The sequence below is a fragment of the Amblyomma maculatum genome, chromosome 9 (genome assembly GCF_055883805.1).
Source record: "Amblyomma maculatum isolate TAMU_Amacu chromosome 9, ASM5588380v1, whole genome shotgun sequence".
NCBI lineage: Eukaryota > Metazoa > Arthropoda > Arachnida > Ixodida > Ixodidae > Amblyomma > Amblyomma maculatum.
The window spans coordinates 100,402,743-100,474,668 of NC_139352.1; the positions used below are offsets into that span (position 1 = coordinate 100,402,743).

The 71,926-nt window shown below is 45.1% G+C and overlaps 2 protein-coding genes across 2 annotated transcripts; both read left to right on the plus strand.

Annotated features, from left to right (window-relative positions):
* The first annotated feature begins 24,785 nt into the window (after window positions 1-24,785).
* Window positions 24,786-42,628, plus strand: LOC146180038 (uncharacterized). Its single transcript, XM_084580310.1, has 3 exons — window positions 24,786-24,830; window positions 27,594-27,952; window positions 33,538-42,628. The coding sequence occupies exons 1-3, from the start codon at window positions 24,786-24,788 to the stop codon at window positions 33,998-34,000; spliced, it is 867 nt and encodes a 288-aa protein (XP_084436436.1). The 3' UTR covers window positions 34,001-42,628.
* Window positions 42,629-42,862: 234 nt separating this feature from the next.
* Window positions 42,863-44,120, plus strand: LOC146180039 (zinc finger protein 341-like). Its single transcript, XM_084579400.1, has one exon. The coding sequence runs from the start codon at window positions 43,197-43,199 to the stop codon at window positions 43,590-43,592; it is 396 nt and encodes a 131-aa protein (XP_084435526.1). The 5' UTR covers window positions 42,863-43,196; the 3' UTR covers window positions 43,593-44,120.
* Window positions 44,121-71,926: the final 27,806 nt, after the last annotated feature.

Consider the following 71,926-nt stretch of genomic DNA (forward strand, 5'->3'; position numbering starts at 1 on the left):
GTTCACTGTTCTCCTTTTGTAGAAGTATGAAGATCCAATTCAAAGAAATCATTGTCTTCCTATCAAACTTCTGGATTGGAAAGTTTCCATTTCCAAGCTAGGTTGTTGAAGACCTGTTGTTCCTATTTTACTATTATTTGGCCACTGCAACTGAAAAAAAAAAAATTAACTAGAACTTGAGAGACTAGCTGACTGTACCAGTTGTATGTGAAATTCCATTTGGGAGTACAAATTTCAATTTTAAAATCAACTGGAATATGAAAGCTTCTTCACTTGTAACTGAATTTCCAATTGGGAACACAAATTTCGTTTGGAAATCCATTCGAAACATAGACATTGATTTGGTATTCGAGCGGTCGATGGGTGTGACCCATTAATTTTTCTTCTTTTCTAGTTAAGGTACCCATATTGAACAAATTAGAAAACTCACTTGGTCTGTTATTTTTTGTTTATTTTTATTGAGGTTTATCACTATGCAGCCAGCTACACTTATATAGGCAAGCATATAGCTACAAAATATGCATGCATGCCGACAAGTCTAGGCAACTAGGAGATGCGAGTCCTCAAAGGAATTGCCGTGATATGGACACACCACCACTTGGCTTATTTACGTAAGTGCAGAGTTTGACAAAATTATTCAACTCAGGAGGGTCAAGTAGTGCAGAAAGCTCTAGCACCCCTAAAAGGCCTAAGATTCGAATGTGCATGCATCAGATTCTCACTTTTGAGACATATGGACACTTTATTGGAATGTTGGCGCTGCAAACTTAGTAGGGCATAAATCTGAATGACCGAAATGCAAATCCAGTGGACTGGGTATTTCTGACAAGGTTGTATACCAATATTTGTTGTATGTGTGTGTGTATAATTGTGTGTAGTACCTACAGCTTATGAAACAGGAACAATGTTGGAGTGCATGCGCACCAAAACCTTTTGCAGACATGCAGCAATTCAAATAACTTAGTGCAGTGATGACATGAAATCAGTTTGTCCAACATAACTCCTCTCTTCAGAGAAGATGCTGCTCTGCATGGTGGTTCGCCTGCAATGATGGCATATGGGTTACCATCAGAGATTTAAGCAACTGAATTGAATCAAAGACTAGCAATAAGCATGGAGTGCAAATTACTGCTTTTCATGAGCTAAGGTGAAGGGCCCATGCCAGAGCCAGAGCACATCTTCACCAGAGGGGGAAGCATATATTTTTCAGTGACAAGATTTGGAATGCATATATGGGTTGAGCTGTTGATGCCACCTTTAATAAATGGTTCAAGGTCTGAAGCATTATCCACTTAATTCAGCGACAAGATTTTGAATGCATAGATTGGATGAGTTATTGAAACCACCTTTCATGTTGCATGGCAGAAATATATCTATTCGTTCTTTTTTTTTTTTTTTTTACCCTTTACGCGTCATGTAAAGATAAACTTTTTAACTAATGAAATCAGCTCTGAAATCAATGGTAATAAAACAGTTCTCCCCTCTCTCTGGTGTGAAACCGTTGGGTGAAACGGCGGTCAATCGCGCCGATCATTTAACCACGAACTCAACACTACCTTGAAATGCTTTCAACATATTTCACAGTTTTGGTTTTGGTTTCAGTTACTTAAAATGTTTGTTACCTCATTTACTAATGAATTTGGATTATTAGTATACTTTTAATTTCTAGTGTTTGGCATGCACGCGGTTTCTTTCTTTTCTTTTTTTTTTCAGAACGCTTTTAGCCGGCACCACAAGAGTGGTCTGGCAACGTCAACACGGTTGGTTTTCTTTTTGAGTTTTTGTTTCAGTACGGCGTCTCCCGTCAACTCGAGGCAAAACAATACTTTTGACGTTGGTGTGCACTCATTTCGTAGACGTGTTCTGTGGCTTTCCGCTTCCACAGGCGCCAGCAGTCATCGTTTTCGTACTCGCGACAGTTTATAAGATCGAACTTCGTTGTGTTTTCGAAGCCGCCGATCGTGCAACAAAGGCAGCGCGCGGATGTTCGTCTGAAAGGTGAACGGTGGAGGAACCGACCGCTTACCGAGGTAAGTCATCGGGTATGCTACCGTTATTACTAAAAGAAAAAGTCTGAGTGCCAGCTTTTTTTCTGTCTCTTTGCATTGCTGCTTATTCTGTTCGCGAAATGTGCTGCGGCGAGTGAAATGCGCATGCAAAATTTCGGAAGAGAAGCGCTTTAAAGAAAAGGAAAATGCGCGTCAAATTTCCCCTCCCCTCTCTTCCTCCTTCATACAAAGTAAAACCGCGACGGGCCTCGCGGAGCCCGTGCTGCCGATGTTTTTCTCTCACATCCAAGTTGGGGAGGGAAAGATCATCAGCTGTGCGTTGAACGACGAGGAAGCGGGTTTCGCGGTGCCTGTCGAAAGAAAATGCAGTCCAGTGCCGGGACGCGCCGCGGCTTTTGACGTGCGCGCTTTGATGGAGCCCATGCTATACTTCGTCTCAAGATATCTGCAGCACTGCGAATGGCAGAAGCACAGAAGCACCCCATTCCAATCAGGATCACGCGCACTACAATAGGCAATTGTGCTCCTACGCACCTCTCGCCCCCAAGTTGGCGGGAGTGACGGTAGCGGCACAATTCTCTATTATAGTGCGCAGGGGCGAGAGGCTCTTAAGAGCACAATTGCAAGGGCTCCCTGCCTTTCGTAGTGCTGCAGATATCTTCTGAGACGAAGTATAGATCCAACGCGCTTGTGTGTGTATGCGTGTGCAGTCGAGAGTGGCGGTGATCCGGTTTTTTGTTGTTGGCGGCTCGCTCTGCAATGCCTGCAGTCTCGCGCCTTCCGGCATGTAGCAGCGCGAGCGCGGCTAGTTTAAATGGGTTTGGGGCGGAAAACAAGCGAAGAAAAAGTAAACACATGCAAGACAAGGCAAGGCTGCGCGCGCCACGCGCCTATGCGGCGGAGTGCGTTCAAGAATTGCCAGACAGAATATATGTATAAAAAAAAAGAAAACGTCGGTGGAGAAAAGGTTATCGGGAGCACGTCAATCTTGCTCTGTGTGCCACGTACGCGTAGTTTTATTTTTATCGAGATCGGAAGCAAGGACGGCCTGTTACACCATGAACGCACGTCACAGTTTAGAGATGGATTTCATTCTCAGCCGTTCTACAGCGTTGCATATGTTGCGTAAACCCATAAGGTGTACATTGAAATTTAATCGGGGTGGGGTGGAAAATTGACACATATCAGAGTCAAACAGGAGCTGCCTCTTCCATAGTAACAGCGCAAGCAACGGACAAAAAGACAGAGCTGTTTTCTGTCCTTCTTTCTTGTCCTGTTCATTGCGCTGTAACTATGGAAGATAGTAACTTCTTGCCTAAAGAATTGCTTTGAAGAGCTACCACAATTCACTGATCCATTCATCCAAAAATAGTTCTGATGTTCACTGTTCAGGCAATTTTATTCAGATGTGAGTACATATTTTGCATCCACAGTTGAGGACATTGCAGTGCCTTGTATAGGTAAAGAGGAAAGGTATTAGGGAGGCAAGGTATCCCCGGTTCTATTCACTACATGTTTACAGGAGGTATTCAAACACCTGCTTTGGGAACAATCTAATGTAAAAGGTAATGGGGAATACTTCAGTAATCTGCTATTCGCTGATGATATCGCCTTGTTAAGTAACACAGGGAACAAATAGCAAAGTTACCTACTCAAGCAAACAGAACTATGGTCAATGGTCTAAGAAAAATGCTGAAAGTGAAAGTAATGTTTGTCAGTCTCTTAGAGAACTTTTTAGGATAGGCAGTAGAAATAGTAAAGGAATGCTTAGGACAAATAGAGACTGTAGGTCAGGGCCATGAGAGTGATGTTGTGCATTTGGCAGGTGCTCTCAGATCATAAATGACAACTTACCATTTTTCCTCAAGAGGAAAGTGTGTAACAGTTGTGCATTACTGGGACTCGCATACGGGGCAGAAACATGGAAGCTAATGAAAAGGGTCCAACTTAAACTCTTTCTGCATTATATCCATTCAATATGCCGCACTGGTGACCCATAGATATTGCATGCCATTCCAACGCTAGGAATGAAATGACCAACTTGTTACATTATCTGTTATTTAATTCAAGATGGCAACTTTTAGATGTGATGTAATTTGCGACTGTTATGAAACAATCAATTTCGGTGTAGGACTGAAAAGTGCAGTGTGCATCTTTTCTCACTGATCATGTGAACCTCTCTGATATTTTGAATGCGCTGCAAACCAGCCAAATTTTGTAGACTTTTTCTTGGATGTCTCAATAATTTTTCTAAATGCTCGGGGCAACAGTGGTCCCCAGGGTGATGTCAGGAGCCTGGTTTTAGTTTTTACGATTAATACCCAAAGAAACTAGTCTGAAATTACAGTGGTTAGAATAGGTGAAGTTTGCATACCGTGCTGCCGGCTCTGTAACACCACTGTTGTGTGCTAGAGGGGGAAATTCAGGGGCGTTGACACTCGCACGTTGCTCGCTGACTGCGCAGTTATTCGGCCGCATTTGAGGCAACCCTTCAAATTCTGCCTCGTACTTTCTGCTCATACTGCAACTTCCATTTTTATGCGGCATTTTTATTTATTTGCCGGCTATGTGTGTCGTGCAAGTGTATGTTTACACAGTAGAGCCCCTTTATAGTAATGTCACTCTGACTGGGTAAATCTATATTACGTCAAGGTCTTTACTGTTAGTGATAACATGGTACTGAAGATTGCTGTCTAATAATTAAATGGCAACTTATTATTAAACACGTCTTCTTTTATTATGAAGAAAAACACTAAAGTAGCTTCCCTCTCTCGCATACTCTCTCCTATCGTCTCTTTGTGCCATTTTCTCTTTTTCAGCTGTAAGATTCTTTGTTTACATCTTGTGGGAGTACTTCTTAAGAATGAAGGCAACGTGGCTGTCTTTGCATGAACACTGCGTCATCTTCTGCTGTTTGTTTAAGAGGCAATGGATAAGAAACGTGTTGACTGTCAAGTGCTGGAAAACCACACACGTCACGTTTCCACTTCTTGCTACGGGTGCTTTGTGCTGCGAATGTTTAACCGTTTCTTGCCATCCCTAGTTCTTACTAACTTTTACTCTCTTTTACTATCTGAATGGACCGCGCCTCCTTATTTGCATGTTTGTAGCTAGCTTTGCAATTATTATTTTTTTTCATACGAGCTTCATGCTTTCTCTCACGACTCCAAGGCCTACGTAAAGCTAGCTTCCCCTCACTGCTAGTGAGCCTCATGGTAATGCCAATAAAGAAAACACCCTGTGTTATTACTTTTTAAATTCTACGTAACATCAAAATTTCTAGGCGAATTTGCATAGTATAGACACCTGCTCATACCTCTCTTCCTGGGAACGAGGTGGCCCATGAACTAGCTCGAGGCTTTACTTTCCGAGCTGGCCACTCCAGGCCAGCCGAGCGTTTCATGAACAAGGACAGGCTAGTGAAGTATAGGGATATGCTGCAGCACTACAGGCTTGCCAGACTAAAATACCCCCAGACAAATCGCTTACTAAACGTCAGCCATCGGTTTTGAAACAACTCCAAACCAATTAATTTCTAAACCCAGCTTTTATTACAAAGGATAATACTCAGACAAATGCAAAAAATGTAATGATAGGGCTGATCTAAATCATATAATCTGGAACTGCGCTCAAACTTCACAAGCGATTCGATTCATAAAAGACTCTGGACGCTGGAAGACGCTACAGTTCAGCTCCGACCGGAGACTCAACTCCAACTTATTCAACTGGTCGAAGACACCACCGAAGCTGCAGAGCTAACAACCATTGTCTAGGCGGGGGTGAGGTGTGTGGTACTCCTCTGTATTTGTCGGACAATAAAGTTTTTCCGTCCGTCCAATAAAGAAACATTTGCCTCGCAATCGTAGGTAATGTCCATAGGAAACATGTCGCTGCTGCTAGACGCATCTTACTAAACCTATTTTTATCAAAAATGTCTTTACTAAGAGGGGGGGAGTGTATAGCCGTTTATGCAAAATGAACTGGGACTTTACTATAACAAAGTTTTTACTCTACTCAAGTTTATTATAGCGGGGTTCTACATTTCTCTAGAATGGCTTTTCTTCTTTTTTTTAAAGCAGAAGCTTTAGTCTGCATTCTGAAATTTCGCAGGGGTGGCTGTGATGTCTCCTTCGAGCAGCTGCTCCAAGATAAACTTGCCGCCAATGGGTTTTGAACACAGGCCAGGCCAAATGGATCCGCTTTCTGGCCATCATGTTAGACCACTGCGTTATCTTGGTAGCAGTGTTTTTCACGTGCTAAGCAGCCAGTCTTTCACACTGCACTTTGGATGTTGTCGTCCTCACCTCCTATGACAGAGATGCACTAAAGACTTTAACTAGGTCTTTCATCCTAATAAAAGCTGAAATAATCCATTAAATACTTCTTAAAACACAGTAAGACATTGTCAAGCAAAACTAAACAAAGGAAAAGTTCGCTAAGTTAGTGTTAATCATTGCTTCTGCATGTAATCTGTGCTTAGCCAAGCTACACCACTGCTGAACTTTAATGAGAATGGTCAATGACGAGAGGCAAGGGGTGCTCATGCTTGAAAGGATTCCTCTATGGATTAAATAAAGCGGAAACGATAAATTACTGTATGTGCAAACATGTCTTTACTTTCAAGCCGAACCTAAGCATAGCCATGCAGATTGCTCTCACATAACTCCAGGTTTAACCACAAGATAAATCACAGCTAATTTTTGTTTTCGTCATGATTTTTATTAATGCAGATTGCTCTCGGATCCCAAATTCTTTATAAACCTCGGGTTACTGGCTTTGACGAGCCGTCATTCGTCATTTTCTGGAACGGTGAGCAGTAGTTGCAGGTGCCGTTAAGTTTGTAGACTTTGGCCCAAGTGTCGATGTCGTACCAATCTTAGAAATGATGCACTTTGCCAAGGGTACTGTGCTCAAGATTGTTGGGATTTTTTGGATTGACTGAATAGTAAGCAGTGAAGATTTGGTGACAGTTCTAATTTTATTAGGGGGATTATTCACCTGCTTGAATGTTTGTTTGCTGGAGCTGTTTAATTTGGACGTTTTTTTTTACAAGTAAAGAAAAAAGAGAAAACAAATCTTTTCGTACGGAACAATCTGATTCCGTAAATGATTGGCACTGGAGCACTGAACAGTTCTAAATTGCAGCCATTTTTTTATTTTGTTTTTGAGCATCATTAATTAATCAGGAAGGCTCCGTAGATGCTTGTAGGCTACACAAGGCTTAGGTGAGCTGCCCATAGCTGACTAACATGGAAATTTAGGTTTAGTAATACATGAAAAGAAAAGTTTAGCACGCAGCTGGGCGAGGACAGAGGAAGAAGAGTGGACACATGAGTACTATGCGTGTCCACTGTTCTTCCTTTGTCCTCGTCTAGCTATATGATAGTGTTTTAATTCCTGTAGCTGCACTTCCTTTTGTGCTCATATTCATTGTTGTCAAGGTAGAATTTGTGTGAACAGGAGCACCAAGAAAATGGGCATCCTAACATACACGCACACTATAAACGGCCTGGAGAATGCAAGGTGGTCGGCAGGGTTGTTCAGCTCAAGTTTAACTCTGTGCGCAAGCATTGTAAGAGTTACCGTATTGAGCTGTTATAGTAAACAATGCAATTCTCAGCACACAGGAAACTCGTGGCAGGTCTGTATAGGCACACACTGCATGCGACCTTCAGTGACACCCTACTGAAATTAGAGTGCATGATGGGATGGCAGCTACCTTGCATGTGATCGAAAGTAAGTCGAGGCTCAGAAGTGGCCATCTCAGACTAGTCGTGCGGCAGTGGCTGCAGCATGTTATACATCATTGCTTTTCTAGCTCTGCAAGCAGTGACCACAGCCACTCCTTACGAGAAACAAACTTTCACGCATATATGGCCACATTCTGAAAAATAGTCTCAAACACACCAGGCAGAGGAGCTGGCCAATAATTCTCTCGGAATGCACATTTCTGTCATAAATAATATCTTTTAACTCACTTTACACTAAGTTTGTTGAAGTGCAGCTTCCAGGTAGCAGCGTTGCACTCAAACATCCTGTCTATTCTTGGAATATTGAGTGTCATGGTAAAAATGGCTTGTAGTAGTTTTAGCACACTAAACAGCTCTTTCTAGCACGATGTGTACCCGTTTTTGTAGCCGGATGCACAACAGTGACTGTCGCAGGCTCATCATAAACCCTCAAACAGAATTTTTGCGAAAAAAACAACACAACATGCCTGCCTCACTCTCGCAGTTGAGGGCTCATGCACACATTTCTTGTGCCAACCTGACGTGGAGAGGGCATCACGTAGCAGCTTCACTGCTTCCCATATGCACCAGTTGGTGGCCATCACACTTCAAATATTCGAGCCTCTGTACCAAAACATCAACTGGTGCCCATCGCAGAGCATAGTTTTTATCTACTTCCTCTGTGCAAATTTTTTCTTCCACCTAAACCATAAAAGGAAGGTTCGCAGTATTGTGGCTGCAGTTTGCCGTCTGTCTACGTTATGTGGCAGGATCAGGCGTGACCACCATTACAGCCATTCTGTCCGAAAAATGAATCTTACCCTCCTTCCGTCGGCTCATCTGGCACTGCACAGTGAAGCCAATTGCACTTGTGCAGTGAATCAGATATGTGATTAGATAAAACGATGTCAGGCTCTCTCTCTGAGCAGTAGGAACAAGATCCACATGAATCAGTATGTATGCGGGCTAATCGAGAGAGAACTACCTTCAAATGAATCCAGTCATGATAGAAAAGTTTCAATTGCAGAGGCGCATGAAATACTTTGGTGACCTCCAAGAACGTTCTTGAGCTTTTATGACTGCATCTTTACTGGAGTGTGGTCAACTCATATTCTGGTGGTTTTCTACTGAGATGAACGACTACAAGGGATTGCTTGTTGGATGTCTGTACTTGTTTTTCGACATTGAGAAGGTTTATCACACGTTTACACACGAGCACTGGTTAGTGATTTTCTTTTGCAGCTGAAAACATAATCGGAGTGCAACTTTGCTTTTATTTGTAACCTTTAGTTACTTTAATTCAGAAGGCTTTTCTCCGCGAGAAGAATATTAGGTGTGTTTTTTTTTTCACATTATTTCCAATTCTTCCTAAATATCACTTCCATTGTCACCAAATTTTTCTATTTTACAGTTTTTCATTCTGGGTTTTAATATTGCATTTATTATTTTATGTGCATCATTCAGAAGAGCATTTTAATAATATATTTGTACTTTATACCATTTATACCAGTTTTCATTAAAATACCCCGAGAAAAAAGCATCACTTGTAATGCCCCAAAACATACCTGCTGTATACAAGGCAGCAAACATTTTTTTTTTTTGTTATCCTTCTAGTATTTGTCAGTCAAAGCACTGAAACTTTCGGGTGCTTTATGCAATAAAACAAATTCCGTTTTCTAGATTTCAGAATTTCTTAACTATCTCTTATTTTTCGTTATAAGCCTAACACCATAAATATTTGTCATGTTATCTGCCACACAGTTTATTCTTTTTTTTTTTTGTGAATATAACTTTTGCAGTACTGCCTAATACTACCATTTGAAATTCATACGACGGAATGGTGCAGTTCTATTTTTATGTCTGGCATGCTAATGTAGGTAAATTGTCTTTTTTAGTCAAAAATGATAAAAAGGGCCTACAAAAACTGGCTTTTTTTTTTTTACCATCGTACAGAAAGAGTTAAATTAAGGACAATACAGAGAGCTATGGAAAGGAAAATGGTAGGCGTAACATTACGAGACAGGAGTTGTGCAGAATGGTTCAGGGAACAAACATGAGTTACTGGCATTATAGTTGAAATCAAGAAAATGAAATGGTTTTTGGTAGGCTGTTGATTGTGAAGGGAGGTTAACCATTAGGTCACTAGGTGTAACTGGCTGGATTTCAGGAGAAGGAAAGCCTAGCAGTGGGCGACGAAAGGCTGGGTGCTCAGATGAGATTAGGTAGCTTTAGCTGGCCCAGGACAGACTCGAAAGGATATGAGAGAGCCTGTTGTGCAGTATTAGCATAACCACAAGCACCACAACCAGCTGGTTGTGGTGCTTGTAGTTATGCTTATGGTTATGCAGTGATTCACTCTGGCCACGGCATATGGTTCAACTATTGTTTATTGCGGGGTACTACCTGGTTATTCTATGTATAACTAGTAGCGAGGCAAGGAGTGCCGTGGCTGCAACGATATACTTGGTTGTGGGTGAGGTTACACTACCAGCTGGACCTAGGCGTAGCCATAGCTATTGCTTTTGCAATTACCAGGCTTAACCAAGCTAAGCCACTGCCAATTTTATATTTCAGTATCAAAATATTTGAAACAATATTGGTGCAACATCATGTAACGTCTGCTGCCATTCACTTTTCTGTGTAAGCAATAAAATATCTTAAATATTGCTTAATCTTGTAAAAGTTAACTGGTGCATAATGCAGTGCTGCATATCTTTGTGGCACTTAAGTTTTCAAGCTATTTCGTAGATTTTGAATGCAGATTGAAGATATAGCATGGTGAGGGTGAGGTACAAGACTTGATGAATGAAACATGGTGCTCTAAGCATGTGATGCATACATATAACAGTGTATATGGTCCTTGATGACAGTTGCTTTGGTAAAACTTTATGGACCGTCCTGAAGGACACTCGGCTAGGCGCCAGGTGTAGAGGGCAGCTCCCACGTCGGCACAAAGAGCCCGAAGCTTTCTTCCGCCGTGCGGGCCTCCTGGACAGCCCGAAGCTGACCGTGTAGTGAAGCGCTTTTAGCACTTTGTCACAATGTTCCTTGTTCTTGGCGTAGGCGTCGCTCGATGCACAACCACATAGCATATGGTTAAAGTCCACAGTTATTGCGCCGTTCACACACGTGTTGACCGTCGTAGTCTGGGTCGATGTGCTTCATGCGCCAGGGGTTGGCGTATGAGTTCATTTGGGCCAAGCGTAGCGTGACCGACTGTTGTTTGTGTAAATATTTTTGGGCTTGTATCGAAATGCTTAACCATAGATATTACCAAAGGTTCCAAGCACTTGCTTCATGGCTTTTCATTCATTCTCGACTGTACACTGAAACAAGTCATCGGCATTCTGTTCTATGCGAGGTGGCTAACTTCACTGGCCGATGCAGAAAATATGGTGCCAATATGATTTCACTGTCGAGTCCCATTGGCATAGTGCATTGACTAGCTCCAGCTTTATTCAGCTTGAGCCAACGAGCCTGCATGAACAGTGTGCCCACCTCGCAACCTGTAAGCACTGGGCTTGATTCCGACTTCCTCCCGAGTTTGCCGAATTTTCTTTTCCGCACAATTACGTTCCTTTGTCTACAGGAACCTCCTTGCGAAATTTGGCATTAGCAGTTTCTGTTGGTGGCAAAGAGCTCTCCTCATATCTCTGTCCATCTACATAGAAGGAGGGAACAATAATACCTAAAAAAAGGTGCAGATAAAATTCGCAGTGGGCCATTCAGGCATGCAGCAGAATAATATCCTCTGGGAGCGCGAGTGTAGACAGAACTATATCTTCATCTTAGTCCTTACCTTCTGGTGGCGTACTACTTATTGTGGCACTTGTCTAGATGCCTAAGATGTCTTCAAGAGCTCATAAAATGGCTTGAGGCTGCGCTGAATCACTTGCCACCAATCACCTGTGTCGACGCGCGTTAATTCCTGAAAGAGGCAACCGAATAGCTGTCCTGCCGTCATCCTGCTCGTCGTCGTCGATTCCATCCCAGAGCGCCACACCGCGTCCAGGGCAGCGCGGCTCCGCCATTTTTGGTTTTAGTGCAGCGCTCTCGCGACACGAAGAGGTTGCTACCCGATCGAAGGACGCCGCCGAGATTCGCGATATGAGCCGCCACCATTGTCCCAAGCGGCAGCTGACGGGCTTCGGTGAGCCCTTGGACTGGCGCCCGCTGGACTTCGTCGACAAGGTTCCCTATGTGTTCTGCTGCGCGCTGTGCGGTGTGCTGCCGGCGTTTCCAAAGCGGCTCATGACTTGCTGCCACGTCTTCTGCCCGTCGTGCTTCGAGAACATCACCGAACACCAGTGCGTCTGTCCCGTGGACGGCAGCCTTTTCGCCGAGCACTCGGTCGAGGCGTTGGACTCAAACCGCGGCGGCGTCGGTGAACTCCGGGCCCACTGTCCCAATGCGTCTCATGGCTGCACGTTCGTGGGCATGCTGTCGGACATTAGGGACCACTTCTTGCGCAACTGCTACCACGGTGAGGTCCACTGTCCGCGCTGCGGGCTGGCCATACTCCAGAGGACGGCCCTGTTCCATTATTCCCAAGAGTGTGACGCAGTCCGCAAGGCTGAACCGGCAGGCGACGACGAAGCCGATAGCTTCAATGAGGACGCCGGTCACGGGTCCAGCAGCAGGCGCAGGTCTCGTTCGCGGGGCAAGTCGGCCCATGGGAAGGGCCCGGAAAAAGGGAAACGCTCCGGAGCCCGCAGGGTCCCTTCGGCCGAGAGCACGGGAAGAGAGCAGCCTCCGATCGTCGCCACTATTAGATCCTTCCTCCAGGACGTCGACCACCCCGGCAGTTCCATAATCTCAGCGCGCGTCGGCGCCAGCGGAGTCCCTTCGACAGAAACCTCGTTGATAAGTCGCGGTTTCTCCGCGTCCAAAGGAGGTCGCCACAAGGCCGCGAAGCCGTCCAAGAGCGCCGACGGAGCCTTGGCGACGTCGCTCTCCGAGGCACAATTGCTGGAGAGGGTGGACTCGATGGTCGCCAGGCAGCGCAAGAAGAACGACTCGGCGATGGCTGAAGCGTCGTCTGGGGCTACGAAGGCTCCCTCGCACACGGCGACGACCTCTTCCGCGGCCTCTAACATCCCACCGGCCGGGTTCGCCTTCTGCTACGTCATGGGCCTGGTGGGCGCCGAGTCCCGCCTGGTGTGCGGCGAGGATCTGGTTCTTCGCAGCGACAGTTCACAGCTGGCCGACTGTGCCTTCCGGATCCACGCCAGGCTGCGTCGAGCGGCCGACGGGGCCGTGTTGGTCTGCTTCACGCTCTGCCTGTGCGGCGGCGCGTTGCAAAAGGTGGCCGACTGGGCCCTGTCCGCCAGGATCTCCCTGGTTCTGGTGCACCCATGGGACCAGGCGCAGAACATGCGCCTTCCGCTCAGCCTCAACCCGGCCGCTTTTCCGCCCCCCAAGGAGCCCTCCTACCCGGGTCGCTGGGACTTCTGGTCGCCCACCGGCGAGCTGAAGCTCAGAGAGCTTGCGACGCGGGGCTTCGTGTCCAGCGGGGCGATTTGCGTCGCCCTAGAGATTCAGTGACGCGCAGAATTTCTCGCGTTTCATCGCAGTTATACCGGTGGCTCGGGGACGTGTTCGAGCTACGCACAACGTTCGCACGACGCGGGTGGTCCCGAACTAATAAATCTGGTGTGAAACGTTACTTTTCCGCTGCGGCATTTGCGTGGTTGTATTTGTAAGGATAACGGTTTGAATTCAGTGTTTCGATGGGTCGAATGAGGTTTCAGTTTGCCGTAATATATGTAATTGAATAAACTTGCTTCGATCCACTGCCTCCTGGAAAAGTAGTCTTTGCTAATAGGTCGAGACAGGTCGAGCGGTTCGGGACCGGCACACCTGAGCGAGTTGGGCGCCCCAAATGTCTCGCCTCCTCAACGGGGCAGAGGAGTCTGCGTGATGATGTGCCATGATCAAATATCTAGACATTGCTATCGACAGAGTACCGCCAGAGCGTTCCTCTGGCTGGGGTGCTAAAAAAAGAATGCAGCCCATTTAGGTGTATTGGCCTAATATGAACTATCGCAGGAACGTCACTTTTCATTTCTCTCGCTTTCTGCTGTTTTTAAAGGGCCACTGTCCAGGGAAGGCCCTTTTAAGAAAAAGAGCCCAGTGTTTCGATCAGGTACTGGAGATAGTCTGTGCAAAATTCTACAGCGACACGCGCGCCGCAAAGCATCGAAAATACAATTCAAAGCTCCCTCATGCTCTCCTTTGAGAAGCCAGCTTCACCGCTTCCTGCGCTGGCCCGACGGGCCCCGATAATGACGTACGTACCGGGAACGACGTCCATTGGTCCGTCTCGCTGACTGACGGAAGAAGGATGGGTGTCTACCGCTCGCAGCGCGCTTTTCCCTCGCCACGGCCAGACTGAATCCAGCGGCGCGCGCTCCGTCGACCTTTTTTTTTCGCGCTCGCGGAGAGCCACGCCCCACCTCCCGCCAAACGCGGAGGAGGAAGGGGAATTTGTATTGCGGAGGCTAGACGACCTCGGGCAGGAGAGTGAAAAACCTTTGCGAGGGAACGGAAGGAGAGAGGCAGGATAGAATCGGGTGATTGCGGTGGCTGTATCTGCGTTATTAGTTACTCTTTTCAAAAACATTTTGCGGCCTTGCGTTCCAGGGGCGAAGTCTCACAGTCACCGGGGAAGAAAATATTTTCGACCGGAGGGTGGACAGTGGGCCTTTAAACGCTTTCAACCGCCTTTCATAGTCTTTTATTTAGTTTCGTATTTATTCCTTAAAGGCCCACTGTCCACCCTCCGGTCGAAAATATTTTCTTCCCCGGTGACTGTGACACTTCGCCCCTGGAACGCAAGGCCGCAAAATGTTTTTGAAAAGATTAATAACGCAGTTACAGCCACCGCAATCACCCGATTCTATCCTGCCTCTCTCCTTCCGTTCCCTCGTAAAGGTTTTTCACTCTCCTGCCCGAGGTCGTCTAGCCTCCGCAATACAAATTCCCCTTCCTCCTCCGCGTTTGGCTGGAGGTGGGGCGTGGCTCTCCGCGAGCGCGAAAAAAAAAAAAACGGTCGAGGGAGCGCGCGCCGCTGGATTCAGTCTGGCCGTGGCGAGGGAAAAGCGCGCTGCGAGCGGTAGACACCCATCCTTCTCCCGTCAATCAGTGAGACGGACCAATGGACGTCGTTCCCGGTACGTACGTCATTATCGGGGCCCGTTGGGCCAGCGCAGGAAGCGGTGAAGCTGGCTTCTCAAAGGAGAGCATGAGGGAGCTTTGAATTGTATTTTTGATGCTTTGCGGCGCGCGTGTCGCTGTAGAATCTTGCACAATCTCCGGTACCTGATCGAAACACTGGGCTCCTTTTCTTAAAAGGGCCTTCCCTGGACAGTGGCCCTTTAAACGCTTTTACCCGCCCTTTTGGCTATAGTTCATTTCCGCCTGTTTTTTTGTCCCGACTCAGTGGCAGTGCTGCCAAACTGGATAGACCCCAGGCAAGTGGGGCCTGCGTTTAAGAATGACCCTGACTGCATGATATTCCTGGGATTCTCTATGTGAAGTGCGGGGGAAAAGGGTTTTTGAACAAGGCTTTGCTTCAACTGGTCAATCGGTGGTTCGTACCGGCAGGAAGAAGGTAAGCAACCGCGGGATGAAGATGCACTGGCGAGTCGAATGCGGTAACAAAATGGGGAGAAAGACCGTGCCAACACTACATGTGCACACTGTGTACACCTCTCGGGAGGCCGGTTGCATGGTACTTCCTCAGTGCGTGTGTGTCAATGACCGTCGAGCCGGCCATCACCTACGCACGGGTGTGCACTGCCGACGCAGACTTGGCATACCACAGTGTAGAGTACACAGTGGCGCGCAGGGGCTTTAGCTGTGTAGAGGCCGAGGTGGTGCGAGGCTGCCCGTCCGTCTGCGCATGCGCGAACATTGGCCTCGAGCAACGTTACTCCGTCTAGAAAGGCCCCTTTGCCTGAGGTGTGTGGATCGTCTGCCTTCAGTTTCAACCAGAAAGGATGCACAGAGACTTCGCAAAGCGCGCACTGTGGTAGGCGCGCGCGACTTCGCGAGGTGTCGATTGCAATAGTGGATCTAGCTGCCTCCGTTGTGGCAGCCGCTGACCGGTGCACATCATTGTGTTGCAAGATTCCTTCGAGAGCGAACAAGGGTCGACGGAGAGGATTCCTGCCGACTAAGTTACTTGGGCGTTGCCGCGGTTCCGAAAGGGCGCGGGGAGTCGATACCAGGTCAGCGGTGGTGACGACTGGTCGACGATGAACGCCTTCTTGAGTGTGGGGGTGTCGGCGGCAAGTAACGAAGGGCCGATGGACTGCTACACTTGCCAATGCTGTGACCCAGGCACCTGCACGTTCAGAAATTTCGAATTTCTAATTCATCTAAAGGGGCTGCGAAAAATTGCGACATTGCGCGCGGTGTAATACGCCGACGCTGCTGACGCCGTCAAGAGCCCCGCGTGCAGTGCGGCCACTGCGCGCTCGCGGGTCCGAAAACGCGGAGAATGAAACACAGCAACGAGTGGTTCGTTACTGCTTCGTGCCGCGATGTAGTCGGCAGCCGGCTATGAACCGGCTGGCAACGGTAATCTCGTTATAGATCGCAAATTATATCTCATATTTAGAATCAGCTCTCAAAATTACATATTCCTACAGTGGCTCCACCCCTGCGCCAAACCAGAAAAGCTGAACTATATGGATAAAGATAGGAAAAATAGTGCCAAACGGCGCCATATAAACTCACTGCTCCTGGGCGGCGTTGGGCGCTGGCAGTTTATCATAGAGTAGCAGTTCAGGCAGACCTGACCTCGGTAGCCGGTGCTGTTCCAGAATGTCCACGTTCGTTGAAGCCAAGGAGGACCCTCCTTGGTTGAAGCCCACTTACAACGAACATCACTGTCTCTCGCCCAGTGTGTGTGTGTGTGGGGGGGGGGGGATAAGGGGGGGGAGGTCACGATTCTAAGTTGCACTCCAAGCTGTCGCAGGTGACCCCTCGCGGCCGCATAGTTTCGTTTTCAGATCTTCGCTTTTCCAACCCGTGCCAGTAGCGGTTGTCAGCAGCCCTTCGGCGACCCGAGCGCCCAGCTCGCACCGTCTTGCGCGCCGGTCGTCGTTTTAGAGCGCAGCTCTTAGGCGCCCGTTCCTGCGTTTCGCGTCGTCGCCGTTGCCCCTCGTAACCAGTTCCGCTGTCTGGGCAGCGCGGGCTCCTTCCGCCACCATTCGCCGCTACGTGTACTCTTCCCCCCTCTTGTTCCCTGGTTGCTGCGCGTGCCTGCCGCCACCGTCCGCCGCTGCGTGTACCCTCCCTCTTCCTCCGTGGCGGCGACCGCGTCTAATCTTCGATTGCTGCGCGGGCTCCTGCCGCCACCGTCCGCCGCTGCGTGTGCCTTCCCTCTTCCTCCGTGGCGGCGGCCGCGTGTAGTCATGGATTGCTGCGCGCGCGCTGCCGCCACCGTTCGCCGCTGCGTGTACCCTCACCCTCCCTCTTATTCCATGGCGGCGACCGTGTGTAGTCTCCGATTGCTTCGCGTGCTCGTGCCCCCACCATTCGCCGCTGTGCCTGTTTTTTATCAGCAAACTGAATTACTGAATTACTCGGTGCAGTGCAAAACAGTTTTTAGAGCGCAGCCGTTTGGCGCCCGTTCCTGGGTTTCGCGTCGTCGTCGACCGCGTCGGCCTCGTAACCAGCTCCGCCCCCCTTTCATCCCCCCAGTTCGAGCCGACGCTTCGGCAACCGTAGCCTCTCAGGAAGGGGGGGGGGGTACATTCAGGGGGGAACGATGGGGGCAGGAGCGCGCGAGCAACCGGAGAACACGAGGAAAGGAAGGGGGGGTGAGGGGGGGGGGGGGGTCGCCGGAGGTAGCGCTAGCAGCGACTGACTGATGCCGCTGCCGCGGCTAGTGAGTCAAGTAGTCAAGACAACGTGACTGTGTAGAACACCACCGTCCGCCATGCAGATGTTCCTATTGGCCCACGCGCTGCTTCCCGCAACCTATAACTCAGTTGCCCTCTTCTTTTCTCCGACCACAAAGCTTCTTTCATGATAGCCGAGAACTGTTAGTGGAGTATTTCTTGGTTGAATACACGTGAAAAATTAAAAAAAAAAGTTGTATGTAATTGTACATATGTGTCTTGCTTGAAATCTTTGCCTCAATCTATCGAAAAAGTGAAACAGCTGATAAGCTGCGCTCAAATTTCACATTAGGAAGTAAGGTAATCGTGGGCAATTTTTTTTTTTTTTCAATTCTGTAGGCATTATATGCTTTGGCTTTCACTTTTTTTTCTTCAGTTCCTTGAGGCCTAAATAAATGCGGTTTTAGTCTCTGGAAGCCAGTACAGGATTCATAACTTTTTTTTTAACTGCACATTATGTTTATGACTGCTGGTCAAGTAAACATATCAGGGCTTTCCACTCTTATTTTATGTATGATGTACTTGTTTTGTAGTGCTTGTGTAGAGAAAAGATTATAAAATACTAGTTGTATGCATAGCCATATCTATGAAGCAAGCTGCATTTAGTCTTGAGTCATGTTATGGTGCACGTCTTGTAATTCACTTAGAAGAGTGAATTGCTGGGCGAGTTGGTTCATGTCTACTAGGAAAAAAATCAGTGAAAAAAAGATGCAGGACAAGAGAAAACACACACACAGTCGCAGGTGACTGTGTGTGTGTTTGTGTTGTCTTTTGTCCTGTGTCTTTTTTTCACTGATTTTTTTCCCTAGTAATTCACTTAATAGTCTGCTTTCTTGAAGATGAAAGTCTATACTTTACTATTTATATGGAAGTTGTCTTATGTTTAATTACACAATGTAAAGCTTATAATTGAGACCTCTTAGGTAAAATTTTGCATCAGTAATGACAAACTGGATGGTGTAGCACTCTTCACATCACACTACTTTTTCCAGCATTGTTTGACAACATAAGAGATTTGGAAACTGGAAGCCTGAAGCTCCAGATTGAATCTAAAAATGAGAATTCTTTAATGTTCCAAATTGGTCCAGATACGAAATTTTAGGGCTTCAAACTGCACCTAATTTAGCATTCCTGTATTCCAGGGTGCTCCAGATAATATGCTTCATATGTCCAAAGTGCAGTTTGCCAGTACCATCACTGCGCTATTCCCTGAAGATTTCATAATTGTGACTTCAATAATAATTTTTTTTTTCAATGCTCGTCACCTTCCTTAAGTGTATTCCTTATGCAAAAATATTGCAGTACTTCTACTCTGTTCTTGGAGTCAGCATTAACTATGCAAATGGCATGTATCTTTGCTGTTAGCTCTCTGGAGCTGCTCATTTTAAAGTGGCATTTGCAATAATCACGAGTTATGCATTATTGTGATATAGAATGAATGTCAAAGCTTATCTTTGGGCATTTTTTTTTTTTTGCCGATTGTTTTTCTGTTAGTCTTTTTTTGCGCTTACTTTTCTCCCCTACGATCATGAACCAACTAGCCCAGCGACAAGTTTTATTTTTTGCCGATTCTTTCTTTAAAATAATAGTAGGTGTACTGGAGGTTCTTTGTGAGACTGAGTCAGGTTGTGCTCTGGGAATGTGCTCAGTACTTTGTGGCTACTGTTTTGGGGGAGGCATGGCTCCTGCTACTCTGCACTGATGGGCAGGGTTAATTAACCATTAGAGCACTCTTTAGGCTTACTTCGTTCTCTCTGCTAATTGTCCATTACTTCAGCAGGCTGTTGTCATACCTGTAGCTATCTGTTTAATGTCTAGAAGCTGATAAGGTGAATCTTTTCGAAATAAATTTTGTGCAGGTATTCTGCAAGGACACGGGTACCACCCTGGATGTGCCATGAAGCTACGTCGAATCACCACAGCGCCATCCCTTTTGCGGCCTGAAAAGGAATGGCACTCTCGTGAAAGATAAAATTGAATGTGGCACAGAGCACCTCGCTTTGTTGATCGCATATGTCATTCTGAAAGTGTGTTTTGTTCAGCATTCTTTTTTTTTTTTTTTTTTGCATTGTCTCTCTACAGGAAGTTGCTGAGCTGCTTACCTACACATGGAATTGATGAGTACCGATCTCGCCTGTGTTGCTTTGTGTGTGTTGTCAGAGCACTGTCGCTGACAGTCCCTTTGCGTTGGCCCCTTACAACTTTGCCTAACAAGCTTTGTTCAGAGGGACGCTAAAAGGAAGTGCACATGAGAGAAACTTTAAGAGACAATAAGTAACACTTGGTGGATTATCAGTAGCTTCCTTTTTTTTGTGTGTGTGTGAAAGGATGCCATTGTGGTTCAGGGAACCACAAAAGATGTCTCTACTTTCTTGCCTCAATTATTGCCCCTTTTCTGTGCGGAAACATTATGTTTTTATGCAGTGTTATTTCTAGTGTTGACAAATGAGAGGCGCCACATTGAAAGGGCTCAAAGAAACTGCCAGTATTGCAATGAAAAGCAAAAGGAAGAAAGTTGCAGGAGCAGCAAGTATGAAGCATTTTTCACACCGATACTGTCTTGTCTAAATAGGCCCTACTTTGTATTTCTACAAATACGTTATTACTAGAGGTGATGGTTTGAACTTAAAAGAACAGAACACTGGAATTTAGGTCTCAATTTTTTTTCGGCGCAATGGAAAGATTCATGTCTCCAATGCTCGATTCCGTAGCGGCTTTGGTAGAAATGCTGTTGAAAATGTGTGCCAAGAATTTTTCAATCAGTGCATGCACCCGTTTTTATGTAGTCTGATGCTGGAAACTATGAGCAGTGAACGCTATGATGCCTGGTGGTCGACAAAGAAGACGTACCGAAAACAAATATAAATTTTACTCGCCAGACAGTAATTAGACATTTTTTGCTTTGAGTAACATTCTTTTCAGTTTCACACTCAAGGCTGTTACGGCACAATAACGCAAGCCCTGTTATTAAGACAAGCACTCCTAGAAGTAACAAGAACAGTGTGCACTTACGAAAATCGGCAATATTTTGCTGACATGTAGTCACTTGGGGTACTACACTGAAAGTTAAAGGGTTTCTCCCCTAGACAGCGCCTCAGTTGTTTTTATGAGATTTTCAATGACAAATTAAAATTGGAAAGCCTCTTTTTTATATTTTAGTGCTCGATCTGTACTATATAAGGCAAGGTCTTTTCATCTCTATCATAATCCTATGACATATTTTGGCCAGTGTTCTGTCCCTTTAAGACCTGTTGACCCTACAGAGCTGGAGATCCACCATATGTCCCTTTTTTGCGTCCTAGAAAGGCTATCTTTTCTTCCTGAAATCTTTCAGTATGTGTCTTTTTGTGGAAGGTATGAAAATCGATAGACATTCTTTAGTTCGATATTTTAGGCAGTGAACCACTTATGACTTGTCAAATGAAAAGGCACAATTAGTGGGATTCATTCGGGTTGGTTCTTCCCCATCTACCTACCTTTGTGGCCTGTCAAAACTCTGGCCTCTGGGTTCTGACCGGTGCTATGCAGCCTTGCAGTAATCAGTTGACTTTTGGCCAAAACTGTGGTTCTTTTAATGCATGCTGATTTGTCAGTTTAGCTTTGCTTTGTGTCTCCCCTGTGCATCCCTGCAAATACATTATACCGTTCTTTTCTGTGCAAACAAACCTCCAAGGCTGCTTACAAGCATTTGAATGCTACTGCTACTGGTAGGAGCTCTGTGGTAGCACTGTTCCAGGGTCAAGAAAAGCCTTGTGCTTCTGTGAAATTCCATTGTGTGTTCAAGTACACCAAGTGGCTAATATTGACCCAGAGTCCTCCACTCCAGTGCCCTTCATAGACTGGATGGCAGCTTAGTAGCACAAAGAGTGCTTTCTCCTGTAATGTACTCCGTGGAAGATATTTTCTTGTGGCCATACCAAGTTTCATGGTGCATTGCCTGGTGTTGAGTATGCTTCAAGTGTAAGCAATTGGCACTGGTCAATCAGTTTCAAAGGTTCGTGTAACGCTTTCCTTGGGCTTGTAGTCGTTGGATGTGAACTAAACACAGCAGTACTTAGCTTTGAGTTAACCTCAAGGCTCAATCCGACCTTCACTTATAAGCAATGTGTTTTATTTGTGTTGAACTGAGTGGCAATGCAGGGGCTAAGTAAGTTAAAAGTGACTAAGTGATGGGCAGATTGAAATTGGCCTGTAATGATAGGATGCCATGTTCTGAGGGCAGAAATGCTGCTTTAACTGGAATAGGAACCTTTGTGAACTGTAAACAGCCTAACAACAGTGCGTCATTCTCACAAGTGAACTGCATATGTTTTGACACTGTTTTTCTGGCATGCATGACATAGTCTAGCCTGCAGTGTAACTCACTTCAATGCCCTGGTAATGGAGTCAGTTTGAGCATAGAGATTTCAATTGCATTGGGAATAATTTTCATTTGCAACTTTCTTGGTAAGTAGAGAAAGAGCCTTGGAATCAGTTTAATTATATAGAACAAAACTTAGAGTCGTCCTTATTGCCCCTTTAAGAGCACAGATAAGGGTACTGATTTTAGATGGAGTTGTGAGATGCAGTTGTTTGGGCTTTCATCTGAGAAATTTTGATGTTGCAATACCGACGGGATACCCATGCAATGTTCGGCTGTTTCAGTGTCATTTTCCTTTTCTTTTTTTTTTTTTAATGCTGCACGTCACATTGCAGTGTGTTGAGAAACTTGACATTGAGTTTCTTTCTATGCATATTTTGCCTTTACGGTGGCGTGAAGGATTGTTGAAGTTGTTTTGGATTCTACCTCTGCAAACTACCTTGCGATCTCTTTTCATTGCATTCTAAAATCAGAGTACAAGTGAAAGTCAAGGTCCAGTGACAGAATCTTTTTCTTCTTCAGTTCATACTCGGCCCACTTTTTGTGAAGTGGGATTTTCACGTCTGCATTCAATCTTTTACTTTGTGCTGCTTTGCTGGAAACTAGTTCTCTCTTGCATTGTTCTTTCATTCATGAGTGGCGTATGTAAATGCTTACTGCCGTTCTTGCCCTGCTTCTGGATGCATGCTGCCACTGTCATGATTAAGTGCCTTAACTGCACGCTCTGACATGGTAGTGTGCATCCGATACCGTCGCTTTCTTAGGTTCTACAGTTCATGATGAGTGTTGGAAATGTGCCATAGGTTATGCAGTGTTTTTATTTGGGTAGTTGTCATTCAAAGTGCTGCTATTGTGCAGGGTGGGAACAGCGTTGCCAGATTGGAAAGTGGCCGCGACACCAGAACCTCGACGAAATTTCCCCAGATTTCCCCAGAATCCAAAAAATGCTATAAAATGATTACAAATGACCACGAAATAGCTGTCATCACTCATTTGATTAAAATAAAAGCATGTCATGCAGCCCCAAATCATCACTTTGGGCGTCATATATGTATGAGCGGAACCCGCGTATCATATCATCGGTGATGACGAATTTTGATCACGCAGAACATTATGACCTTGGCACATCTGCCTGGATGACAATGTTGAGCGAATCCGTACAATGGCATCCAGAGTTTTCAGCGACTCTTGCTTCAGAACATGGTCTTCACACATGTGACTTGACCGAATACCCGCTCCACTGCTGCATTTGACACTGGGCATGAGAGACAGGCCAGTGCATACAATGCCAGTTCCTAGTAGGGCTTTTCACCCATGGTGTTTTCGTCTTTGAAAACTTTGACCCATAATGTTGCAGAGTCCTCTGGAAGTTTGCCGCCGAAGCCGCGGCCTCCTCACTCCAAAGATGCATAACAATTCCCCTGTATTACACTTCAGTCACTTCCGTCCAGGTTTCCTTCTCTTGAGATTGAGTGGCCGCTTGCGCATCCTAGTGCTAAACGTTTGGATCAGCAGCGCCCCTGAGTGGTTTTCCCCAGATATCACCAGATTTTGTCTGGTGTAGTAGTTCGTGGACTTGGACACCAGGACCTCCAACAATTCACCAGATTTCCGAAATCTGGTGGCGAATTTCACCAGATGGCAACGCTGGGTGGGAACCTGTTGGTGTGAATTTGAATGCACCATAGTTCACTGCTGCAAAGTGAAAGAGGAATTGATGATGTGCTCATGAGGGCAATTTGTTTTTTGCACGCATGAGCATCTCCTTCTTGCATTGTATTTATGCATAGTTCCTTGATCGAGCAGAGAGATAATGGTTGGGATGATGACCCCCCCCCCCCCCCCTCCCAAAAAAAAAAAAAAAGGAGCTTTAAGTATTTGCAGCTGCAGAGGAGCTATGAAAGATGAATGTAAAATTGTTCACCATGGTTGAAAATTGTGTTGCATTGTGCCGGATTTAATTGCTCAGTACTGCAAAATGTGCAGAAATTTTTTTTCTTTGGGAAGCTGATTACTTGTGCAGCTGTTACAATGAGGCAAATACGCCTTGTTGTATACAGTGTTCTCTGCAAGATACCGTCAAACCCACTTATAACAATTCCGCTCGGATATAACAGTGAACAACCACGGCACCTCCAGCTTTACAATGTGTTCTATGCTAAAACAAACCGCATACGGCAATACTCTCATAGTAGATTATCTGTTATAACAGTTGAGTCTGGTCACTGAGCGCCAACCTTGACAGAAGAAGGGATTCATAAATAAGCGAAACCTGTATAATATGAATTCGTTTAATTCGAAATCTCAAGTAATTTCAACAATTTCTACAGCCCCGTAATTTCTAATGCAAATTTCACCATAGAATCCGAAGCGGTCGCCCTGTTAATTAGAAGGTTTTTGGTGCTTTGCTGGAATGCTTGATCAAAATTTCACTGCAAACAAATGGCAATGGCACCTCGGAGTTGTGAACTGGTGCCGCAAATTGATACTTACGCTTCATATGCTGTAGCAGCCTAAACTTAGATCTCCCAGCACAAAAAACACCACTCTGTGGTAGGGCTTGGCGACCCCTAAAGCACCCCCCTGTATAAGTGGAGGCGTGCTTCACTACAACATGCCCTCTGTGCCGTGCTTGGCTCGTCCAGTTGTGCAAGCCTGTTTACGTTCACTTTATTATGTCGCGATTGTGGCGGGTGCCGTCCACTGCCGCAAATTCATTGCAACGGGCGAGAGTAGCAAATGCCTTCTTGAGCGAACAGCTCTAAAAAGCCTCTGCATGGTCACGGCTGACCACGTGCTTACGGATGGAAGGATGAGGGAGGTACGCCCAGCGTGTTCTCGCAATGAAATATTTAGCGTGGGCCAGATTTTTGTTGGGTAATTTGAAAACTTGGTTAATTCGAACACTTTGCTCGGTCCCAGTGACTTCAAATTAACGAGGTTTTGCTGCGATTGTACCGGCCAAACCACCAGTGTTAAAATCTTTGACTCAGCTACTTGAAGCAGCTGTACGCCTTGCAGAGAAATGTCAACAAGATTGTCAAAGCTGTCTGATTATGGGTTTCTGCACCTGGGAATAACTGAAAAATGTGAGCCACTTGCCCCTCATTAAACTTTTTGTTGTTTCGCCTTAACCTGTTAAAACAATTGTCGGTTATATAACGATGCTATTTTCACGGCTATTCAATAGTGCTATAGACCCTTTACAGCGCGAGCGCATGGGCGCTGCCATATTTGATCATGTGACCCTTCCGCCATCGCCGGCCTTCTGGTTTGACGGCTTCCGGCACGCTGGTACAATCTCTTTCTCTATGCTGGTACTCGGCTGCACGGTGCGGCGTACCAGCTTTCGCTGGGGACAACGAGCTTGTAGACAGGCAATAAACTTCATGTGAATGCCTATAGTATGTGTAGGTGCTAAAAAATGTTTAATTTAACCACGTAAATCATTTATTGCGTCCTCCTAAATGTCTGCATTGGCTAGAACGTTTCGACAAACCCATCAGCCGTCGACTCTGTTTTTTGTTTTGCTTTTTTTGATCAATTTCCTCTCAAGTGATCTTTGTGGAAAACGTGACTTTCTATGGAACTGAATAGATTACAAACTGATTATTCCCTCAAACTTATTATTTTTTTTTTAATTTTCTGGCGCAAAGGACAAACGCATGCTCAGACTATGCTGGCTGAGACGCATTATGAATGTTCATTTAACATTGTGCACAATACTTACTGCTCAATTGGACGCGCGTGTAATCCCCGACAATTGATAAGATATAATTTTATCTCCTGTAAACGTCCTGGCTTCAAAAGACTATTACGCTGCTTGAAGGCCGCATCAGGCGCTCAGCGGCGTTCACCTGCGCTCGGGCGAAGGTGACTGGAAACTGCACCGGAATTCAGAACGCACAGTACGCAGCCCGAGCAAGCGGGGATATATAAAAAACCTTATCATGGTAAATTTCATCATTGGCCCGTGCATTAGTTTCATAAAAGCAGCAGTTATTACATGTATTTCAGCAGTACTTGTCTCATTAAAGTTTGGTTTTGTTTGTGCGGTATTACGTCCCAAAGCGACTGAGGCTATGAGTGGACGACTGCGGAAATTCCCATCCCCTAGGGGTTCTTTAATGTGCACTGATATCGCACAAAACACGGGCGCCTAGGTTTTTGGCTCCAGCGAAAAGCAGCCGCCGAGGCCGAGATTCGATCCCGCATATATCCTAAGAAATAGTACCTAATTAAAGTAAACAGATTCACTTACATGCCCACACTAACTTTCCTTCTCTGCGCAATCAATTCGTATAACTGCATAGACATTAATAGCAACGTCAAAGTAACTCTTAACGCCCTGCGAAAAAAACTCGGCAGCAGTGCAAAGACTCAATATCCAATTCCTGAGAAAGCGTCAGGGTCGTTCTCGCATTCCCATGGCTACTGCCGGTGCTAAAACGAGCTGGTGCGTGAGGTATAGCTTTTCTTTGCAATTAACAGGCGCTTTCTTGTCCCAGAAAGGAACATGAACTCGTGATACATCTCCCAGAAAAACGGTTGCCTAGGCCATGATGTGCACCTTATGTAGAAAGCGTCTTCTGTTCTTCCGCCAATAAACAACAAGGTCATTAGCTCTACTTCCTCGCAGAATACTTCGACAATACAGATGACACCTGCATCAAAGCAGCGCTGTTTAAAAGTCAGCTGGTATTCTTACACAAGATACACAGCAGCAGTTAGCACTCCGCGCCGATGCGTTCCGAAGGCCAGCAATGACGGCCGTCCTAGTGGCGCCACCTGTTAGGGAAGAGTGGAACTACTCGCTGTAAACGGTCTATACGTGGGTTTGGCGGTAATATTTCGATTGCATGAAGTGATGTTCTTTGCTTTTTAAAGTATGAGCTGACTTAAAAAAAAAAAAAAGATATGCAATTTACCATGACAAGTGAGCGTCCTTACTTTGGCACAGTAATGCTTAAGCTTTGGATAGAGGCTAGTGTTGTACTTCTTCATTTTCTTGTAACGATTGTGTTACCTGCACGCATGTGGTAAAGCAATCATACGAGGGGATGCAGATAATTGAGTGAGCAATGGAGTGATAGAACAGTGCTGTGGATATCAGGTATGGAAACTCAAAGGGCCATATACTGAGGGCAAGAAAAAGATTGCTTCTTTTTCTGTGCAAAATGAAGAGCCTAGAGGAGAGGTGTGGACACTGCGGCAGGCTGACAGCAGGTGCAGCGTGTCACCTTTAAACCTTTCCACAAAAGTGTCTGGGAGCCTGTCGCATAGGACATTGTGCCATTTCAGTTAGAGGTGGCAGTTGGTGCGACTAACGTGACTGGCTACAATAAAAAGAAGCATAAGTAGGCATTGGTTTCAATTTTTACTGTGGTTTATATTTCACATGCCTGTAACATTTTGCAGATAGAATCATTACTGTCTGTTCCATGCATTTATTGTTTGGAATTTCCAAGTGCTGCTAGGGGCTTTGCAAGGTTTTACTATATATATGCTAATGTCTGATTCAGATACAAATGAGACAGGTGTGTTTGTAGTTAATAATAAGTAAAAACTCACATTGAACTGCTAGGCATTTTTGGAACCTGCATGGGCTATTGACTGGCTTTCCACTCTTGGCGTAGTGAGTCCTAATGCAAAATCTGGCCTGACTTGTCAGTCACTGCCAGTCACACTTTTCGCAGGAGGTCACTGGACTGACTGCTTCGAGGCAGTGGAGCAGGACGACGGCCTGACCAGCTACCGCTGCGTGCGGTGCCCCTACGTCACCGTTCGGAGGAGCGATCTCTCTAGGCACCAGGTGACGCATTCGGACCAGCGTCCCTTTCAGTGTCCCCAGTGCCTCAGGACGTTCAAGCGAAACCACCACCTGGGTCGCCACCAGCTGATACACGCTTCCAACGAGGACGCCTCTTTGCGACCTCAGTGTTGAAGGGAGGTTATAAAAGGTGGAAGACACTGGAGAGAGAATGCAGGGCCAGTGATGGAAGAACATTCCAGCACCCACCTTTGTGTTTCCCAGTTTTCTCGTCTCTCTCTCTCTCTCTCTCTTTTTTTTTCTGTACTCTTTTGTGGTCATTTTGCTGTGATTGCCTCATTAACGGCACAAGCACGTCCAGTCTGTGACATTGGTGCCGAGCACATGTGGTTGAGCGTTAATAGCTAGTCCCGGGTTGTCACATTGTCCAGCATTCTGGTAAACATTTTTGGAAGGCGTGCTTATTAGGTCACACATAAAGCGTAAATGCATTCTAAACAGTGTGTTGTTGGAGCTTGCCATCCCTGCAAAGCTTTGCTGTCATGCAGGAATGTACAGTCACACCGAGTACAGTGCATGCCTTATTACTTTGGGTGTGTGAATATTGAAATTTTCGGAAATAAATGTAGGAAAAAAAAATGTCTTCGAATATAAAATCAAATGTCGTATATCTGGTCAGTGAAAAAAAAAATGGAATGTTGAAAAATAGCAAATATTGTTTGTCTTGTTTGTTTCAGAATTCATATGGTATTTGCAGATAAGATTGAGCTAGAATTGCACAGAAGTGTATACCCTACTGAAAGATCCAGTATCAGTTTCATACAAGACTTCATATATCAAATTTTTGTACAGGAAAGACTGACATGGAACTTGGTGGAGCTGTCATATTGCTGCTGAATAGAGTAAACTCTCGTTAATTCGGCCTTCAAGGGACGAGAAAAGAAAAAGTCCTAATTAACCAAAAGCTTGAATTATCGAATGTGCTTAAAGAAATTGCCGAAGAGCGCTTGCATCACGGGGATTTTATTTGATGATCACCTGCACACTTGCTGTCTGAATTTAAGATGAAACCAAATTGGGAAGGTTTTTGTTTGCTTCTTTAAGCACTATTGTTTTCTTCACTGAATGTTTCTTCACTTCCGCTGAATGTTTTTTTTCAAACACTTCGCTTTATGCAAACCGTTGGGGATGCTATCTTCTCAAAAGGAAAGGTCCCTCTTCGCAAAAAGCTCCTATTGTGTTTTAAAGATGCACCGTGCACGTGGTCGGTCATTGTGGTGAAGTGTGCAGTGCTGTGAAATCGTGATGAATTCGAAAATTTTCAGTATATTCAATAGTTTCCAGAAAAATCTCGAATATCGGCGCTTGCAATGCGAATCAAATGACAAACATGTCCAATTAGTATTTGAAATTTCTAATATTCGTGCACCCCTACTTATTACAGCAGAAGAGATAAATAAAGGGAAGTGTAAAGGAAAGGGTTCCCTTAACAACCTGCTTCTCATCCCTGATGACAGTTAAGTCCACATAAGTGGTTATTGGCTGTTGCTGTGGCATTGCAGGTAACGTCGTGTGTGACTGTACACAAAGTGCAAGTATGTTCTGCAGATATTCATTTGAATGCTAGTTCCACGTTGCTGCCCTGGGTTATCTAAATATTGCTGTTTTTCATTTACACTTTGACCTCAACAAAGCCTCTCTCTTGCCGAAATCTATATGACCTGCCTACAGGTCTTTCTTTCTAGTCGAGTTCAAATGTTGAGCTTTTGGCAAGCTGTGTTTCCATGATTTTTCTAATTTTCAAACATTTCTGTGAACTCCTAAAATGTCAAGACCACGAGACATGCATAACAGGTTAGAAATATAATGTATGCTTTTCTTGTCACCTAGTCTGGAAATCTCTGGTACACTCAGACGGTTATTGTTTTTTAGTTTCTTTACTATTTCCTGCCCTGTGTTATTAAGCAGTAGATTCAGTGGTTCTCATTGCTAGCTCTGTTGGACAACACTTAAAGTGCTGGGAAATTACTTTGCTACATCTCTGTTTTGTACATGGCAAAAATAATGCTGAAATATTTTGTAAGTGAAAATAACTTTTGTGATCAGGGGTTTGTACATGGTACCAAGAGGAGAGAGACTCATGTGATCATACCTTAGACATTTCAGCCAGCCTAATAAGTGAACATTTCACAGTGGACAAGTGGAAACAGGAGCTTGTTTCAACTTTTGTAAATCAAGCTGGATTGCTTTGGCTTTCAATAGGATACATATTTCGTAGGAGGGTACATGTGTAATCCAGTTGGTGAGACATCAGGCGGTTAAAATGTACAGCAGACAGAGAGGCGACAGCATGAGGCAGTAATTGCAATTTCATTGCAGTGCTTCATGGCATCTTTTGTAGGGTGATAAATTCTTTATAAATACCATTGTTGTCGCGCTTTAAGTCACCTTTAGTGTTTTTCTTAATCTGTTACAGCAGCTTTCATTGGAGATGTGCACAGAATTAAATATTTGTCGTTCCCTGTGTTGACTTCTTAACGTTGTAAACTTGAATATCCATTGGTGAATGCCAATTTTTTAGTTATTTTTGGCTTTTTTTTTTGTTTTTCTAAGTTGGAATTTTGGTTGGCTCTGAATGCAGCACTACATCCTCTGAACGCAGCACTACATCATTAATGTGCGAGGATAAAAACATTCAGTCAAATGTAATTTAATTCTTAGTGCATTTAAACTGGTTTTGTGCTGTTGGTCAAAGATGACAGCTTGCTTTGCAGAATAAGCAGCGGTATTAACACATACCTCAGCAGCAGACTGTGGTGCTATCCGCTTGTTAGTAGCTAGAATAGCACTGCTTCATCTTACTGAAGCATTGCATCTTCATCACTGCATTTATAACTGAACCTAGAAAAGGTGCTGTTTATTGTGATTGCCCAAACTAGTGTTGTTTGTGACTCAAGAAGATGCAATATTTATTTGTATGTATGCATAGATCTGCGTAGTTTATTTACTTCGTGGCTGTGCTGTCTCAGTACGTTGTGACATATGCGTGCCAGTGGCAAGTACTGTCGAATTTGTTTGCATTCCGAGTCATGTTTGTTATTGGTTGTTTGAAGATGTTTACAGAGGAGCTTAATTTTGCTCACAGTTGCCATTTATGCTGACGCTAGTGTGTTTCTCTACTTTGTCTCGATGTGGAGCAGTTGTTTGTGTAAATTTCTCCCGTGTGGAAAATGCAACAACTTGCTAATAAATAGAGAAGATTTTCTCAAAATAGCAGTTGGAGTTATTGTAAGCCCGTGATCATTTTGTGACTCTATATTCTAATGGGGTGAAAAATTATTGGCAGCTGGTGGAACTTCTTATGTTCGGTATGTTGGGTATATTTCATGCTATGTACTTTTAAACATTGTTGATCTGTTTTTTTTTGTGTGTGTGTGTGTGTGTGAAGTACTCGATTTTTTTCCTTCGCATATTCAGCAGCTGCGAATTTTATCGTGGCATTTTTTAAGCGTTATTGTGTTTCACGTACCTAGATGACAATGAAAACCAATGACCAAGCCTGTTTATTCTTCGCGTGTGTGCTAGGATCACTTTTTTTCTTTAATCAAGGTGTTTAGACTTTCAAATGGAAAAGACTATGGGGAAGTGCAGTTCTACATACTACAATAATGTGCCAAGAGTAGTTACGACTTGTTGTCTTGCATGCGGGTATAGTAAAGAAAGTTATAGTTTGAGAAAACTCTGTAGCAGCAAAGCATGACTACCGAATGTCTCAGTATCAATGCTTGTATAAAAGAACTCAGTGGTCACTAACACCTGGGAAAGTGTAGGAGAATGTTTAGTAACAGCTGCCTTCTCTTGTGTGGATATCGTATTGAGCTTGTTATCTCGTTATGCTTAATAGTCGAGTGTTGATAGACTGAATTATGTATTTTTCCTAACTCGTCTTGCACCGAAGGCCTAATGGTGTTCAGTAGAAGGTTAGGTTTAAGCTACAGGGAGTCAGAGAATAAGTAAATGTCAAGACATGGTTAGTTGCATGAGGTTAGTTGCATGAGTGAGCCTAACATTTTATTTATTTGCACATATATAATTCAAGTTTACACCCCTTGGCATCTCCTACAATGTGTCCAATACAAAGTCTCTTTGATAACGCATTCTGTTGAAGCCGACTATAGTTGATAGGCTTGGTTAAGCTTAAGTGTTTAACAATAGCTGAAACTCAAAGGATCCTTCGAATTGTACTAAATTCTAATTAATAATTGTGCTGGAATTCCTACATTGATTAAAGTCTAAATCTGAGCTAGTTGCTAAGGGTTCATTACATTACATATGCTCAACAGATAAGTTTGGGGCCCAGGGGTCTGCTTCTAAGCTATGAAGTGGAGCTGCTTTAAACCCTGCAAACCAAATCATCTTTTGACGTGTGTGGCTTGCTGCAAGTTTGGTGGCATTTTGTGCTGCTATGATGTGCTCCTGCGTGCTTTGTGCAAACTCTGTGGTTTGACTAAGCATCGCACTATCGGCCTTTTTCTTTTTGAACAATTGCTTTGCGGCTTATATTTATTTTCATCACCGAAACAGTAAATGCAGGTTGTTTTTTTTTTCTACACTTTCGCTGTGGTGTTCACACTGTTTGTTTACGTGCTACTTGTAGAATAGCCTCCTTGCTATTTCTATGTTTGTACACAGAGTGACCTAAATGAATGAGTGGTCTGTACGAAGAAGTACAGATGCACGGATGAAGGCAAGGCTGCGAGTTGAGAGAAGTGAGCAGTGAATGTTGGTGATCAATATGCAGATGTCTACGAGCCTTGACGAGAGACTTTATCCTTGTGAATATAAAATTAATGAGAGGCTGAATGCATTTTTTCGGCATGAACTCGGTAGCCGAAAATACATTTCTTGGTCTATCTGTATAAGCTCTATTATTACGGTCCTTTAACTTCCGATAATTACACATCATGTTTTACTCAAAATTTTTGGTGTTCATGGAAGAAAATTAACTCTCAAAGGAATTGTGCAAGAAGTAGAAGAAAAGAGTCTGTCAGTGCAGTGCTTAGCCAGACTAGCAAGCTCCCAAACACTATTTTGGAGCATGATTTTTGCACACTGTGGATGCGGATAATGATTGAACAGTCGCCGAGAATATCTCGATGCTAGACGGCCCGGTGCCCTTGCTTCTAAAAATGACTTGCAGCGTCAGTTGCGCAGTGACTGCTATCCCACACCTCCCAACATAACATTGAAAGGGCCGCTAGTGTTTTGGAAACTAGGGGCAATTAGTGCTAGTCGAGGTTCACTAGGGAATGAGGCTTACTCATTAGGGAAACAGCAGATGCAGACTGTGACTGTGTTTTCCGAATGGCATGTTCTGCTGGTGACCGGCCACTTGTTCGGTGCTCTATATTTTTTTGTGAAACCACGTTTGTAAAATGTTTGCAGCCAAGACATTTCCTTCTCTACTGTACTGTATGGCTCGGTTATTCATCATCACCGTTCAGAGTCTCATGATAGCGAGGACAGCTCTTGTCCTTAACCCTGTGGCACTCGGAACTTTCGTGGATGCTTTAAGAGCATGCCTTGCAACCAAAGGCCTCACACTCATAAAAGGAAAGGAACCGCACACTGTCAGTTGTCACGTTAGTGTCACACACTGCCCCAAACGCGTGTCTTTGTTTCCCTGACACTAATATCAGTTCTTTTTTTCTTCTCAGACAGTGTTGCTGTTATTAATGTTTGATCAGAAAGGGTGAAGGAATAAAACTTGCCTGCTTTTGTTTTCAGCGCGAAACATGGCTTCCCCAAGCTGCTCGGGGCAGCCCGACTCGCCACGGACGGCATCGAGTGGCACCAGGCTGCGCCTTGCCTCTCCGCACCACCACACGACAAGGGCGGCAATGCTTGCGGACATCCGACGCACGGCGACGGCAGTGGCTTCATCGACGCCACAGGGCGCCGCCCGGTACAAGTGCCCATTCTGCAGCAAGGCCTTTGCTCACCAGTGGCACCTTGGCCGGCACGTTCGCATCCACACAGGCGACCGCCCATTCCAGTGCCACGTGTGCCCCATGGCATTCAACCAGAAGAGCACGCTCATCGGCCACCTGCGTCGCCACACGGGTGACAAACCCTACCAGTGTCACCTGTGCAGCATGGTCTTCTCCTGGAAGAGCACCCTTGTCAAGCACCTGCAGCAGCACGCTCTCCAGGCCACCTGACACTGTGCTGGCTTTCACTGAGTTTGCGAGTGTATCTTTTTCATTGTATGTACTGTGTGGAAGTGCTTTGGTAAGGGGTACAACTTGAGCTATGGTGGGGTACAACTTGTAAACGGCAGTTGTCAGCAACAGTCTATGCTCTGCATGGTATGATGTTACTCCGTTAGACTGTCACGGTAGCAGAAAAAAATCCAGATTTTGACATCTTATTTTGCAAAAAAAAAAGAGTTTGAGGCATTGAAATTTTCACGCCTTAAGTTTTGTGTGGAGGTTAGTTCTGGTTTGGTTTGGTTTATGGTGTTCAACGTCCGAAAGCGACTCAGACTATGAGTGATGTTATGGTGCAGGGCTCCAGAAATCTCAACCACTCAGGGTTCTTTTACGTACACTGACATCGCATAGCACATGGCTGCCTTGCTTTTCGTCTCCATTGAAAATCAGCCGCTACGGTTGGGTTTCGATCCCGCGTCCTTGGCCACAGTAGTCGAGCACCCCAACCACCGCATCGTTGCGGCCGGGCTCCTGTTGTGGTCAGCTTTTTGTTTAGGTACCCACAGGAGGATAGCAGTGGGTTACTTGCTCATTGCTGACAGTGTGTGCTGATGTTAAGCGACCCTGAACTGATATTGATGGCTGTATTCTAAAGTAACAGATCTGTAGAGATGCTTTTCAGAGCATTGAGGTCAAATTTAAGACCTGTGTTGGGCCTATGTATTGCTAATGATTTAAAAAAAAATTTGTTTCTGTTAATTTTTCTTTTTACTTAGTGTGTGCAAGTGGAGGGGTGAAATGAAGAGCATCACATTTAATCACCACGTTCTTCTATTTCAATAAAGCCAGCTTAAGAATTTGTGCAGTGCATTGCCAACTGAGTAATTCATACATTTTAATTAAGCCTAGTAAGTATAAGTTGTATTCTACTGTAGTTCGGAAAGCTCTAGTTATGATCTGTGGAAAACTAGCAACTCATGTAGAGGTGGCATCCAGTGCGTGATATGCAATGTACCAAAGTCAAGAGAAGTGCTCTCCAACATAACATTGCCTCAGTATTTTGTGAGATGTGTATACGCGCAGCACAGTTGTAAACAAAAAAAAGTGCCGTCCTGCATGTTTTGTGTAATTAATGCCGACGGGATCTGGTAGAAGTTGATGCTCCTTTTATGGCATACTTTTTGTTTGCTTGGTTAGATGTCAACTGGTGCATAAAATTCCGAGCAAGCCCCCCCCCTGCCGATTTCACTGCTAATTTCACATTTCCACGCCATTCTGAGAAAGCACCTCTCTCTCCTCCACACATCACCCGGCTTCCTACCTTTGTCATGCATCTCACCCATGCAGGCAGCACTGCCAGCCCCATCCAGTCCCAACTATCAGAAACATCGTTAGGGGTTGGGTGGGGAAATCACTGCTGACGGTTGGCGTCAGATGACCACTGCGAGCAAGACATCCAATGCGCACGACCCTTAGAGCAGAGGTCCGCTGTCTAGGCGGGAGCTCATGATGAAATGAAAAAACACAGTTCGTAACATTTTTAAACAGCAATCCAAGTGAAAATCTTGTCGGCGGGCGCCAATAAGTTTGCTTTAACGGTGGCGCAGCGAGAATACACTGTGTAGCAGCTCGCCGACGTCTCGATGCACACTTTTCAGCCCAATTGCCCCAATCAGAGATAAAATGTTAAAACTATGTGCACTGTGTTCAATAATCTCTAATTGCCTGCACTGAGAAGGGAGTGTTTCCATGTGCATTTGGAGGGATCAGTTTAGGCAATGCCATTTTGGCACTAATTTTTGCTACACATTCCAGAAAGGCTTTAGCCAATGGAGGATACAATTCATAACTAGCTGCCATGTTTGAAGAGATGTGTGTGTCAAGGCTGTTTTAAAAACACGTCCTCTTTGGCAAAGTATGCAAGGATGTCTATCACTTTGCAAATGGAATGGCTGCTCTTATCAGTTTGGTCACCCTGTAGCTGGGCTTTACTGATTAATGACAGCATTGGATTTTTATTTGACCCTGTATGACTGATGACAAGTGTACACACAGTAACAATGATCAGAGTAGAGTGTAGTGCTTACGGCGTCTGCTTTGCTATAGGGCTGCCTAATTCCAGAACATTTATGTTGTTTTTACTGGGAAAAAGCATTTATACAGTGTTTCACTACATTAAACTATGCCGTATAGCACATTTACACATATAAAATGCGATCATGAATATAATGCAGGGGAGAAAGGCTTTGGGACCTTTGTGGTTTTGAGGGGGAAAATGGTTCTAAAGATTCTATTTCCATTTCTGTAGGAACCTCTCTACACTACCTGAGAGTTGAACTCTCATAATGCAAACCTCAAATAGAGTAGTTGCATTTTGTCAGGAAGTCTTGTAGTGATGATTCCTCTTGTAGTCGGTTACTGTTCAATTGGCGCAATGCAATATATGATTGAGACACCTCAGGAATAGTGAATAGATAACCTGCACCCACAGAGAGGTGCCAGTCCATTTGGTACAGGACTTGGCAAAAACAGTGATACAAGTAAAAGCCCAGGTTATAACACGAAGCCGCATATAATACGACATGTAGTTTTGGGATAACAGAAACGAAAAAAAAGTTTTCATCTGCGTATAATACGAGCGAGGAAAGATCAGTAAAAGTATTTATTTGCACTACATTTCACGGTTGCCCCGCAAGACGTAGTACAAGCTTCACGCTTTTGCATCCAATGCCACCGTGCACTGGGCACCAAATAGTGCCACAAACCTTCATACGCCGATGCTGGTTCGCTTCCCTTCTCGCACCATGAGGAGAAGAGCATCTCACATTCACCCTGGCAGTAGCGGAAGCCACAGGGTCCTCAGTTTGTTCTAAAACCGGTAGGCCACTTCCAGCTTTGACGCAGAATGGCAGTGCAAGAGCTGCCGGCTAACATACACCATGCTCGTGCCTCTTCATGTCTAACATTGCGCTCAGAAATGGGAGGTATTTGCCCAGGAAATGTTCTCCAATTCGGGGTTTTCCTGATCGTTGTCATCCGATGTACCGTTTGCTGAGAGTCCCTTGCTAAAGACATCTTTTTCTTCAGTTCCTCTAAACGCGTTTGGTATCCCACATTTCTCGAAGGCGCGACCGACGCGCTCCTTGGAAATGCTGGCCAGGCATCCGTGATTCGGCTGTAGGGCATGGCCAGTGTGGCTGGAGAAGCCTGCGAGAGACCTCTACGTGCCAAGTAATTCTTTTGCCATCCCTACATTTTGCGAAATGCGATCGACGTTCTTCTAGTCGCGTGTGCGTCGCAGACATCGTGGTCACGAGGATCGCGGGGTCAGCATGGCAAAACTGAAATCGTTGGCACAGTCAGCCGATGCCACCGCCAGATAGCGCCTCTTCTCGCTGGAAGCCTGATGCTGATAGCACTGATTAATACCGAGTCCAGAACTGCGAATTTAGGCTAAAATTTGAATGCGTGTGGAATTAGCACGGAAAAGCTTCTTGAGGTTCTGGCCTTCTATCTTCATTCCATACTCATGCATTCAAGGAAGAGCTATTTGTTCGAAAGCAGGGTGTATGCATCGGTTACTGTTAAGCACCTGTACTTAGGAATCTTCTGCTTCCTCATGCATATCATCAACTGGTCTAAGGTTTGCGCCATACCAACTAGTGAGGACATTTCGCTATGTTGATGACTTTCGTGTGGTCTACAAAAGGTTGGATCAGTCTTCAGAATGTTCTGTGGAAATGTGAAAGATTTTATATTGATGAAAAAATTACTTGAAGAAGGTCAGCTCCAGTATCTTCACTTAGGGTTGATTGCAAGCAAGGATCACTTGTGCTGGTGCTATGCCCCATGGCCCAAGGAAGGTCTACTGCCATACTGTTCCTCGCATACAAAGTTAATAAAGAGAGCAGATGCATTGATGGAAGTGCACCTAGGAGTTCATGCCATCATAGACTGGAAGAAGGCTCGGGAATCCAACTGAACTGTTTACATAAAATTGGATTTTTTGGTTCCCTCATTTCCAGCTTTGTGTTAAAACTTTTGAAGGAATTCCGTCAGTCAAGCCGGCTGAAGAAGCTATAGAGAAGAGAGCCATCATGCTGCATATGCACAGAATCAGTCGCGTTGAAGAAAATAGTAGGATGGTCTGGAGTGCATCTGATTTCATTCGCACCCAGGAAGCTGAGTGTGCTTTGCAGAATAGTGAACGATGGAGAACCAAGACCACATCGAGATGCAAAGAGAGCCATGATAAGTTCATCACTTTCGACATTGAAGTAATTTATGAAGTCCCGCTGTGTCGTGGAGTGTCTTATGTGAGTCAGACAGAACGGTGTATAAATGACTGCATAAGAGATTATACCAGTAGTAAGCAGGATGTGGCAGTTCGCTGGCGAAGCACCTTTTGGCCTGCGAGTGCATTCTGCGCTTTGCTCAATGCCATGTTTTGAGGTGGTACAATCACCAGCACCAGTGGAAGGTTTATGAATGTTTCGTTATAGGCAAGAAAGGTGTGACATGCATATGCACCGTGGATGGTGTTAACAAGAGAAGAAATTAGTTATCTGGACACTCCTGATGGCAAGCTGTAACAGCAGGTACATTCCTTGCTTTCTCTTTGTTCTTGAGTTTGGTTGAGTTCTTTTTCTGGGTTTTCTCTTTTTTTTTTTTTGCTCTTTGTTTCATTTTTTCCTTATTCTTTCTTTTTGTGGTTTTCATCAGAGTTTCTTCCAGTTTTATTCTTCTTGTGATTGAGGAGGAACAAGATGCACTAGAGCCATCAGTTGTTATTCAGCGCAGTGTTTGCTTGTTCACGTCTTTTGCTCTACATCCTTTTTGCGGTGTGCTGTTTTCATTAAATGCTTGCAGCACATTCCATATAGATTGCATATGAACTCACACACGCATTGTTCATGATGCTGAATGATCTCCGATTCAAAGTTGTCTGTGTATGGTAGTGGCATCAGACAAGTTACTTTGTAGCAGTAGGCAACATAACTTGAGCAGTGTATCTGCCTATAGTGTTTGAAGTCTCATGATGCTCGAGTCCTGCCTAAAAGGATTCAGATGAGAATGCCATTGAGACAATGAGTTCCTAAGCACCTATTCTGAAGGTCACATGACGACTACAATTTTTTAGCCAGGAGTAGTTTTTGTGGCAGGTTATTTTTGTCTTTTCAAAACCGACTGATAACAGTATTCTCATGCAAACGAAGCTCTGTCCTTTTGAATGTTTACAGTGGTAAACTGGCATGGCATTAACATTTTTGTATTCAACTAGAGAATGAGTGTGTGTAAAAAACAAACAGGTCTTGCTGTCTACATTTCGTTCCTGACTCCCGACACACATGAAGGAGCCTTAGCAAGTTCTCGTTAACAACTCTCAAAGCAGGGTTAGAAAATTAAACATCTGCCACATATTTTCAAATGTGTCAATCAAAAATGCCGCATAGAGCATTCTGATTGCGAATCCTGGTCTACTTTCTTGTTCTGCTGCTTTTAAATGCTCCTTTGCCTGAGCAGTTGTTTTTCATTGTCAGATGCCATTCTTTGTTTCCGTCAGAAGGAAATGTTTTTCTTCCTAAACAGTGTTTTCAGGCCTTAAGAAAAACAACCTGTTATCGTATTTATTCGAATGTAACGTGAGCTTCTTTTTCAAGATTTTTTGCTCTCCAAGTCTACCCTCGCGTTATAATCGAATATACTGCGATTCGATTGGCCTAAAGCAGCGCCAGGGTGTAGCCATATTGAATCCCTCACCACTCGGCTTCCGCGCTTTTGCGACGTTATGTTGTCAACGAGGGTACCAGGGAAGCCAAATCAGCCAAATCCCAATTCATCTAAAGTCAAAATGATGTGCTTTTTGCTCATAGATGTAGCACAGGGTCACGTTGTCACCTTTATCCTGCGCTTGTCACATCTTTTCCAGTAGATTAGTGCGGTTACTTCTGTTGTTATTGCATTTTGCATGATGGCAATGTGCCGTGCGCAGTACGACGCTCACTTGAAAAGAAATGCTATTCTGATAGCAAAAGAAATTGAAAATTCTGTGGCAGCTTGTTGGCTAGACATCTAATCTACCATACGTGGGTGGTGGGTGCAACAGGAGGTGATTTTAAATGTGAGCCTGACTACAAAGGCTTCTGAAGACGTCATCGTCTGGTAGAATGAAAGTGAAAAGGAAGACTCGGTTCCCAAAAACTTGACCTCTGATGACGACAAATGAGCATTTTTGATGAGACTGCAAGAGCCACAATGTCTATTAGAGGTGCTGTTTTAAGTGCTTATCTCGCATTACATTCGTGGTTTTAGTTTCTCCCATTATGCAATATACAAAGTCGCCCGTCGCGTTACATTCGAGTAGATATGGCAGTTTTGCTGAACAAAATAACACTAACAGTTAACTTTTGGTATGGTTGTGCAAAACTTACTGCAAAGTGTCACGGTTAATGGAAACATCAACCATCAGAATGCCACCAATTTTCAAGTGAACGCCTGAAGGATAGGGAAATTTTTTGTATTTCAAAGCTACCTGTTTTGAAATTCAGAAGAAAAAAATGATGTTTGTACTGGGGGCAAAATATGTCTACACAAAATGGTGAAAGATATGCTACCCTGCCGCTTCACACACACAAAAAAAAGTAACATTAATGCATTCGTTATATGGGATTTAAAAACTATTTTAATTGCAGCATGAAGTATGCTAAATTCACGTGAAATGAAATTTCCAAATAATGCTTTGCAGCCTCAGCAGAATTTATGAGCTCAGTTTCTGCAGTGTTATGTACATTGGGTGTCAAAGCGTTTAAGAGGAATCAGTTGCTGCTGGGATTTTATTCCCTGCGATGCAGCATAAGGTGTCCCGGTTAAACAGTACCCCTGGTGTTAACCATTTTACATTGTGTAGCTAATATTGTGCAACTAGGAATTTGATAGAGCCTGCTCTTCTGGAGCCATTTCCTCTGCCTTTGGCTGTGGACAACACACACAAAAAAAGAACGGCCTGAAAAAAGCCTTAAGAATTGATAGGTAAACTCAGGGAATTTGTGGCAGTATTTGAGATTTCTTTTTTTTTCTCTTTGTGTAGTCGTTTGCAGGTTTCTTAATGAGAAGTTCATTGATGTAGACTACTTGCTATGCAGGGTTGAATTTCAGAATTTATATAATGTCACAGTGACCGTAGGTGTCTTTCTATCTCTTTTGAAGAGCCTTTATGCCATGAATGTGTGAGTTTAAGCTTCAAATTAAAATCATGCTCAGATTACGAAGCTAATTTCTCGTGCACTTCCTTGTTCTTCCTCATTGAGTTGTGGGCCTTTGAGGTGCAGGGATAATTAAAAACTGCAGTGCCTGTATGCTCTTTTATTAGAACTTCTTGTCTTTGCTCTTGTAGCTAGGTAGCAAGAAAAAAATAGAGCACAGCAGATTTGTCCACAATCAATTCGTTGACAAATTAGCTTTTTTCTAACCACCTAGATACAAGCATGATGACAGGATAATATAAATAACAGAGCACGTAGGCACCGCACTGTGCTTGCTACTTCTTATTGCGATTGTACACCACGGTTTAAGCATCATGTCGAGCACATATCCCAGTCAAAGTTCATTCTGATTACGCCTACTTATGTTCTAGATATGGTTTCTATCTGCTTGCATGGAGTTCCTCTGGTGTACATTTGTCCAATGTAGTAAGATGGGTTCCGATTGTAGTACTGCAAAACTGTTGTTCTCCTTGTTGTGCTTTTTTGTACTGCTGTCTCTGTTGTTAATTGTCTGCCCTGGGGCTTATTCTTTCACCTTGTGTCTGCTTTGCTCACGCCAGTGATTTTTGGTAATTTGTGCATTTTTCATCACATTTAGAGTTTGGAACAGTTTGAAATTTGTAATTTTGTGTTTTTATGTGCAAAATGTTTACTGGGTTTCTTTTGGTTATTTCATAGTTATCTTGCACATTTTTTTTTCTGTGGGTTTCAGGGACATCATGTACATTTATTTAATGTTTATTTCTTGTACTTGTAGTTTTCAAGACTAGTGCTTTATTTATAGATCTTCTTTAGAATTGAGTAGTACTATGCGCTCATGTTTTGGGCTGTGAATTTTCCTAAAAAGCATTCATGTTTTTACAGCGTTTGGCTGACCAACTGGTGGGTTGTCTCTCATTTTATGTGAGATTGTGAGCTGGGACTTATGTACAGGTTGCAGATTAGTGGGCGAAATAAACAAGCCAGCATGCCCGAACAGTGTTGATGTCTATTTCATCCATTCAGTTTGATCTTACATTGGTTAACTGCAGGAATTTTTATTTCAAGAAAATGGTGTTCTACTTCAGGCACAATAGTTTTGAAGTCCTGACTTATTTTATATGAGGAAGAAGCCTCACACGGCGGCATTCTTATTCATTACACATTGTAATGTGACTCCATCATGTGACCTTGTTGTTAAACTGCTTACATTACTGGAGTCTGAAAATACAGTACTTGATGTGGTCATGTTGCTCGCAGCTGTTTTTTTTTTTTTTTTTTGTCCAGTGTGGAGTGAAAGGAAACTTCAAGCACAAAGGCCATTTAGAAGTACAGTAACATAACATGTGCTTGTCTTATGCTTTGATTCTTCAGCTCATTTCATGCATAGTGCAATAGGTGCTTTATTCAGAATTTTTTACTGTGAAAGGCTTATATATTTATTATTTCCATGGTACATATATACACACATATATATATATATATATATATATATATATATATATATATATATATATGTGGACACACTTTGAATGCTGACATACCTTTTTTATAGCACTCCTTGAAGTTCTGACTACGAAAAAAATTTTTCTGGTAACCTTGAAGTTTGTCTGAAAAGGAGTCTACTCTACTTTCTTACTTAGTTTGGCTAGCATATAACAAATTTGTTGGCTACAGTTGAACTAAGATGAAAGCTTTGCCTAGTATCTTATCAGTTGTCACAATGCCGCCACTTCGTCTGACTGAAATAGAGAAAAGAAAAAGAGATTGGGCTCATACTCGCCCACAGAATACCCAAGTTAGGTCTTGTGTGTACCTTTTCTCTGTGACCTTACCTCTTGCCTTTGCGACTGCAACGTCGAAATTTTACGTAGTCTAGCTATAGCTGGCGACAGCTTTTGCCAAGCTGACCTCGAGTTCCCTGCTCTCTCTTGGCAGATGCACAGCTGGACGTCATCAACGGAATGGCACCAGCTAACGCCTGGTCAGAGATGGTCGTTGACTTGCCTCCTACTGATGGACCGAGCCTCCACAGGCACCGCGGAAGGGTGCCGCACGGACCTCCGATGCTGTCTGGTGTCGGGACCTTGCGGCCGTTCAAGTGCTCACACTGCGGGAAGGCCTTTGCGGACCAGTGGCACCTCAAGAGGCACGTTCGCATCCACACGGGCGACCGGCCATTCGCGTGCCCTTTCTGCCCGATGGCCTTCAACCAGAAGAACACGCTCATCGGACACATGCGGCGACACACGGGCGACAAGCCCTACCGGTGTCAGATCTGCCACATAGCGTTCTCCTGGAAGAGCACCTTTGACAAGCACGTTCAACAGCATGGCGACCAGAACTACCAGTTACCGTGAGAGTGTCCACCGTGTTAGCCGGGAAAGAAGAGCTCTCAAGTGAAAGAAATTAATTGCACTTTGTATCCACTAGAGGGTAGGTTGTCAGTTTTTACAGTCTTTGAGAACCCTAGCAGCTTTAAAAAGTTTGCAGAAGTGTTTAGCACTCTTCATTTTTGCCGTATAATTGTGATTTGGTGATTGATTTTGTAAGCAGCTGTTCTGTTTGAAATCTAACTTTGGGGTACTATTCTCATGAACTCAATGAAAAAAAAGGGGGGAGTACTTCAGTTCTCTGCAGGCATAAGTCAGCTGCTTGTGCTTCATGGACACGAGAGGCTGTGAAAGTCGTAGCAAGTTTTCGGGACTGCGTTACGAGCAGGTGTGATGGACTGCTTGTGCCCCCCTTTCTGTGTGACGTGCGCCTTGAAGAGTACTTTCACTGAGCAAGAAGTGGCATGCATTTGTCAGAATGCCGTCTAGTGGGATCTTTCCAAGCATGAAACGGAAGCTTGAACTGACCACTTTGCCTTTTATTTTTTTTTTTTTTTCATGCAAGGACTTTCTGCAGAATTTCCATCCCGAGCAAATATTTGAGCAAAGGTATGTGTGTGCTACGGTAACTAAACGCAGAGTGGTGGTTCTTTTCTAGCAGAGTTCCACCAGCGAGATGGGAGTAACGGTTGTGGTGTGAATATACCAGGTTTCAGTATGGTTGTCATCATTGTGGCGTACGATCACCGTGTATGTAGTTAATATGTTCCTATGACCATAGATGCTTCTAAACACTACTTTTCACAATTTTAGAGTCATGCAGTCTACAAGCAGTATTCGGAATTGACACTTTGATCTCAACCAGGAAGAATTGTTTCCTCGCAGTTTCTCGGCTGGAATTGTATAGGAGCATTGGGCTAGAAAATTCTGAAATGAAACAAAATGTGCAGAGCTTTTTGCAAGGTTTTGTTTAATTTCCTTTTTGTCTCTGAGCTACAAAGAGGTGTGGCAGTGTCCCTTAGGCATCATTTATTTTGCTCGCTGACAGCTTTGCTGATACAAAAAGAGGAAATAGTTTACTGAGTTGAATGAAGACTGCAAACACAGTGCTAACGCGCTGTGGTCAGTACAGTTGGGCAATTACAATAATGTGTGGCTGATTAATTATAATTATTATTGGGGGGAATAGCAGGGGAGCATAAATAAACTTAGAGTTATCCTCCACATGGGAGAAATCTGTTAGGGTCAGCATATTTTGGTTGTGAAATTGGAAATTCATTGCCATACCTGTGTTTCATTTCTAGCCTTTTTTTTAGCCTTTTTCTAGTGATTTCATTTTTAGGAAAAGTAGCATTTTCTGACTTGCTTATAATAGTCTGTTGATGGAGGCTAGTTTCAGTTGTCTTAGGTACCCCTTTAAATGCCATTTTGCCCACTTTGAGCCTTTTGTTACGACCCTCCTGACAATGTGCTCCTTCAACTTGCACTGAAAGCAGAAAACGTGCTTATCAGATGGCGCATATCTAGTTTTTGTTCCACTCTCTTCATATTCCTCACATTGCTATTGCACTAGTTACCGAGTGTGCATAAATTTGGTTTCTTTCTAGAAACACTGAGGTGTCAGATGAAGAGTTCACAAATGGAAGGTTGTGGCTTTTCTGTTAGTTCAGATACAGTCGAACCTCGATATATCGAACACAGATATATCGAATTATTGATTATATCGAACACTTTCTATATCACGCTTTTAATTTTTATTTCGAACGGCGTCGGTTGCCAAATGGATAAATCGAACTCCGCCACCCCAAACCATGTGCACTCTGTTGACAGGAGGCGAGCTTTCCCTCAACGCCCTCGAAGATAGCGGCGGCACGATGGGCATTCCCGAATGCTGCGCACGATCGCTGCATACATCGGTTGCGCCGAGGGCGCCATTTAAACGTAGCGGCGTATGCACGCGGCGGCTTGGCCGGGCTAGGGTGGCTAGCCTGATTTAGTTTGTCAACGACTAACCGCGTCTCGGCGCCGCCACTTGTGCTGCGCCAGTCGTTGTTATCGTGTGTGGCCTAGGCAGCCTAGGTGGCCTAGGCCTGTCACGGCGTGGTCGGTGTTGTGATGGCTGCGGAGTTGACAGATGTAGAGATTGCGGCGGAAGTTACTGCTGAGCGGCCAAACGAAGACGCTGCCGAGTTTGATCCCGTAAGCGCTGCCCCGCTCCCGACTGCAACTGAGGCTGTAGCTGCTTTGGACCTTGTACGCCGCTACTGCAGTGCAATAGAAGGCGCTGGACTATCGCTTGTGAACCGTTTAGACTACGTTGAGGACGCCGTGGTTAAGCACGCGGTTGCCAATTTGAAGCAAGCTACGCTGCTACAGTACTTTAAGCCAAAGGAATAAATACTTTGTTTGAAACTTCAAGTGAGTATTTATTGCGCCACTGTGCCACGATTGATTGATTGATTTGTACTAGTTTTTGACGCATTTTCTACGTGATTTTGTATATCGAATTCCGGCTATATCGAACTATTTTGCAATTACCGCGCTGTTCGATATATTGAGGTTCGACTGTAGTCCTTTGGTGTTCGGTCCATGTAGTGGTCGCCACTGTGTTTGAAATGTGCTAATGTGGGCTGTAGGTCATTGCAACAGAACTGTATCTCATTGTGCCCTAATCCTTTGAGTGCCAAGCCTGAGTATACTCTGGCTAGCTTCTGTGCACACTCTCTACCATACCCAAGAATACTTTGGTTGCACCTTGCGTTCACTCCTTATGGCTCTTGTGTCTACTTTGGTTAAAAAGTATTCTTAATTGGTTTTGCCTTCTAATTAGCATTTGCGCATACTCAAGCCTACAGATACTTTTATACATGAATGGCAGATACTACTAGTGGTTTAGTTTTTGAATCTTCTTTACTTAGCCATAGAGGATACTCGTGGGAGTTCAGTTCAGTTCAGGCGTTCAGTCGTGTCCGACTCTTCGTGACCCTATGGACCATGTCACGCCACGCTTTCCGGTCTCTCACTATCTTCTTAACATCACATAGCTTCATCTGCAATGCCTCGAGAATGCCATCTAACCATCGCGTTCGCTGCCTACCCCTTCTCCGGCGACCCTCAACCTTTCCCAACATCAAATCTTTCTCCAGCGACTCCTCTCTTCTCATCAGATGACCAAAGTAGCTGAGCTTTAACTTTAGAATTTGACCCTCCAATGAGCAGTCAGGGTTTATGGTCGACAATATCGACTGATTTGATCTTCTGGCAGTCCAAGGAACTCTTAAGAGTCTTCGCCAGCACCACAATTCAAACGCGTCAATTCTTCGGCGGTCAGCCTTTTTCACAGTCCAACTCTCGCATCCATACATCACAACTGGAAAGACCATAGCACGGGTTATACGGATCTTGGTTGGCAGACTAATGTCTCTGCTCTTTACTAGGCGGTCAAGGCTAACCATTGCTCTCTTTCCCAGAAGCAGGCGTCTCCTAATTTCATGGCTGCAGTCTCCTTCCGAGGTAATCTTGGCGCCCAAGAACAGAAAATCTGTCACAGCTTCCACTTCTTGTCCATTGATGCTCCAGGACTTGATAGGGCAAGACGCCATGATCTTCGTCTTTTTAATGTTCAGTTTAAGCCCAAACTTCTCACTCTCTTCTTGTACGCGCATCAGAAGTCTCTTGAGTTCCACTTCACTTTCTGCCATTAAAGTGGTATCATCCGCATATCTAAGGTTGTTGATACGTTTTCCAGCAATCTTCACTCCAGCTGAAGACTCGTCCAGACCGGCCTTCCTCATGATGCACTCTGCATATAGGTTAAATAGGCAGGGCGACAGTATGCAGCCTTGCCTCACCCCTTTCTCAATCGGAAACCAATCAGTAAGACCATGCCCAGTTCTGACTGTGGCCTCTTGCCCTTCATACAGGTTCCTGAGGAGACAGATGAGGTGAATTGGAACTCCCATCTCTCGGAGAGCTTGCCACAATCTGCTGTGATCTACGCAGTCAAACGCTTTCGCATAATCAATAAAGCAGAAGTAAATGGGTTTCTGGAACTCTCTTGCTTTTTCCATGATCCAGCGAAGGTTGGCAATTTGGTCTCTAGTTCCTCTGCCCTTGCGAAACCCAGCTTGCACGTCCGGAAGCTCCCGATCCACATACTGCTGCAGCCTACCTTGCAGGATTTTTAACATCACCTTGCTAGCATGCGAAATAAGCGCGATCGTGCGGTAGTTGGAACAATCTTTGGCACTGCCTTTCTTTGGAATGGGGATGTAAACTGACCTCCTCCAATCCTGTGGCCACTGCAGGGTTGTCCAAATCTTTTGACATAATGTATGCAGTGTGTTAACAGCGTCGTGGTTGAGGTTTTGAAGCAACTCAGCTGGAATACCATCAATTCCGCTTGCTTTGTTCTTAGCAAGGCTGGCTAAGGCCCATTCAACTTCACTCTTCAGGATGCCCGGCTCGAGATCAGTAATCACAACCGTCCTATGTTGGGATTGCACATCCGGTTCCTTCTTGTACAGTTCTTCTGTGTATTCCTGCCACCTCTTCTTTATCTCTGAGGCTTCATTGAGGTCCTTGCCTCGTTTATCCTTTATCACGCCCAGCTTAGCACAGAAGCTTCCTTTGATATCTTTGATTGTCTTATACAGAGCTCTTGTGTTTCTTAATTGGCTGTTGTCCTCAACTGCTTGACACTGTATGTTCAGGAAGGCATTCTTATCTCTCCTTGCTATTTTCTGAAAATCCGCATTGAGAATCTTGTATCTTTCTCTTTCCCCCATACCTTTTGCCATCCTCCTTTCCTCAGCTATTTGCAAAGCCTCTTCAGATAACCAGTTTGCTTTTTTGCATTTCTTTTGCTTTGGAACTACCTTAGTAGCAACTTCTTGTATTATATCACGAACATCAGTCCACATCTCTTCGGGCTCTTTGTCTTCTAGATCTAATTCTTGAAATCGATTCCTCACTTCCACAGCATATTCTAATGGAATCTGATCCAGATCATACCTGAAAGGCCTTCTAGTTTTCTGCGTTTTCCTCAATCGAAGCTTAATTTTGGCAACAAGAAGCTGATGATCGGTGCCACAATCGGCCCCAGGCCTTGTTTTTACTGCTTGTATAGCGCTTCTCCATCTCTGCCGGCAAATAATATAATCGATCTGATTCCTGTACAGACCGTCCGGTGAAATCCATGTGTACAGGCGCCTCTTGTGCTGTTGAAAATGAGTATTCGCTATGGTCAGGTTGTTTTCTTGACAGAACTCTACTAGCCTCTGCCCAGCTTCATTTGGCTCACCAAGACCGAACTTGCCTGTAATTCCGGATATTTCTTCACTCCCGACCTTAGCATTCCAGTCTCCTATGAGAAAAACGACGTCTGATGATGGGGTGCGGTCTAAAAGGCATTGTAGGTCCGCATAAAATCTCTCAACGTCAGCTTCTTCAGCAGCAGTGGTCGGTGCATAGACTTGGATAACTGTTATGTTGAAAGGGTGACCTTGGATTCGAAGTGAAATCATTCGGTCGTTTTTGGGGTTGTACCCTAGCACTGCTTTGCCCATTCTTCTGTTTACTATGAGAGCGACCCCATTCCTTCTCTTGGATTCGTGCCCACAATAAAAGACATAATGGTCGCCGGAGTTAAATTCTCCCATTCCGGTCCACTTGAGACCCAAGTGCATATCCGAAGAGCTATCGGAATGATGCCAAAATTCAGGAATTATTGACAAACTCGAGTTCCGATAAATGGGGTTACAGCAGCAGTTTCCCTAGCAATGAAAGTCAAGGTGATCTGCAGTGAGCCTAATAAGCCATGGGAAAAGACAAGACATAGGGACACCTATCTGCATCGGGCCACAAATAGACTCGAGTTTGTGTTATGGTTGGAATCATGTCTTGTACAGTACACCACTGCCATTATTGCCTCATATTGCACTCCCAGCCTAAAATACATGTTGAAACAGATAGAAAAAGCATCTCCTCTCGAAATGTAATCCCAGGTGGTCACAATTTTCTGGGGCCCTCAGCAATAGTGTTCTTCATAACTTGAGGCACTTTTGGGCGGCAAATGCCTATAAACAACCGACTACATTTTCTGATCTGATCAAATTTGTCCTAAGCACCTGCTGTGTAACGGTCGGTGAGAATGTTGTTTTCCTGCCGCCCTTTTTAATGCTTGTCATTTGCTGCTAGAATAGTCAGTCTCAAGTTGATGGCAAACTGTTCGTTAGAGCCAACACTGGCAGACCCTACCGAATTCAAAGTCATAATACATGACTGTGTTGCTTGTCCAAGACACAATTACTGCCCTTCAAGGGGGTAGTACTTTATTGTTATTGAATTTAACTATTGAACAGGTAGCTGAAAGTTGCTCTCTGGAAATGGCTGTCTTTGCATTCATATGCTCTTTTATTGCGGCTTATTTTGGTAGTGATCACATAAGAAGTGCTTCAGTGGCACGAGCGTCAATCTATATATTACAATCAGTTCGTTTCCTATTTTGTGATTTATCATCATAATTTCTTAAGCAGTTATTCAATTCAGTTCCTTTTAGTTTCATCAAGTGGTGTATTTCGTTATGTTATTGTCGTTCTGGTAACAGTATATCTAGTTTTTTTATTGCCACTATTTTCACTTGTGAGTGACACTCAGTTTTACTTTTAGTAGCCTTCCACTTTTCTGCACAGTTGTTTGTTTACTTGCGCACTTTGTGTTGTTTATTTGCCTCGATATCATGCACAACTTTCCTCTTTAGGGAGCTTCAACAGGTTTGTTAGAAGCTGTACTCTTATTGCAAATCTTTGTTAAAGCAATTTATCTGTTGGAAGCGTTACATTTATGCTTTGTGTGTGCGACCATTTTGCCTTGTTCTGCTGCTGCTACATGTGTACTGGGGAGGTCAGTATTAATGGGAACAATCAATTTGCACGAAATGACAAATTAATTTGCTATTTCTTCTGTTATCAATGAATTGTTAGATATTAGAGGCCCAAAAGAATTCTAGTTAGAGAAAACGGAGAAGTTTGCTTGCCACATATAATTAGAGAATAACCATTGACTGAATGCTCAGACTTTGTTCCCTTTTATATTGAGTGACTCTGTACACGTTTGCGTTAACTTTTAAGGGGCACTGAGGACAGTTGGTGCGGTTTTATGAAAAGAAATTGGTGGCTTAGCAGTTTGTGGCTCAGATCTATGCACAAACAACTGCCCGGACATTATTGAACTTTGGAAAAAAAAAAAGGGCTTGTGCTGGCAGTGCCTATATTTAATTTTCCGGATTTTTAAAATTGTTTACGAAGTCTTCATTTCAAAACCAGCGTCATCCTCATGACCTTGTCTTCCTTTAAAGCTAATGCTACAGCTGGCCCTGGATATCAATCAGGCAGCCCATTAGAGGGACCGAGCATTGGATTTTAAACATCGAATTTTTTTATTCTGGAACGGTTTTGGTTAAAACACACCTAATTTTACTGATAGCTTTTTAAAAACCCATGCACTCATTTTTATGTATCCCTATGCTGGAAACTAAACAGCAAGTGTGTTGGCTATTGCAGCTGGCAAAAGTTATGTACTAAAAAATAATATAAATCTCGGGAATTAGTTATTTTACATTAAAAGTAGCATCTGTTTCAGCTGCTACTCTAAAAAGGTTAATGCACCTCATCCACAAAAAATTTAATTGACTGTGGTTACCTGTTTATCCATGAAATTCAAAACACTGTAGCACCATCTAATGGTAGAAGCTAGCAGCACATCATCCTTCATGTCAAGGGAACATTGCTTTCTCTTGAAGGTTACACTCAAGAGAGTGTAACCTTCTATGCCTTGCTGGAAACCTGACCTATTCTGGACTGCGGGGATTTTGAGTTTTTTTTTTTTTTTTCTTTTCTGTCAACCCGACCTTTGCAGGTCATTAGTTTGTTCGAAACTTTAAGCCCTCGAAGGAGCACAGCAGGGTTAGCAGAGCCTCTTCCAAACGCACATCCTTGAGAGAGCCGGGCGCCGGACCGGGGGACGCTTGTACCCATTTTTACCGGTGGGTGTCTGGCGGCGGGTTTCGAACTGGCCACTTTTTTAGGACTGCTGTAGCTGAGGCTCAAAGGGTGAGGCTCAAAGGAAGTACCTTTGCAAGACAAACTGAACCACCTTTGCAGGCTGCGAAGTTTGAAACTGGGTTTGGGCCCACTGCGAAGGAGGGGCGCGCAGCGGGGTTTACGGAGCTTCTCCCAAACGCACACCCCTAGAAAAGCCGAGCGCCAGGCCGGGGGACGCTTTTACTCATTTTTACCGGTGGGTGTCCGGCGGTGAGTTTCGAACTAACCACCTCCCGCAGCTGAGACGGGCGCTCTAACCACTAGGTCATGGCTCTCTCTTGGCACTGGTGATATTTCACCAAGATGTGGTCACGTGGTGGGCTACACCGATAATGCCAGGGTTTCACCACAAGACGGCACTTCAGTTCTTTTTTGCGTCTTTATAACGTTTTTTTTTGCAGTTTTAACATCTGAAATAAAATGATAAAGCTTAATTTCCTGGACACTTGAGTGCTCAGTCTGTACAATATGTGGCGAGATTTTTTTAGCTGTGTCATAATTCCTTGACACTTCCTTGGTTTGTGTTTAGTCTCTTAACACCTCAACGTTATTTGCTGAAACAGGATTCTCTTTGTGCTTTCAAGAAATCCGATCTGCATTCCATTTGCAAACATCACATGAATATTGTTATACAACTCCACAATGATGTTTTTAACGAGTGTACAAGGGTGCGGACGAAATAGTATTAAGAAGGATTTGTTTAAAATGAGTATGGTATGTGTTCTGAGTGGAGAAGAGATTTTATGCTGCCTTCAAGCTGCCAAGACAAATAAATGCCTGGGTGTGTGCACAAACAGTGTTAATTTTGATTCTTTTGTCTTTGTGAGAGTGACTTTTAGGCCATAGCATATTGTGTAAAATGCTGTATAGTGGACTTTGCAGATGGACATGGCTGCATACAATCTTCTTGACATATGTACTGAATGCTCATAAGAATTTTAGCCCTGTGGGAAAGCAAGGGAGGTGATAAATATCCAATCATGAAATAAAGGAATGTTAATGACAGAAAGCGTTCGGCCGTACTCAGTGCGGTAAACAAAATGCTTCTTTAGTGCAAGCACATTGAATTCATGAATGAAATTCTTGAGCTTGAAACTACGAATGTAATATAGCTTATAACAGTGTGACCCTTCTGTAGTCAGCTCACATGTAATAAAACGTGGGTGTTGTAGAGCTGAACTGTGACCTGATTTTGCCTTGCATCCTAATCCTTATAGTTAAGACCATTTGGCACACTGATGTACTTCCTATGAAATGTGACCCTATGGTGCATGTGCAGCCATGAAACATTTCACTAGAATGGTAATGTAGCACCTTAATCTCAGAGCGAACAGTTGTAAAAAGAAAATAAAATAATGAATGTCGAAAACGGTAACACAGCACTTCTTAAAGGGCTTAACCTCCAGTTGTCATTTACGAGAAGCCAACTTCTCGAAATTCTCAAACGTTTAAGGCCAAGCGTGCAATTGCACTAAAAAAAAAGTTCGAGTGCATTGTAGAAACTGCAGAAATGTGAAAGCCTAAGCATTGCTGCTGCACACAATGCATCGCGTTTGCTCTCGTTATCATTAACATCTAAGTGCACCATCATCATCGCTATTATAATTATTTGCAGCGTCATTGCTACTATCATCCTCACGCTAGAGAAGAATTGCGATTTGCCTCATGATCCTGGGTGTGGCGCAGTTGGTTGAAGCGCTCGGCTGGAAATCCAAAGGATGGAGGTTCGATTCCTGGTGTAGGCAAGGTTTTTATTTTCCTGATGATTGACAAGTAGAGCGGGCACTTTATGTCCAGTTTCTGCGGATGCCACTCATGAGCTGTTAAATGCTTTTGCATTAAAAATGTGACTGCTATGTGGAAAAAAGGTGGTGCTGGCTGCTGAGAAGGGAAGGCAGTGAGGACTAGGATAAGGGTAAAAATGGGCAAAAAGGTCGCATAGGTCAAATCAGTAGGTGGTACAAAGAAGCGTTGCGAGTGTAAGAGATGTGCATGTGTCATTCTTCACATGTTTCTGAACAATTTCCTCCAAGTGACACAGGTAGGTTCACACATTGCATTTATTTTCATATTCTAGCTAAAATTTGCCTTTTATTAAATTCATGACTGCACAGTAGTGTGCAAAAACAACACGTCCACAAGAGACGAAACCGAAAACAAAGTCGAGCGTGGGTATAGAACCTGAGTACTATTTGGAATTGTTGTCTGTACGTGGAGCACACAGATTACCCATTTGAAAACGATTAGTCCTACGCAAAAGTTCAAGGAAGTCGTCCCAAATAAGATTATCATTCGATAAGCTAAAGTAAGAGGTTGGCCTTTCACACTGCAGGCACCATGGCTGGGGGCGGTGCACCTCCCCCTTCTGGTGAAGTTGTGCGGAAAACTTGGTTCTCCAGTGAATATAGACTCGGAGCAAGCACCACGATCATGCAGAGAGACTGGGACAAAGGGTGCTGTTGGGAACGAGTTTCTATAATTTTGTGCAAACAAGCACATCTCCATATTTGTGCCTTTAGGAAGTGGGTTTGTAGGCATACTGGTTAATTTCATCATTGGTTTTTCTGTTCCTCTTCAGTGCTGGCTGGTGCAAAATGGATTGCTGTGCTCGAATTGTAGCACGAAGGGATTTGGGTTGTTTAAATTTTGATGAGTAAAGAGGCATTTGGATATGTAAAATTCAGTGCGACAGACTCCAACTGACCATAACAGTTGCTTTCTATGAGGGCATTGATGCATATACGGGAGTACCAAGTCATCCTGTCTTCCAATATCCAATTTTTATCTGCTACTGTCAGTACACCACTATACTAAAATGGTATGTTTCCTATAAGCATTTATCTGGGTTATTTGTTCTCACAAAGTTCACTAAAGAGGTGTGATCTACAACCTGCTAGAATTTATGATCACATTCATGAAGCTTCCAAAATTGAAGTAAACTTTGCAAAAACATGCATATATGACTGGTAATTATCACCATGCTAAAATGTGGCTAGGTGCATAGTGACTAGGCAGCAATTAGAGTATGCAGCATCTGTTAGTAGCACAACAAGCCAGGAACAGAAAGAGAACACGCACAGCACTATCTACATATTTATTGGAAAACCACACATTTTTTATACATGCAGCACTGCACCGACATCGGGATACATGCATGCGATTGGAGGGTATAACGGAAGGGGTACTCTCAAGCCATTCGAGTTTGGCTACCTGTCTCCTGCTATGATTTCATGCATGCAACTATCCTTACTTTTTCCAAACAAAAGCAAGTATATTTTTAAAAATGTGTACATCCCTTCCAGGTCATCCCACTCCAATTTATTTCTAAAGATATCGTTTTAGGTGTTTGCTTTGATAAGTCATGGTCTCAGCAACACCTCTATAGATCATCAGATAAGCTATCTATTGCTGTCTGTACTCATAGAGAGCATCGCTGCTTAAAAGACTTGTGAATGGTAAGCATGAAACCACATCTATACAAATTTCAGCTTCAAACATAGGCCCTAGCCAGTGACTCGGGCAATGAGAGTTCAGTTAAAAGGCCCCTGAAACGGCATCACTTGTGGTAATATTATAATGCAAGAAGTCCATGGATGTATTCTTTGTGTCAAATTAATTTAATTCTGTGTGGAGCACCTAATTAACAAATAATTTTAACAATTTGTGAGGGTTTGCCTAAACCTAGTGATTACTTGCTAAAGTTTGAGAATAGCTTTGGTAGTTTCTGTAACAGCCTTTTCAATTAACGATTTTTTCATATAACCTCTTATGTCACGTTTAAGAGAAATGAAGGCAGTACACTTTCGGGATGGACACTTAAACCTAGTCAGGTCAAGGTCACATTTTCATATTTGTTCTTTGCTCTTAGGTTTGTGGAAGGAAGGCACATTATACTTTTAGGTGGATGCCACAGAATGGTGCACAGACACCTGTACTTAGTCAGGTCTTGATATTTCATATTTTTTCTTAAATAAATAATAAATTGGTTCACAGGAAGGGAAAGGCGCAGTAACTGTCACACTTGCTCTGTGGACACCCGAACCGCGCCGTAAGGGAAGGAAGGTGGGAATGTAAGTGGAAAGAGAGAAGGAGGAGCCGTAGTGGAGGGCTACGGAATAATTTCGACCACCTGGGGATCTTTAACGTGCGCTGACATCGCACAGCGCACGACGCCTCTTCGTTTCGCCTCCATCGAAACGCAGCCGCCGAGGTCGGGTTCGAACCCGGGAACTCCGGCACAGTAGTCGGGCGTCTTACCACTGCGCCACCCCGGCGGGGCTCATATTTTTTCTTTAAGTTAGGTTTTGGGGAAAGGAAGGCACAGTAATCTTTTGGGTGGACACCACAGAATAGTGGATACCTGCACTTAGGTTAACACCTTTTTAAAGGTCATAAGCCCATGCTGACATTTTATATTGGTGTGATGGAAGTATATGGGCTGAGGATCCTTGTGTAGTCATAGCTGCAGAGTTGAGGATCTTAGAAAGAAGGTCTGCTTTGGTGTCGCTGTGGTCTTGGCTGCTGATTCTCAGGGCTGACTCAGTACAGTCAAGCCCCGAGAAAAGAACAGAACACGGCACCTTTGATGCGCTTACTTCATCATCATCATCAGCCTGACTATACCCACAGCAGGGCGAAGGCTTCTACCATATTTCTCCAATTAACCCGGTCCTGTGCTAGCTGCATGCACTTGACCCCTGCGAACTTCTTAACCTCATCCGCCCACCTAACTTTCTGCCGTCACCTGCTACGCTTTCCTTCCCTTGGAATCCAGTTTGTTACTCTAAGCGACTATCGGTTATTCTCTCTTCGCACTACATGTCCTGCCCATGCCCATTTCTTCTTAATTTCAACTAGAATGTCAGTAACGAGTTATTTCTCTGGCCCACTCTGCACACTTCCTGTCTCTTAATGTTACCCCTACCATTATTCGTTCCATAGCCCTCTGAGTTGTCCTCAACTTAAGCAGAACCCTTTTGGTTAGTCTCCACGTTTCAACCCCATAGGTGAGTACAGGTAAGATGCAACTGTTGTATACTTTCGTCTTGAGCGATACCGGTAAGCTGGTAGTCATAATCTGCAAGTGCTTGCCAAATGCGCTCCATCCCAATCTTATTCTTATTTCTGTTTCATGGTCCGGATCTGAGGTTACTACCTGTCCTAAGTAGACATATTCGCCTACTACTTCCTGTGCTTTGCTGCCTAGCGTAAACTGCTGTTCCTTCCCGAGGTTGTTGAACATTTCTGCATATTGATTTTTAAGCCTACCTTTACTTTTCCTGTCTAGGTCATCAATCATTATTTGCAGTTCATTCCCCGAGTTACTTAGCAAGGCAATGTCTTCCTTACTGCTTGCAAATGCCCGCAGTATTTTTCCTATTCACATCATCACAATTGGTTTGTAATAAAGGAAAGGTATAACTTCTGCCGTTTTCTCCGTGGACCCCATAGCTGCATAGCAACCTCTCTCGCTCCACTGGAAGGTCAAATCTGGCCCGCCGATGACCTTGGATCCTGCTAGACAACTCACTGTAAAAGTACTCCTGGCGACCGTTGACGCCTTTCGCCGCGCCCCTTCCCTACTAAAGCTATCACGGCTTTTTCCAAGTGGCGCGAGAATAGGATGAGGCGATTTCGCAACTTTCCTTCATCTTCTATTGCGCGCTGACGTTCGCTGAGATTTGAGGGGGTTAAGAAGAGCATTTTCGATCGCCGATATTTTCGAAGCTAGATCGAAAAAATGCGTTGCGGAGAACGTTGATTAAATACCTATTGCTCGTATGCGATTAGAAAATTAGGTGGGTGGACTAGGTTGATAGGTTCGTAGGGGTCAAGTGGATGCAACTAGCACAGAACTGGGTTAATTGGAGGAATGTGGGAGAGGCCGTCGCCCTGCAGTGGTAGTCATGCTGACGATGAAACTGCATGCGCAGAAAAATTCCAGATGCACTTAAAGGGCCCCTAAAATGCTAGTTACCATAAAATTCTAATGCAAGAAATTCATAGAGGTGGCCTGTGGGAGTATTCCAGCCAATTTTTGAAAACTGCGGGGCGCGAATGTTTTGCAGTTTTTAGAGCGCAGCTCTTTGGCGCCCATTCCTGGGTTTCGCGTCGGCGTTGGCCTCGTAACCAGTTCCGCCCCCCTTTCAGCCCCACGAGCCGGCGCTTTAGCAACCGAAGCCTCGCAGGAAGCGGGGGGTACACTCAGTGGCGAACGATGGGGGCAGGAGCGCGCGCGGCGATCGGAGAACACTAGGAAAGGAGCGGGGGTGGGGGAGGGGGGGTAGGGATGGTCGCCGGAAGCAGCACTGGCAGCGACTGACTGATGCCGCTGATGCCTCTAGCGAGTAAAGACAACGCGCTACTATATAGTGCACGTGCTGCTTACAACACCATTTTAAAACTGATTTATTTATAGAAAGGAAAAAGGCGCGGTAACTGTGTCACTTGTTTTCTGTGGACACCGCAACCGCGCCGTAAGGGAAGGGAGGAAGGTGGGAGTGAAAGTGGAAAGAGAAAGAGGAGCCGTAGTGGAGGGCTACGGCTTCGACCACCTGGGATCTTTAACGTGCGCTGACATCGCACAGCACACGGACGCCTCTTCGTTTCGCCTCCATCGAAACGCAGCCGCCGAGGTCGGGCTCGAACCCGGGTACTCCGGCACAGTAGTCGGGCGTCTTACCACTGCACCACCCCGGCGGGGCACAACACCATCCAACTGATTTACTGATTTATTTATAGGAAGGGAAAGGCGCGGTAACTGTCTCACTTGTTTTCTGTGGATACCGCAACCGCGTCGTAAGGGAAGGGAGGAAGGTGGGAGTGAAAGTGGAAAGAGAAAAAGAGGAGCCGTAGTGGAGGGCTACGGAGTAATTTCGACCACCTGGGGATTAACGTGCGCTGACATCGCACAGCACACGGACACCTCTTCGTTTCGCCTCCATCAAAACGCAGCCGCCGAGATCGGGTTCGAACCCGGGTACTCCGGCACAGTAGTCAGGCGTCTTACCACTGCACCACCCCTGCGGGTACGACAACAACAACAACACCATCCAATGCCGTCGTCGCCATGCAGAAAGAGAAGGAGGGGTCCCCCCCCCCCCCCAATTCCTGTGTGGAGGAGAGGGTGCTCTCAGCGGATCACGGTGCAAGTCGTTCTCACTCGCTAGCGGCGTCAGCGGCATCAGTCAATTGCTGCTACCTGTTCGTTGCGCAACGTTCCTATGGATCCACACGCTGCCTCCCGCCACCTCCCGATAACTCAATTGCTCCCCATTTTTCCGACCACAAAGCTTCTTTTGATGGCAGCCAAGAACTGTTAGGGGAGTGTTTCTTGAAGCAAGGCGTGTGAAAAGTTAATAAAAGTTGTATGTAATTGTACATACGTGTCTTGCTCGAAATATTTGCCGCAATTTATCGAAAAGATGAAACAGCTGATGAGCTGCGCTCAAATTTCGCATTAGGAAGTAACGTAATCGTGGGCAATTCTTTTTTTAAGTGCTTCTGGCGACCGCTGGCAACTGATTTGGGCGACATAGGTAAGGCCTCTCCATATCCTCCTCCTCCTCGCGCCTACGTCATCACACTACGACAGAGCTCTTTCGTGGTCTCCCACCACGGCGCATACCCGGGAGGCGGGTGCGAGTGGTACCCCGCTCCCGCCGAAACCAGTTAAAACCGGTTGTCGCGACTGTGGCGCGGCTAGCGCGGCTATAGTATAGTGCTCTAGAAGATTGGGCAGTGTGACGACCGGCGCCGGAGAGCGGGCCGCTTTTGCGATGACAGGAACCGACTTCCGCGAGAGGGCGCGACCTGCAACAGGGGCGCCACGTTCGGCGCTCGGCGCGTAGCCGCTGCGGGGACAGCGGATGTACAGATGAGCGGTGCGGTTCTGTTTGGAGCTATTTTCCAACGCTACGCCATTGGTGCAGTATTTAATAAAGATACTACTTATTCCAGGGGCTTAAACTGATCCATGCAATTCCTTTACATCTCTGTGGAGACGCCTTGCACGCTTTGGTATTCCTTCAGAGCTGCGTGCGATGTTTGAATCGCTATTTGAAGCTCTTTCAACGTTTTTTATTCCTGCGGACAGCCAAAAATCGTCAGATGAGATATTTGTACGCATTGTTTCCAACCAAGCGTGGACTTTTGTATTCGTTCTTCCCGTAAGGAGCGGTATTATACGCGGAGGAAAACAGTATACGTGAGAATCAATGCTCAATTGAGCTTTATGAGGGCCCTTTGCGAATCTTTTACGAACACCTGCCTTTATTTTGCAGCTTGCGCTTATCAATATATGACTGAACGTTTATCTTAAATCATCAGCAATTTGTAATTTATCTCCTTAATTGGTGTTCTTTCTGCACCTTAATCACCGCTTACACAAATTACAGTGCGCGAGCAAAATATATTTATTCTTAACCATATAAATTGAAGCATTGCACTGTGTGCCGGCGAAAATAAATGAACATATACGCCACTCAAGGATTTATTTTTTGTTAGCGATTAACAAATACATATGTCACGGACAATTGTTTACGTGCCGCTCACGAAAGGGTGAAACAGTTGTACAGATGAAAAAAAAAAAGTCAAGTACTGCTAGGGCAATGCTTCAAATAAAATACGAAAAATTAAACCAGTCATTTAAGAAGGAATGCGGTTTTAGTGGGCACTTGAGTGTGGATCGTTTAATAGCATAGCAATGGTAGATGTACAGAGCAAATAAAAAAAAAACACTTATAATTGCGTGTCACCTTGGCAAGTACTGCGGTTCTTGTCGCGCACCGAGAGAAAACGGAAAAATGCGAAACAAATGAGGAGCACCTAATAAGCAAGTAATTAATATAAGGTTAAATTCAAATTCGGACACTAATGCATGTTTATTTTCAAGTGTGTGGTACGAAATATGAGTAATCGAATGTACTAGTTAGAGGACTATAATGGGGCGACTTGGCGACTACTCTTTACAGAACTAATCAGGCTATAATTGTTTCCCTAAGAAAATTATAACAAGGTTGATATTACACGTGAAATACTTCCAAGGAAATTAATTATATTTTCCTTTGGGAACTGTTGTCGCGTTTCTTTGACTTCGCAAAAAGCGAAGCCGCAAAAGCACATGAAATTTATTACTTCAAGTGTAAGCTTTCTGTTCCAAGCAGATAAAATGATTCAGCTTCAACACTCTACAGGAATGTTGCAAAATATGAATTGCGCAGGAGTCCGACCACTCGAGTCAAATTGTTGGGCAAACTGTGACCTAGCTTCGAGCCTATTGCGCAGCTTTTGTTCATGGTGAGAAACCGAGTGCCGGTCTTACAACCTCTCTTTCGCAGCGTGTTAAAAGCTGATCGAAAATCCCGCCATATAGTAAACTAAACGTTTTGACGTTATAATAATGATCTAGCGGCAGCGAATTACGCGCATACTATAGCATCTGCGTCCTCTATGCGTCGTTTTTTTTTTTTTTTCAAAGCTATTCTTTTTCTTTTTTATTTTGTATGTGCACCAAAACATCCCTAGAGCGATTTTCTGGGGGTAAGAATCACTTGCATATTGCCTGTTGCTTGAGCACGCAGAATAAAAAAAAACTACTTAGAATGAAAACATTTTCTGGGACAATTGAGTTACCGTCAAGCTATAACGCATTGAGATTAAATGTCTTAAGCAAACACGCATCTCCGGGTATTTAAAGCCATCCGTTACAAGAAATTCTAGTTTATTGAAATAAAAAAAAAAGGTTTGTCCTTAGATTAACGTACACTTTCACTAAGTTGTTGACTCCTAAATGTCGAGTCATACCTCTACACGCGTTCGATTGCACGCCCGAATTGTAGCTTAATTGTTTGTGCACTGCTTTCGTCTTCCCATGGCTTCAATTGGTTTTTAAGCTCGGCTGTTCCCGTTTTTCTTTATTGCCTTTCATATGTCTCTATTTTTTTAATTGTCCGCTTTCTGAGTCGTACGTTTGCCGTGCCGCACAAAAATTTCAACCCTTTCTTCACCTTCACGGTAGCTCTATTCACGATATGCCGCATGCCTCCCAAACAACCCTTTCTCTCTCACTGTTAGGCGACACTTTTTTTTTTTTTTGCGGTCTTTACCTCCTACTTCTTCCACGTTTCCAGACCCACTGTGTTCTGTTATTCAATAGCCTGTTTACCTGCTTGTCGTTCGTTTTTCATCTCCTTGCTATCATCTACCTTCAGCGGGATACTCTATATTTAATTCAATCGATCTGCAATGCCGACTTTTCTAGTGTTTTCAGGTGACGCAATGTAGTCGGTATGGTTTGCATGTAAATCAACGGAATATACCATTTTGGACTTAATAATTGGTTACTATCGATGACCAGCTGTATTTATTCAGCGCTCGAACGCATGTGTTGCACGTTTTGACTTCTTCATACATCCTGGCTCCACACCGCCCTCTTCTCAAAACAACTACATTCCAAACGCGAATTAGATGCTTTAGGAATGCTAACTCAAGCTGTACGGCGAATGAACCGTCCTGTGCGAGTCTGAATTCGTGCGCGCGCCCCTCTCCAAACTGTTTTCTTCGGAGCCCAAGAGCACTATAGCCCAACTACTGTCATGTTGCTTCCCCGAGGTGTTGCCGACGGCCAAAATGGAAAATATATTAGATGAGCGCTAACAGTACTGAGCCCCGTTAGTCGGCATATTTGTAAAATGCTGACACTAGCAGATCGAGACGAGGCACAAGCGAAAAAGAAGGTACTGATCCGCCCCGCCGCGCAGCGCGCATACGCGGGCGCTCGGACGGCTGACACACCAGTTGCTGGTGGCGCCCTCTGCGCTGCGGCGCCTCCGTCATCGCAAAAGCGGCCCCCCGCTCCCATGCATTTCGCGCGCGGTCGTCACACTGCCCAATATTCTAGAGCACTATAGCTATAGTGCTTAGAATATACTGGTATATTCTAGGCACTATAGCGCGGCCGCGCATGCGCGAATTTGAGAAAGCCGAAGTACCGCGAATTTTCGTAGACGTGCGTTAACGCTTTTATTGCTGTCTGACTGCTAAAATAAATTTTATTTTTTTTGCAAAAGGAGTTACTTTAGTGCTAAATGCAAATTCTGAAACGTTGAAACTGCATTGTGCACGAGGTTTCTCCCATTTAAGTAATTTCTGACGCATTGCTCGATTGCCAAATGCATCCGCAGTGCAGTAAACACCAGTAGCCAGACCCCATAGAGTTAATACAAAGGCTCTAGAGGGAAAGCTGGGCAGGGAAACGAGCTTATAGTGTTCTAGAATTTAGAAGTGTGCCGTCTGCCGCCGGCGAGCTGGTCGTTTCAGCGATGACAGGAGAGAGGGCGCTGTGTGCAGGAGGAGCGCAGTGAGCGCGGAGCAGACAGCTGGGTGAACCGTCACCGCTAGTTCAATCGGACTCCGAAGGCACGCTTGTCTAAATGTATTAAAACGGTTCATGAACAAAACAACTAGTTCCCTATAAAATAAGCGGCCATCGTCAGGGAACGGCAATACAAATACAGGCAATGTAAGAGTCAGATTGCCGACAAACTGACAAGCAACAGCAAAACATATTTCCTGAACGTATTGGGTGCTTTAGTTCTCGAACACTAGCGGGAGGTTCAATGACGAATGTCTAACGTATTTCTATGATCATGGAAATTTTTAATATTGGATGCACCGGTTTATGCGGGCTAGACTAAAGTCTTCCATCGACGCTCGCACGTACTGAAAACGCAGTGAATGGTGTTTTAGGCTAGGCTAGCGTACTTTTTGCGCCACATGTAAATAGAGGTATGCGAAGATTGCTTGAAGACAGAAATTATGCCAGTGCTTACTGATGACTTTATTGAAATGTGGGCGAATACATATGAACTGGCAGTCCTACTCAAAACGAAATGAATGAATGAGAGCACATATAGCATGAACGAAACTACATAATGGACGACGTGAAAAAAAAAAATCGCGACTTAGTGCAAGAATATGGTATAAAACGTATAAAACTGTACAGAACTATATGAGAATATTAATGAACTGTACTAGGCGGTGAATAAATTAAGCTGCTAAATTTGAAAACACACCAGAGAAAGGCAGAATGATTAAAGTCCTCAAACATGATTACTTGCACCTCCTCAGCTTTAGGTGCTTTACCTGCTCTGCTTTAGAGGTCTGCTCTTGGTTTAGCGACTAACGCAATCACATGAGGACGTAGAACTTCACTATGTTAAGTGTCATTTCTTTGTCATGAGTAGGGCAACCAAACTTGGAAACCTCGATCTGCGCTTTGCAAAAACAAAGCAAATTCACGCATGCTATTTGCGTTAATCTTTCTTGAACTAAAAAAAAATCCGTCAAAGACTCTTCCAGCGTGTGCACGAGCTTTGCAAGCTCCGAGGACGGATAAAGAAGACCTTTGTGGTCGAAGTTTGAGATAAATTGATTTTCTTCTTTTTGTACCGCGCACGATTTGCTTGAAATGAGATAAGCGGAGCAAGTACTGCATTTTGACTTCTTCATGAACTATCTAGCGACATATCCTGCAATATAAGCTATGCGACGGCTAGAACTGTGCCTAGGGACGTATATGTGGTCATTTGAATGAAGGGAATTCAAAGTAGCTTCGACGTCCTCGAGCCTTCCCTCGTCAACCAAACGGTCAAGCTCATCAATAGGATTTGAAAGAAGCTGTGTAGGTTTCTCGCTTGTACGGCTAATTTCAAGTAAGGCATTTACAATTTCAGCATTACAATTTTCTGTCTTTGGGGGCTTCGCTAAGTTGTAAAATGCCAGGGCATTAACTGTCACTAAAAAATTGAGCCGGCGTGGGATGATCGTTAGCCATTAAATTGCCTCACGATGCCGAAGAGGTTTTCTAGTTTGTTTTGGATTAGTCTCGATGTGATAATGTATGTAAAGCCGCATTTTGCAGATAAGTAGTCAGCGAGGTCGACTGTGGATTGCAAAGTTACCCGAAGGCCTTCCCCGGTGCTGTTGCTTAGGAAACCATGCTTTGAGTGTATTCCGAGAAGGGAAGGGTTCGAATAGGGAAAGCAGCAGAAAGAGCGCGCAATGAGCAAGAAGAAAGAACGAAAGGAAGGAAAATAGCATTCAGTAAAAGAGGGGGGGGGGGGGGGGGGCGAAAGTAGTACAACAGCCAGAGAAGCAACGCGATGCAACAAAATTCACGCAGGAAACGAGCCGCAGAAGCAGACGCCCCAAGCGTTTCCTCTGCGGCGCGCGCGCTTGTGATGCGCTCCTACGGCTGACAGCACCACCTACGCTTTTCATCGCTCCGGCGACCACGTCGCTCCCATTGCCGCGCGCCGAAGACGGCACACTTCCCAATTCTAGAACACTATAACGAGCTTCTCACTGGTTCGCCGCCATCATCAAATTTATCATTGTGGCCAGCACAAGTTTTGCTCACTGCGTCAAAAATGAACAAAGGTTTGAACAAAAGTTTTAAAAACCGCTGCCGATAACACAACTGTGGGAAATTTCTATACATTGTTTTCAAGTTTCAAGCATATTATATAATCTTTCAGGCACCTTCTTGACCATAAAGGAATGATGTAGAACAATTGGAAACCATGTTTGCGAGCAGACCTAGCAGATCAACAGTAAACACACACGAGCACCCTTTGACATTTACTGTATGCAGCACTAGCCATCCCGGATAGACCAAGGGCCGTCGCTGTGGAATTCGTCACTGTTTTTTTTTAATATACTGTGGTCGTCTTGCGCCAAAGCAAATTTCTGACGTGTTTTCAGGTGATCGGGCACAGAGGAGATGCATGTGCGCTCGACGGACGAAATGCATGCGAAGCGCGAAACAATCGCAGGGATAGCCAGCTTTGCGATAACAACTCAGAAGAATCAGGACACCTATGTGATGTTACAGTAGGTACGCGACGCAACATATCACAAGAAATGCTCCACACGCGACGATTCTGCCGTTGTTTACAGCACCTACTGAACAGTAGCCGCCCGCCGTCGGTTAGCTGCACGCCGCCATCTTCCCACGATCCAAGTTGCCAGCTTCAAACCATCTTCATGTGCCAGATTTAGCATGCAAAATTCATCTGGCAACCAATGAACAGTGTGATAATGGCGGCAATCACGCGGTCACCCCTCGAGTGCATTGGGTGAACGGGCAGCTTTCCCTCTAGAGTCTTTGTATTAACTCTATGCCAGACCCCTCCCTGTTTCTTTAACCTTTATCTTTAAACCTTTAAAGAAAAGGTTTAACAAAGTTATAGTGCAAAAGCAAATGTTTTTTTTTTTCTTGTCCTAACTCGGCGTAAAAACAATGCTCTTTACACTATATATTATACTGATCCATATTCCTACCTTTGTGCCGCATAGCCGGGGGCGGCAGAAAGTTAGGTGGGCGGTTGAGGTTAAGAGGTTTTCAGGGGTCAAGTGAATGCAGCTAGCACTGTACCGGGTTAATTGGAGAAATATGGGAGAAGCCTTCGCCCTGCATATATTTTATGTGGCTATGGGTCTGATGCAGTGCAGTTTTAGCTTTACATGAGGTGCCATCTGGGAGCCGCCGCTTCTAATGGCGAAGGTGTAACCATGGCATCCGCGATTAGCTACGTGCACTGATCTCCACTGATCGCCCCCTAGTGGAGATCAGTGGCTACGTGTAACGGCGCGCGGTGACGTGACAAATCATGCATTTAAGACAGGGTTAGAACTTGGTGGTTTGCAATTCGCTCTGATGATTTTTTTTTCTCTTTCAGCGTTAAAGCGCTACAAGAGCTAGGTCGTGGTAACCGGCTCAATCATTCTGTAGGCTAGTGTACTCGAAAGACCCGTCGGGGAGACCCAGGCGTTCGAGCCGTTGTACCAGACTTAGTTTAAAGTACCGGCGCGATGCCACGTAGTTGTGACTTCATGAAACAGCCTATAGTCAATCAGAGCGATGGCACAAACAAGGTCAGACATGATTTTTGGCCGGCGTTAAGCACAAAATTCTTTTGCGCTAAAATTAGCCGGCGTTTAAGCTTAGCATGATTTAAATTAGCTTGAGTGATTAGCAATGGGAGGCTGACACAAATTTTGTCATGTTCAACGTATTTAGTGAGTTTGATTTAGGGTGAAAGGAAAGACGCAGCATCTGTCTCGCATCTCGGGAGAACCTTATCTTACTATGGCGAAACAGAGGCGTCCGTGTGCTGGTGTCAGTGCACGTTGTTGTTGTTGTGGCTGTAGGAAGAAAATGCACGGGCCTACTACTGGCTCTGTAGCTGAGCCACCTCCGCTGCCTCATGCAGACAGAAGAGAAAATAGAGAAGAAAGAAAAGGAAGACGGAGAGAAGACGCGCGCCGCAACAACAGCCGTCGTCCACCACCGAAGCGGTGGCGGGTGCAATGACGGCCTACAACAGATAAAAATTCGGTGGCGGGCTAGCCCCCGCCGCAAGCAGCAGTGACCTAGCTGTCGGTGGCAGGCTAGCCCCCGCCGCAAGCGGCAGTGACCTAGCTGTCCCAGCCCCATCAAGGCCAGGATGGGGTTGGGACAGGTAGGTCACCGCCGCTTGCGGCGGGGGATAGCCTGCCACCGAATTATCTGTTGTAGGCCGTCATTGCACCCACCACCTTTTCGGTGGTGGACAACGGCTGTTGTTGCGGCGCGCGTTTCTTTCCCTCTTCCTTTTCTTTCTTCTCTATTTTCTCTTCCGTCTGCAGGAAACAGCGGAGGTGGCTCAGCTACAGAGCCAGTAGCAGGCCCGTGCATTTTCTCTTCCTTCTTCCTACAGCCACAACAACAATATCAGGGCCAGGATCAGAGTGTTGACGAGAAGAGGTGTTGGAGGATGTTGATAATTGTGTCTGGCTTGGCTTCTTGAATTCCGAGGCGGGCTGCTTGTAAAATGGCATCGCGAAGCACAACGCCGTTCACAGTCGGAAGATTGAGGCCGCCACGGGAGCGCAGAATGATCTTGTGGTCATCAATGGGAGCTTGGGGTGGCGTATGGCAGAGAGTTGGGGCTGTAGGGGCCGGCATCTCGGCGTGGATTGAGACAGATTCGGAGTAATGGTTGGAGAGTATTTGCGATTCTGGCTTCGCTTATTGTGTGCTGATTGGCAGCTGTTGGTAGCTATTAGTTCCGAGGGTGATACGTATTCTCCCTCTACTACAGTAGGTTCCATACCGCGGTCGAGGCGCCGACGCGCAGGGTGTCCGAGCGCGAAGCTGCGTCTCTTGAGGCGTTCGGTGTCGGCGGCTGCTGCGCCGCGATGCTTAGCCTCTTAGCGTAGCATAGTATGTAAGAAGGACTTATCTCTGCCTCTGAATATGGTGCACCAAACAGGAAAATGTTGGTATCGGTCGGTTCCTGGTCTGGAGCGCAGGCTGTTGATACCAGTTTCAGATGGCCGAGATGAGTTGTTCCAGTCCGAAAGACAGTACGTCCGCTCTCTTGCAGTGACCGAACGCCGATCGCGACGGGAGGGAAATATGCTTGAGGTTGTCATGGCTTTGTCCGCCTAGGGGATGAAAGTGCGGTAGGCGTCCAGATCGAATTAAACTGTTGCAGGAGGCGCTGTGCCGTGTTTCGTTCTCGCTACGGCCGCCTTGAGTTCGTATATTTTAAAGGTTCACTAGCTCAGCACTTTCGTATCCACAGTACCTGTGATCTTCTGCCCTTGGGTATTGGGTCGTGATCAAGCATTTGTCCTGGAACTTCAGAGCTAGCTGGGCCGTATTTCTTTGAATATGTCTATTATTTATTTATTATTAATATATCTCTCTGCGGGTGTTTCTGTGCCTCGTTGAGCGTCTGGTTGGGTCTATGAGCGCTCGGAAGAGACACCATGTTTTTACCAGACATCTGCCCTAGCTGCCTCGTTGCATCTATCTACCCAGTTAGCGTCCGCGAGTTGCGCTGCGTATTCTGCCGCCTCTTTATTTATCGCCGCGATCTGGGTTCGTAGCTTTCGGTTAGGCTTCTGTCTGCGCCATTGTCTGACCATGCTGTGTCTGGCTTCCCAGAGGTGGAGGAGGTGAGCGTCTACAACAGTCACCGCCTCTGAGAGCTTTACCCGCGTTTCCGTCAAACAGAGGCTGGTCAGCAGCTGTTTGGTCCAGGCTTGGTATCCCTGCTCTTGCATAAACCTAACCTTATATTATTGCGAAAGCAATACTACACCAGGTCTAACCGCTCGTCGCTGCGTGCAGTGTCCGTGTCCGTGGTCCCTGAGCCGGCGCTGCGCCTAACAGAAAAAGAAGAATAACGCTCAGTCACCCGCAGCTAATGTTTTCGCTGCATATTCGGTTCAGCAGCGTTGAACGCTCTAAAATTCGCCCAGTCCGGCAGCCTAGTCTTTCCTGTCGGTTTAGTACCGGGTGTAGTGCGGATCATTATGTTAATCAGGCAGTGGTCACCACCGAGGTTTCCTCCGTATTCATCCACTCCACTCGCCTCGCTTTTATTGCGAAATCAATACTACTTTCACTTTTCAGCCCTTCGCGTTGCGAGGCGGTAGCTACCATTGACCTTTAGCGTCACCTTTAGCGCGCCGCCAAGCACAGCTGCACAAAAACAGGGGCCCCAACTCGCGCTGTCAACTCGCGAGGCGGCAGTTCATTCATTCATAAACCTTTATCCATGAGGATGACCTGAGGCCTAGAGGGGAAGGGGGTGGGTTAGGTGAGGTTGAGGGCGCCAGACTCCGACATGAAGTCTAGCAGGGCACTAAACTTGCGCTTGGCGTTGGTATTGGGGGCTGTCCAGTCTTCGTAACTCTGAATGTGGTGAGCAGATTTGTAGCGTGCGCGGAGGCCAGCCGTGCCAGGACAGGTCCACACCAAGTGCTGCAGGTCAACGGAGTCAGCAGAGCAGTTGGGGCAGCTGATCTTGGTTCGGCGCCATTGACTCAGGATGTCCGGTGTGTACGCTACACCGGCTCGCGCCTTGTGAGTTAGAACATGGGCTGGACGAGAGAGGCCGGAAGGGATCGGAGGAGTAATACCGGGCACAAGGTCCCGCAACAAACCCCTCAGCTCATGTTTAAGCCGCGTGATGACAGAGTCCGGTATGATGAAGGAGACGGGAGAACAGTAAGGGTGGTCCGAGTTGGACGGGCCCACATCAAGGCTATGCCGGCGGTCTTCCTCTAGCTGCGCGCCAGCGGCCTCGTGGGCCATTCTGTTCCCAGTTCCTTGTGCGTGATGTCCAGGTGTCCAATGAATTCGTACCGAGACTTGTGAGGTCTCTCGCAGGTATCGGCAGCGCTCTTTGATGTTGCGTTGTACTGAGGTCTTGTAAAAACGGCTACCAACCGCGGCCTAACTCCCGCTCCCTCCGTGAGGGAGCGCTACAGCCGGAGTGACGTCATCCCATCTGCCGCAAAAACAGGGGCCCCAACTCGCGCCGTCAACTTGCGAGGCGGTAGCTACCATCCGCGGCCTAACTCCCGCTCCTTCCACGAGGGGCGCTACAGCCGGAGTGACGTCATCCCATCTGCGGCAAAAGCAGGGGCCCCAATACATAGAATAACCAGGTAGCACCCCGCAATAAACAATAGTTGAAGCATATGCCATGGCCAGAGTGAATCACTGCATAACCATAAGCATAACCACAAGCACCACAACCTGCTACATCACCAGCTGAACCTAGGCGTAGCCATAGCTATTGCTTTCGCAATTACTAGGCTTAACCAAGCTAAGCCACTGCCAATTTTTTTATAAAGGTTAGGTACGGACAAGTGTCTCTCTGCGTCGAGTTCCCAATCCGCGTGAGGTACGCTGTGTCGGTGTGTAGGGTTAGGCCTAACGTGGATGCCGCCTCCGCTAGCTACCATCCTCGTATGTCCTCGCAGTGATAACCCTGTGAGAGGCTCTGCGTTGAAATCTCCCATCACTTGTAGCGGATCTCGTCCCGCTTCCCTGATAACGCTGCTCTGTAGTGAGGAGAAGGTTTCGTTTTTTGATTTAGGTGGGCCGTAAAAGTTCAGGATGTGAAGCGACAGACAATTCTTTTTTTATGGGCAGGAGAGTCACCAGCACGTGTGAAAAGCTGGCTTGTAATTCTAGATTAGTTAAATTTGCAGTGAACTTTTTGTGCACGAAAATATATATTAGGGGTCGAGTTGGAGCATTTTGTAGTTTGTGAGGCTCCCATTTTCATCCGGTTCCTGTACGGCCACCACTGCCGTAGTATGCTCGTACGTGGAAAGGTGCTTAACTGCGTGGTCTGTAATTTACATGCTCATAATTATTATTATACGTCACAATACACTTCTTTGATGGACATTTCTGAGACAACACCCCAATCAATAGACGCGCCTTTGTCCATTTCAAACCATCTAGCTGGCGTGGCCGAGTGGTTAGCGTGCTCGTCTCGCACCCGGGAGGCCCGCGCTCGATTCCTCAGGTGGGCGATTTTTCCTACTCGGTATTTATTAATGCTTCTGGGATTTTGCGCTCACGGCCAACGCCGGACGACGCGGGACGACTTTTCTGCGACACGGGGCCTTTAACTCTACCGCGTTAATATTTCTTACTCCTCTCTTGAGTCTAATGCTTGACTGTAATGGTCTTCAAAAACAAAAGAAGCGCGTAGCAAGCTTTGCACAAGCTTGTAATTTGTTGTGTCTTTTACTTTTCCGCTGTACTTCCTTTTCGCTTGGCGTGCACGTAGCGCCATCATGCGTTTGGCGCACGGAACAAGATAGACAGGGCATGGCCTCCGAGATCTTCATCGCGCCGGCTCGGATCGGCAACGATCGATGTTGCCGATGAACTACGACTGCAACTTGAGGCCCGCGCGTTTCGGCAAAGTGGCTGGCAGCGTTTCTACGTTCCAGAATCACTTTTCATAAGAAGTAATTACCAAACAGTCATGCTTTTACAAGTTAACGAGTGTTGCATCATGTGAACTACGTCTTTGTGTCACTCAAAAGCGCGACAAGCAAATGAGTAGACGGTGCGAACGGGGCGCGATAACGCTGTCGCGTTCCATTCTTAAAGGTGAAGTTTAAGCGTCCTCCAGTATTTTCAATTATTATTGCGAAAGAAATACTAAGCCAGGCCTAACGGCTCGTCGCTGTGTGCCGTGTCTGTCTCCATGGTCCTCGAGCCGGCGCTGCGCCTAACAGAAAAAGAACGCTCGGTCACTCGTAGCTGATGCTTTCGCTCAATATTCGGTTCAGCAGCATTGAATCCTTCTAATATTTTTAAAAGTTTGTGGAAATGCTCGCTCTTGCATTCCGGACCCATCGCCATCGCATTGACTGCGATGCATGTTCACTGAA

What these genes read in the sequence shown, in the direction of transcription:
- LOC146180038 (XM_084580310.1), top strand. Translation starts at nt 24,786, where the DNA reads ATGGTCACGGCTGACCACGTGCTTACGGATGGAAGGATGAGGGAG. An exon ending in CGGATGGAAGGATGAGGGAG is followed by an intron (nt 24,831 to 27,593) that starts GTACGCCCAGCG and finishes TTGAACTGCTAG; the next exon opens with GCATTTTTGGAACCTGCATG. An exon ending in TCTTTGCGACCTCAGTGTTG is followed by an intron (nt 27,953 to 33,537) that starts AAGGGAGGTTAT and finishes GAAAGGGTGAAG; the next exon opens with GAATAAAACTTGCCTGCTTT.
- LOC146180039 (XM_084579400.1), top strand. Translation starts at nt 43,197, where the DNA reads ATGGCACCAGCTAACGCCTGGTCAGAGATGGTCGTTGACTTGCCTCCT.